The following is a 71,719-nucleotide window of genomic DNA, read 5'->3' on the forward strand; positions in this document are numbered from 1 at the left end:
TGTGTGTTAAGTAGAGTGCCCCGTGTGTTGCGTAGAACACCTAAAGGCATACAAAAGACTTCTCACAGATCCTGGTACCTGGTATGCATTCATGAAATGTTTTACATCATCAGCAAGCACTCATTATCACCTAGAACTCAATCCAGATCTCTCATGTGGGTAGCCGGTATCCAACTACTTTATCTGTTATTGCCACCTTCAGGAGTCTGTATTAGAAGGAAGCTGAAATCAGGTGTGAGGTCAGATATTGAACCCAGGCACTCCAATATAGAATGCAGACATTTTTTAAAAGATTATTTATTTGAGATGTAGAGTTACAGACAGAGAGAGGGGGAGACAGAGAGGAAGGTCTTCCATCTGATGGTTCACTCCCCAGATGACCACAACAGCCAGAGCTGGGCCATTTTGAAACCAGGAACCAGGAGCTTCTTCTGGGTCTCCCACACAGGTACAGGGGCCCAAGCACTTAGGCTATCTCCTACTGCTTTCCCAGGCCATAGCAGAGAGCTGGATCGGAAGAGGAGCAGCTGGGATATGAACCAGTGCCCATATGGGATGCTGGCACCACAGGCAGAAGCTTAGCCACTATGCCACATTGCTGTCCCCAGAGTGCAAGACATCTTAACCACTAGGCTAAATACCTACCTCTCTGTTTTTATTATCCAGAATTTTGTCTGCTATTAATATCTAACTTTAACATGATATATGTTAACACAATATCAAACATATAATATTAGCATGATCTGTTCTTTATTGGATTTACATATGTGTCTAAGAGCCAACATGAACTAGAAGTATACTAATATTTTCTCCTATTTCCTAAAGAATATTAAGAGGATTCCAAGCCAGATTCCACCACAGTACCTCAAAAACCTCACTCCTGTTTTCCCCAATCCCCTCTCTGCCTCAATGTCTCTGGAGTCTGTTCCCAACAACCCACTTTCTAAACTCTCTGCCATGGCTGGCCTGCTTGTTCTCCCTCCTCTCCCTTCCTCCCCAACCCCTGCCTCTTTTTAAACCTCTACATCCTGTCTCCTTCATAAGAGATGTGGAACAGGGCTGTTGGCCAGGAAGGAATTCTCCTTAGGCAGCAGCCTGGGAACTCCCCAGTAAATGCAATTAATACAAGTACTATCACTAAACACATGTTCACTGCCTGATTTAGGGCAGAGTGGAGGAAGATAACATTCTCTGGTGATCAGGGCAAGTGAAGAAGAAAGAAAGAAAGGAAATACCAGCAGGTTAATAAGCTTGTTCCTGAGAAACATCCAACATGACCGTGCCCTTGGGCCTGGGGTGGATGTTTTAGCTCAGTGTTACAAAAGGCTTTGGTAGGACCCTTGCACTTAGGATGGAAGGGGTTTTTGGGTGCTGGAACTGCAGATTGTAAAACCTGGAAATCTTTCTTGAGACTATGTTTTGTTTGGCTTCACAGGAAGATAAGCTAGTCTGTAGCAAGAGGTGAGCATGATGTGTGAAGCTGAGACAGTCAACAGGAAGTCTCCCGGGCATCCGAGCCCCTCCATCCTGGGATCTGCCTGCCCTTTCTTCCCACAATTTCCTCTTGGTTTAATCAGGTTTGAGCTGTACTTCTCTCCCTTGCAATACAAGGTCTAACCTACAACCCTGGATTGAGACAGGCCTTAAATAGGGGCAACAGCAAGAAGGCCTCAAAGACAGGCAGAGATGGGTAGCGCTGAAGAAGGGGACAAGAATGTAGCCTGAGGCAGGAACAGGCCTCACGCTTTCTTAAATGGGGGTGGCGGAAGCCCAAGCTTGTCTGCAGGCTTAACCCTGGCATCAGGAGTTGTGCATGCAGTGGGTGGGGCAGGCTTGGGGGCCAGTAAGAATTGGGGTATCCAGAGTCAGGGCTGAAGAACTGAGCCTCAGGCTGTCTCCTCCCCGACTTGAACCACTCCAGACTTGGCTCTAGTCTCTACAGCATCCTCTGTGTTCCCACCCTGCCTGCCTTGGCCAGGTCAGCCAGGGAAATTAGCTGCACCAAGCATTTCCTCTTGCCTGGTGCCTCTGCCTCTGCCTCAGGCCATTGCCAGAGCTCTTGGCCTCTCCTTCTCAAAACCTGACTCCGGTTTTTCTTCTGAGCTGTTGGTCATCAATGAGCATTCCCGAAAGGGAGGAAGGTGCTTGAATGGCAAGGGCCTCATTGAACATGGGTGGCCCCCAGAGCTCATCACCCCTTCACCGGGGGGACCTCCTGTGCGAACCTCCACTCCCGCCTCTACAGCCATGAGTGTCCTGTTTACACGTGTGCCTCAAGAGCTGTGTTTGGGAGCTCGTGATTAAAGCAGCTTCCATGTTGCTATTTTCAGTCCAGTCTGTGGCATGTTGTGCCCAATACCCATTCATTTCTATAGGTATCACTATTCCTTGTAAAGTTGCGACAGAGAGAAGATGCGTGTGACAGTCTAATGGTGTTTACGGATTCAGTCAAGCCACAGTGGGCCCGAGTCTACAACTGACATCACCAATCAGGAGTAATCAAAATAAAAAGCATGCTACCAGGTTATTTTTAGGCCTTATGGTTTAAAAAAGTAGGTTTTTTCAAATGTAAAGGAAACTTTTTTTTTTTAGAACAGTTTCAGGTTCACAACAAAATTAGGTTCACAGCAAAAGCAGAAAGTATGGAGATTTCAACATTCTCCCTTCCCACCCCACACACAGCCTCTCCCTTCATCAACACCCTTACCACATGCTACATCTCTTACCATCAAGAACCCTGCATTATCACCTCAACTCCACATCTTTCTTTGGCATTGTGTATCTGCTTAGCTTGGAGAAGTGTACAATGACATGGTGCCCCATTATAGGGTCCTACAGAATCATGTCACAGCCCCACAAATCCCCTGTGCTTGTTCATTCAGCTCTCTGTAGTCCCTTGCATCCTGTAGTTCCACCTTTTACAGAATGTCATGTTACAGTTGGTGGAATCATACAGGATGAAGCCATTTCAGACTGGCTTCCTTTGCTTAGTAATATGAATTGAAGGTTCCTCCATGCCTTTTCATGGCTTAATGCCTTATTTAAAAAGGATTATTTATTTATTTGAAAGTCAGAGTTACACAGAGAGATAAGGAGGCAAAGAGAAAGAGAGAGAAACAGAGACAGAGACAGAGAGCGAATCTTGCATCTGCCAGTTCACTCCCCAAATGGCTGCAAAGACCAAGGCTAGGGCAGGCCTAAGCCAGGAGCCTGGAGCTTCCTCTAGGTCTCCCATGTGGGTACAGTGCCCTAAGTACCTGGGCCATCCTCCATTGCTTTCCCAGGCCATTAACAGGGAGCTGGATTGCAAGTGGAGCAGCTGGGACTTGAACTGGCGCCCATAAGGGATGCCAGCACTGCAGCCGGCAACTTAACCCGCATTGCCACAGCACTGGCCCCATTGATACCTCATTTCCCTATAACATGAGCAGTAGTCCATTGTCTAGATATACCATGGTTTATTATCCATTCAGCTCCTGAAGGACATCTTGGCTGCTTTCAGGTTTTAGTAAATGTGAATAAAGCTGCTGTAAACATCCATCTTCAGGTTTTTGTGTCAACATAAGTTTTAGATCTTTGGGGTAAGTTCCGAGGAGTACAATTACTGCATCACATGGTGAGAGTAGGCTTAGTTGAGTAAGCAGCTTTAATAGGCATTATCTAGGGTAATCTTCGGTGTTCGTTACACTTTAGCATCTGGGACTGCAGGAGGTGCAGGCACTTGTGCAAGGTCCCCAGCCCGAGATGCAGATACGGATTGTAGGACCCCAAAAGCGGTGTCCTCTTGTGACGACCCCAGAAACACAGACTCCAGACCAGACGATGCAATAGAGCAGGAGGTAACTTTATTTCATTTGTACAAATGGGCCCCCTACTGCTGCAAGCAGCAAGCAAGTGAGAGGAGCCCCGAGCAGCTATCTCACACAGCTTTTAAAGGGCAAAACCACAAAATTAACATATTATAGGCTGGCGTAAGTTCATTGGATAATTTTCAGTAGCGGGCCTTGTATGGCAGTCTGAAGTGCTAATGTCGGTGGAAAAGTACTAGGTCAAAGGGATACATTAGGGGAGGGGGTTTCTAGGAGACAGGAGTAGGTTGCTATGTGCCTTGTAACTTTCTTAGTTAACCTTGAGCAAGCGTAGGGAAGGGGGCTTATCTACAAGGCAGGTGTTCTGCGTATCTCTGGTCAGTAGCTGACTGCTTTCTCTGTGAACCGGTTTACTCCCCATTTTCCAAGGCCGTCTCTGGAACAGTTTGTCTCAAGAGCCCCATTTTTTTTTTATGGTGGCTCTTGGCTCCTTTCAGGATGAGGAGAGCATCTGTCTCACCACTGTCCAGCTTCAGCCCCTGGCAGTTCTCGGCCCCTTGCCAGGCAGGTCTCAAGCTGTCTCCCTCTGCAGCACCCCAGTCTCAGGCTGGGGTTGGCAGTAATGACCAGAAGAGGTGTTGGGTGCACCCCCATTGCCCTCTCTGATTCAAGGATTTTGTTAATGAAGCAAGTTGTTTCTTCCTACCCATGGTGCCCTGCTTCTTCCCCCTCGCCCAGCGTCACATACTCCGCAGGCTGCATCGATCCATGGATGACTAGCTTGGGAAATCCGTGGCATTTGGGGAAGAAAGCTGAGTTGTAGGAAGAGAGCAAAGGGTTATGGCCATTTTGCATGTGATGGGTGATGGCAGTGGGGAAGTTTGAGCCTTATTTCTCCCTTGAAGGACAAGGACCTCACAACAATAGGCAATCAGTGGTCTTGTCGGTTGCTTCATCTTAAAAAACAAAACCAAAAAACCTTTCTTTCAGGCTCTGTGCTCCCAGCAATTATTTGTTTAAAATCATTTCTTCACGATTGCCTGTTTATTCTCCCCGAATGTAGCACTTCGTGTTTCCTGCACAGGATGTCCTCTCCGGGGGAGGAAGAGAAACGGTGCTAATAAGCACCATGCACATTTTGTTGTTCTCTTCAGAACCTGGGAATTTTCTTCTTGGGGCGAGAGATGGGCAGTTGCTAGTGGGGTGATTAGCATTGTCTTTCTGCAGTTTTGACTGCCATCAACTTACTTTTTTTTTGATGTTTCTAATTGTTTTTATTTTTATTTTTTTTTAACTTCTATTTAATGAATATAAATTTCCAAAGCACAGCTTATGGATTACAATGGCTTCCCCCCCCCATAACTTCCTTCCCACCTGCAACCCCCCCCTTTCCCGCTCTCTCTCCCGTTCCATTCACATCAAGATTCATTTTCAATTCTCTTTATATACAGAAGATCAGTTTAGCATATATTAAGTAAAGATTTCAACAGTTTGCACCCACATAGAAATACAAAGTGAAAAATACAGTTTGTGTACAAGTTATAGCATTAAATCACAATGTACAGCACATTAAGGACAGAGATCCTACATAAGGAGTAAGTGCACAGTGACTCCTGTTGTTGACTTTACAAATTGACACTCTTGTTTATGGCATCAGTAATCACCCTGGGCTCTTGTCATGAGTTGCCAAGGCTATGGAAGCCTTTTGAGTTCACCAACTCTGATCATATTTAGACAAGGTTGTAGTCAAAGTGGAAGTTCACTCCTCCCTTCAGAGAAAGGTACCTCCTTCTTTGAAGACCCGTTCTTTCCACTGGGATCTCACTCGCAGAGATCTTTCATTTAGGTTTTGTTTTTTTTTTTTTTTTTTTTTTTTTTTTTTTTTTTTTTTTTGCCAGAGTGTTTTGGCTTTCCATGCCTGAAATACTCTCATGGGCTTTTCAGCCCGATCTGCATGCCTTAAGGGCTGATTCTGAGGCCAGAGTGCTGTTTAAGACATCTGCCATTCTATGGGTCTGCTGTGTCTCGCTTCCCATGTTGGATCGTTCTCTCCCTTTTTTATTCTATCAGCTAGTATTTGCAGACACTAATCTTGTTTATGTGCTCTGTTTGGCTCTTAGTCCTATCATTATGATCAATTGTGAACAGAAATTGATCACTGGGACTAGTGAGATGACTGCCATCAACTTATGCAGCCTGAGCAGCTCTAGATAAACAGGAGGGAGGAGCTGCAGGAGGATGCAGTCACTCATTTCTTCGGCACAACTTGAATTCTTCCTGTTCTGTGCAGGAAGTAAACAGAAAAGAAGGCAACACAGTGGCTTTTAAATGTTACCTAAGGGCCTGGCACTGTGGCTTAGTGGGTTAAGCCTCTGCCTGCAGCACCAGCATCCCATATGGGTACCAGTTCAAGTCCCACCTACTCTACTTCCTAACCAGCTCCCTGCTTATGGCCTAGGAAAGCAGTAGTGCTTAGGCCTCTGCACCCATGTGGGAGACCTGGAAGAAATTCCTGGCTCCTGGCTTCGGATCAGCTCAGCTCCAGCTGTTGCGGCCATTTGGGGAGTGACCAGTGGATGGAAGATCTCTCTCTCTCTCCCTCCCTTCCTCCTCCCTCCCTCCTCTCTCCCTCCCTCCCTCTCAAATAAGTAAATCTTTTAAAAAATGTTACCTAAGCACCAACTTACTCCTACTCTGCTGGTACAGAAGAGCCCACCTCACCCCACCCCAGACCTTGTCCTATTCTATTTGGATATTCCTGAGTTGCATTTTTTTTCTTTTTCAACATAATATTTTATTTTTGATACAATTTATTTTAAATTTACATTATAATCAAAGGCTTAATGCTCCACAAAATAAAAATTCAACAGATAAAAAAGACCATAGTTCAGCAAGAATATAAGCAAGGTCTAAAACAAGAATCAAATGAAAAGTATTCTTTAAAATAAAGAGCTGGGATCGAGTGTTTGGCCTAGTGGTTAAGATGCCTATATTGGGTGCCTGAATTGGAGTCCAGGCTCTGGCTCCTGACTCTAGCTCCCTGTCGGTGAAGACCCTGGGAGACAGTAGTGAGGCTCTGATGATTGGGTTCCTGCCACTCACATGGATTGTTTGCTGGCTCCAGGATTTGGCCTGGACTCAGCCCCAGCCATTTTGAGTATTTCGGGAGTGAACCAGCAGTAAAAGATTCTCTCTCTCACTCTCCCCGTGTGTGTGTGTGTGTGTGTGTGCGCACATGTGCGCACGCCTCTCAAGAAAAAAAATTCTTGAAAGGAAGACATGCTGATGTGGGATAAGCAGGCAGCCAGTTTAGGATCACTGGGCTGGAAGTGACATGAAGAGAAGGAGGGAGCCTTGGCGGCAGGTGCTGGGGCCAGGAGCACATCAGGGATTGTGTGGCAGGGGCAAGAAGAGGCAGAGCTCGAAGAGCTGGAGCCGGATCCAGGCTGACGGTGGGCTTGGAGACACAGGGGGGTGGCTGGGGAGGGGCTCAGTGAGAACACCGTGGCTCACGAGCGTGAGCAGTTACTCCTGTGGCTGCCCAGAACCTGAGCAACAGTGGTGCTGCCATTGGCCAAGTGTTTTTGCAGGAGTTGCACAGAGGGATTTATCTACTGATTTATTTATTTGCTTTGCTTTAGTCTCTTCCCGCATTTAACAAGAACAATGCATTATATTCACAGGTGTCTGGAAAGGGGACTCACTGGACTGAGAATATGTGCCCTTTAACCCCAGCATGTTTGAGAATGTTCTTAAAACCTTTAAACACGTAAGTCACTCTGTAAGAGGGGCGTCGGGGTGATCATATTAACATATATCCATTTCCACAAAGACCTCTACACTCTTGTGTGCGTGAGGTGCACAGCTAGGTGTTGGAATAAGGTGTAAGGAGCATGGCAGGGATGAGAGAAGTCAAGACAGACGGCACCTGTGTGTGTGTTCCCAGTCCTTGAATGTCCCAGGACCAGCAAGGAGAGTGGCTGGGCTCAGGTGCCTGAGGAGGGACACGTGGACACCCCCAGCCCCACAGAAAGACCTGAGACCCTCATAATCGTGGTCTTCTGGAGGAAGGCACCGGGGAGCTGCAGTGGTGGATTCTCAGAGAGCCCACTCTCCTCTCCCCTCCCTTTGGTGGACTCTGGGTGTCACCTTTCTCCAGGAGCCTCCCTGGCTTCTGCCCCTCCCCCATGACTCTCCTCTGCCTGATCTGGGAGAGCTGGAGGGCCTGCAAACTGGAACAAGGTGCCCCCAGAAACTGGGGAGAGGGACGCCATGTCTCCAGGTGATCACATTTAAAAAAGATGGCCTCGGCGCTGTGGCATAGCGGGTAAAGCTGCTGCCTGTAGTACTGGCAACCCATATGGGCATCGGTTCAAGTTCTGGCTGCTCCACTTCTGATCCAGCTCTCTGTTGTGGCCTGGGATAGCAATTGAAGATGGTCCAAGTCCTTGGGCCCCTGCACCCCTATGGGAGACCTGGAGAAGTCTCCTGGCTCCTTGCTTTGGATTGGCATGGCTCTGGCCTTTGCGGCCAACTGGGGAGTGAACCAGTGGATGGAAGACCTGTCTCTCTCTCTCTCCGCCTCTCCTTCCCTCTCTGTGTAACTCTTTCAAGTAAATAAATAAATCTTAAAACACACACACACACACACACACACACACACACACAAACAGATTGCCTGAATGCCAAAGCCACATAGAGGTGGAGCCTGAATTCAAACCCAATCTCTCAGGTTGAGTTGGAACCTGGGGAGGAATCAAATGTTTTTCAAATTCCAGTTGGATTTGGAAATTGGTGCAGAAGGCTATGGGAAACCTGCAAAATAGTTCACTTGTCTAAAGAGGAGTTCGAGTTCAGCAAGGTTAATTCCTTCTCCTTGCCCTTTGCTGGCACCCAAGTTCAGCCTTCATCTCCTCCAGCGATGTGTTTTAGAATAAAAGGGCCAAATCAGATGATTGCCGATCATAAGCTTTGCACACACACGCCGTGATGATTTCGGTGTCCTCACGGCCTTTGCAGCGTGCGGGGAACAAGCTGAGTCCAGTTCCCCACTGTCAGCCTGCTCATCGCGGGCTGCTGTGCGGTGTGGGCTGCAGTGCGCATGCTCAGCGGCTGCTCACAGTGGCCGCCTACCTCCTCCCGTCGTCCGTCGTCCTTGCAAAGGATTCAGTGTGGGAGGAGGTTTCTTTGTTTTCTTTTCTCAAAAATGTGGTCCTGCATTTTGGGAATGGTACTTCTAGAGTATGTCTGATGTCTTTTACAAGTGTGTTTTCCAAAGAACATAAGATTTGCTAGATGGCATTTTGATACAGTACAGCATGGATTGTAAAATTTAAAAACTGTGGTCAATCCCGTCTCCAGGCTGACATTTCCATTCTCATTGACCTGATTAATTGGAGGCGTTGTCTGCAGATGTGTGTAAAAGACATTGCATCACAACTGGGATCCATCTAGGAGGGTCTCGTGTCCATGAAATACTGTGACTGGTTTGTTAATGATAGTTGCTATGAGGGATCTCTGCCCTGAGAGTCTCCAAGTGTCCATGCATGAATGGATGAAGAAAATGTGGTACAAATGCACAATGGAATATTATTCAGCCATGAAAATGGATGAAAATCTTGCCACTCGTGAAAACACGAATGAACCTAGCAGACATTATGTTAAGCCATGCACAGAAAGACAAATATCGCGTGGTCTCACTCACGTGGAATATTAAAAAATAAAATAAAAACTAACCTTACAGAATACACTGACTCAGAAACCAGTTTTATTGCTTTATTTTATGTCCTCCACTGCTATCCAACACCTGCATGGTTAGACCCTTCATCCCCAGTCTGGGACAAAAAGTCCAGTGAACCGCTGAGCTTTTCTGGTCATTTTGAGACATTAACAGGCTAATTCTGTCTATGATCATAACATCAGTCGCTGTCCCATTGAAATTCGCTTCCCTGTCCAAGGGCAGCTTACCTGGAGCTCAGAAACCTTCAGGGGAGGTGGGAAGCACCCTTGCTGCGTCACTGTTTCTGCACCAGCCTGCCCACCTCTCTTTTTCTTTTTCCTCTCCACTCATGCTGCTTCCAGGTTGGGACAAAAAGCAGGATGAGGAGGAGCAAAGGCTGGCTCTTCATCCTGTCACTCTGAGTGACGGGTCCGCCCTGCAGGCCCTTGTCATCTGAGGCCTTCCTACTCCAGTGTACCCCAGTGCGGAGGATTCTTCGGGGGGCAGGCCACTCATGGGCAAGTCCCTAAAGAATTGCACCATTGTCAAAACAAAACTGGTCAGGATAGTCATCAAAAATGAAAACTAAAAAAAAAAAAAAAAAAATAGAAGCCATTCTCCCCATGTCAGACTAGCAAATACTTCATTAAAGATTTTATTTTTTTATTTATTTGACAGGTAGAGTTATGACAGAGAGAGGGAGAGACAGAAAGGTCTTCCATTTGCTGGTTCACTCCCTAGATGGTCAAAACAGCCAGGGCTGAGCCAGGTGAAGCCAGGAGCTTCTCCCAGGTCTCCCCCACGTGGGTACAGGGGCCCAAGCACTTGGGCCATCTTCGGTTGCTTTCCCAGGCCATAGCAGAGGGCTGGATCGGAAGTGGAGCAGCCAAGACTCGAACCAGAGCCCATATGGGATACCGGCGCTGCAGGTGGAGGCTTAGCCTACTGTGACACAATGTCGACCCCAGCAAATATTTTAACCTGTGAAACCATTCAAGGTTGGTAAGGATGCAGGTACAGGTTTGTCCTCCCAGCAGGCATGTGAAATAAAACAGTGTATCTGGGAGGTTCTTTGAAATACACATCAGAGTGTTAAAATATGCACGCCAGGCAGCTGGAGAAAGCTTACATCTCTGGAAACCTTGAATTTCAACACAAGCCATGTAAGAGGTGTTCTGCAGAATGCAAGGGAAACAGTGCTGAGATGAGCCTCCAAGTCAAGGCCATCTAGCAAAAGGGCCAGCTGCATCCCATCAGAGGGCTGATGCCACCCAGAAACTTGAACCATGAAGAGTCCCTGTCTTCCCCCCGCATCTGCTGTTCTGAGGACTGGACTTCTTGGCACATTCTTTGCTATCACAGGTAAAAGTTCCACTCGTGCTCAAAAATGGCTTGAGTTGTATTTTTCCTTCAGAAATGTGTTCGTTTCATAATGAGAGAAAAAATGGTGGTGTTTGCTGTAATTTGACCCCCGCAAGTCATGAAGGAATTTGATCCCCAAAATTAAGTGTTAATGGTGGTAGGAGAGTGGAAATGAAATCCACTTATGGTGTTCAGCATGGATCTCCCATGATAGAATCCTGTGGCTTTATAAGCAGAGGGAGAGAGATGCATAGACAGACGCAGGTGCACACACATTGTGCTTATTGCTGTGTGGTGCCACTTAACTGTCTCAGGGCTCTACAACCAAGAAGGCCACCTCCCTCCCTCTGTCTCTGTCTCTGTCTCTCTCTGTCTCTCTATCCCTCTCTCCCTCTCTCCCTTTGCTCTGACTTTCAAATGAATAAATAAATCTTTTAAAAATGCAATTGTGACATAACGGGTAATCCCACCACCTGTGATGCCAGCATCCCATATGGGTGCCAGTTCAAGACCTGGCTGCTCTGTTTCCAATCCAGCTCCCTGCTAATGCACCTGGGAAAGCAGCAGAAGATGACCCAAGTCCTTGGGCCCCTGCACCCATGTAGGAAATCCAGAAGAAGCTCCTGGCTCCTGGCTTCAGCCTGGCCCAGCCCCGGCAGTTGCAGCCATTTGGGGAGTGAACCAGTAGATGTCACCCACATGGGAGAGCCAGATAGTGTCCCTGGCTCCTGCCTCCTGGCTTCAGCCCAGCCCGGTCCAGAATGTTGCAGGCATTTCTGGAGTGAGCCAATGGATAGAAGATCGATCTCTCTCTCTCTCTCTCTCTCTCTCTGACTCTCTCTCTGTCTCTGTCCGTCTGTCTGTCTCTCTCTCTCTTTGTCTTATTCTCTCTCTCTTCCTCCTTCTCCCTCTTCCTTTCTGCCTTTCAAATGAATAAATATTAACAATAAAGTTGCTCAATATCTTATGTCATTAGGGAATTGCATGCTAAAAAATCTGTGAGATGCTATAACACACCTGTTAGAGTAGCTAAAGTAATGAAGCATTGGTAATATCAAATTCTTTCTAAGATGGGGAACAGCAGGAGTTCCTGTTCATTGCTGGTGGGAATGGAAATTAGTACGGCCATTTTGGAAGACAGTATTGTGGTTTCTTACAAAGTCAAACATACTTTTATAGTCAGGTTCCTATTCATCCAAATGAATTGAAAACTTATGTCCACCCAAAAACCTGCACAAAGATCTTTACAGCAGCTTTCTTCATCAGAATTCCAAAACTTGGAAGCAACCATGATGTCATTCAGGAGATAAATTAGCCAGCTTTTCATGACTACCACTACAATAACTGACAGGAGCTACTTATCAAAGAAGGTTTATTGTGGCTCATGGTTTTGGAGACTCACAGTCCAAGATCAAGTGACCCCATTAGTCTGGTGTCTGATGAGGACAGTGGCTGGTGGAATTCAAGGAAGGGGAGGGTCTCGTGGTGAGCCAGGAAGCAGAGGGAAGGGTCGTGCTCATCCTGTGTCTGTGGTCTCTCCTTATAAGGCCGCCATGATTCATCATGGACTTCCTCCCTAACAACCCAACCCAATCTTTCCAAGGCCCTACCTTCAGATACTTTCCTCAGATTAAGTTCCATCCTTAATCCATTACCGTAGATTGGGGATCAAGTCTCCAACATGTGGGCCTTTGGAAACACCCAAACCATAATAAGAATGGAATAGATAAATAAACTGTGAGACATCCAGATTGTAGGATATTACTCAGCACTACAAGTGAATAGCTATTCAAGTCATGGAAAGATAGGGAGGAGCAGTTACTGAATGCTATTAAGTGAAGGAAGCAAATCTGAAGAAGCCACATACTTCATGTTTTGAACTGTAACATTCTGGAAAGGGAAAAACTATATAGACAGTTAAAAAAATTAATGGTTGTCAAGGTTAGAGAAGCGGAGATGGAGGAATGAATAGGAGCAGCATAGGGGGGTTTAGGGCAGTGAAATCATTCTGATCATTCTGTATGATACTATTTTGGTGCATACATGTTACTATACATCTGTCTAAACCTATAGAATGTATAACATGAAGACTGAACTCCAATGTATGTTATGGACCTTAATTAATGTGATAATAGTAGATATCTGGTAAATGTCATAATTTATATAAATATATTATAAATATAAAAATAATTTATCACATTAATGCAAGACACTAATAACATGGGAAATTATGGAGAAGGGTATATGAGAACTCTATGTTCTACTCAGTTTTTCTGTAAACTCAAACTGGTCTAAAAAATGGTCAATTTTTTTAAAAAAAGGAATTAGTGGTTTCACTGAGTTAGTGATTCAAAATAGTAGATCCAGGATTTTGACATGGTCTTAGATAGCTATAATCTGTGGGGCACTCTATCTTCCACTAAGATCCTTAACTCATAGGACTGCATGTGTTTGTTTGTTTGTTTTTAAATATTTATTATTTATTTGAAAAGCAGAGTTACAGAGAGGCAGAGAGAGACAAAGAGAGGTTTTCCATCTGCTTGTTCACTCCCCAAACGGCCACAACAGCCAGGGCTGGGCCATCAAAGTCAGAGCCAGTAGCTTCATCCGAGTCTCCCACGTAGACACAGGGACCCAAGCATTTGGGTCATCTCCGATGCTTTCCCAGGCACATTAGCAGGGAGCTGGGTCAGCCGTGGAGCAGCTGAGACTCAAACTGGCATCCATATGGGATGCTGGCGCTGCAGGTGGCAGTTTAACCTGCTGTGCCACAGCACCGGCCCCAACTGCATGTGTTAATTCTGTTGTGAACGTGTCCATGCATGGTTAACTAGAAAATTTTCAAGACCAGCTGCATAAACAGTTTTATGAATGCTGGGTCTCCACTGTCCCCAGTGGGCCTAGGGGTTGTCTTTAGGGCACTGGTGGGGTACCCTTGGCGGGCACTTCTCACCATCTCTCTCTTCGCCTTGCACAGTCCACTCACCCTCTCAAGCCTGGTGTTGGCTTCTTTGATTTGTCCTGAAAACTCCACATCTTTGAGCTTCCTCTGGTTTCATGTGTGAGAGAAAAAGTAGTACAATGGTGCTTAGTTCCTATAAAAACACTATGCTCCTGCCCCAAGAGTGCATTGATGCTGGATGGAGAGGCTGTAATTGTGCATGTCTTGGCAACAGGAAGCCTGGGAGAGTACTCAAGCCAAGGGCAATCAGAACTCAGAGTGAGCATTTGTGTTAATGGTTTCACAAGAAGCTGTGAGGCTGCACCTTGGAGGAGGGTTGGAGAGAGATGTGCAGTACAGTCTGTGCAGACGCATCAGTCTTGCCCTTCCAACCCAGGCACAGGCTGCATCCCGGGCATCTGATATGGCCAGATCTGCCTGACAGCCAAGTCCCACAGAGTCCTTACTGTGAGAGCAGACAGTGGGGAGTGGGGACAGGACAATGGAGTGGGAAAACCGGCTTGCCTAAGAGATCAGCACAGGTCAAAGGGAGCCATGTGTTGACCAGAAAGACAATGGGAGAAAGATCCCAAAAGCATTTCAGTGGTCCTCCCGGTTTCCCTCCCCTCACAAGGCTAGGAGCCTAGGAGGAAGAATTGTTCTGTGAAAACCCAGGGCACTTTCAGCAAGTGTGCTCAAAACTGCCTTGGGATTTGTTTCCCTGGGCAAAGCACTTGGGGGCTGCAGCCCTGGCTCAAGTGGAACCAGATGCAGCCTGTGCTGGTGGCAGACCTAGGCATGATCCATAGCAGGCTGGTTTTGAAAGTGTGCAGAATGCAAGCATTTATGGGGTCATAACTTCCACTGAGATTTCAAAGGAAGCCTGGGAGGGCAGGCAGAGTTCCACCCTAAGGTTCTAGCCCCTGTGTGGACACTCAGGTGCGGTGATGGGTAGTGAAGCCATCCGAGAAAAGCCAATGTGGATATCTCAGAAGGGTACAATGGTCGGTATCTGCCTGGCAAAGCCCAGGACAGCAGCCTGCAGCCTCTGAGAGCAGTGTGGGAACAAAGAGGCCGACAGAGCCACAAAAGCATGGAGTCTCCACCTGGATGTCAAAGGATGTCAGACAACTTGGGAGTAGAGACCTGGCAAAGGATCCAGGCCCCTGCAGAGAGCCCCCACGAAGCCAATGCCTTGTGCAGTGCAGACATCAAACTCCAACCTGTGAGAGCCAAAGCCTGGGCTGTGAGTAGCAAAGCTGGAGGCGCAGGGCTGCCCAGTGGGGAACCCCCACCCCAGTGTGTCCAAGATGTTGGAAATGGGCTTTAGGAACAAGCCCCACTGGGTTTCAGTCTTGCTTTGGTCTGGTGAATCCTTTTTATTTCCCTCTCTCCCCCTTCTGGAATGGAAATCTATACCCTGTACCTACCTGGTCAGTCTTGGAAATATGTAACTTGGGACTCACAACTGGAGTTTTGCAGACTCACAACTGGAGTTTGCCTTGAGTCTCAGCTGAGATTTTGACTTTGGACTTTTGAATTAACATTGAACTGAAATAAGACTTTGAAACTATTGGGGCTGGAATGATTGTAGGTTACATGTGAGGTCAGTTGAGGCAGATGCTATGGTTTGAGCAGGCTTTGGCTCCCAAACTCATGCAAAGCCATGAGTTGAGAGTAGACATTTAATCCAGTTATAGTGTTTAGGAAGTAGGCCTGGTGGGGAAATACCCTAGGAAGGCATTCTCATGATAGGCTTGGTTATAAAAGCCTGAGTTGGGCTCAGGTGTTCTCTCCCTGCCTCCTGACGTACCCTGTGATTCTTCCTCCATACACATTTCACCATTGCCATTCTCTGGCCTCACCCAACAGCCAAGCCAATGCTGAATCTTGAGCTGTGAACCTCCAAAACTGTGAGCTGAAATAAGCCTCTATGCTTCACAAGTAGCTTGTCTTAGGTTTTTTGTTGCAGTGACAAAAAAAGTTGCCTAATACATAAAACAATGTACATGACGCAAATATGAGCTGTTCTATGGTATTTTTCTGGAATAACAAGAAGAACAAAGATCTGTACATACTCAGGACAGAATTACTATTTTTGGAAATATTTTCCACATGCAGCTAGTTGAATCCCAAACACAGAACCTGTACATGCAGAAGACCCGCAGTATGCATCTAGCTTCTCAGAGATCCATGTTGAGTTAGTGAGAGCTGAGCCTCAGCAGCCAACCACTCAACGATCTAAGTCAGAAAAGCTTGGAACATTTGAGTGAGTTTGCAGTCAGAAAAGTGAATCCCTTTTATTAGGAATGTTCTTTATAGAAAGTAATTTTTAAACTGTAAGCATTTTATTGGAATGTCCCAGGAAGGGAGATCCCAGAGATAAGTCTCCTCACAAATGGACATCATTCATACAACGTGCATTACTTGCAATGGGATGTGCAAATGCTATTAGGGTTCTCTTCAGCTAACATCTCTAAGGTCTTGTTAGTTTATTTTAGTGAATGGAATAAATAGTGTAATAGAGTCACTTATCACCTCTGCTCCTCAGCCTGCATTTTCATCTAAGGTGTTAAACCCCTAACTATGGAATTCTCTAGAGTTTTCTGAGACTTACACAGTTGGAGAAAAATATTTCACAGTGGACATTAATGGAGATCACCGAGGAACAAGCCCAGTCAGAGCTGCGGAACTCAAGGGCATCTTCTCAGGGAAGTATTTTCCAGCCATGCCTGCAGAGGTGAGATGACACTAGTCTGCTGCCTAAGGAGACACCTGGGCCCTTCCCACACCTGGGTCCTTCGTGTGGTCTCCACTGGCCACCATGTCCTGTCCAGTACCTCCCGGTGAAGACAGTGTAGTTTGCGTGTCAGAATGGCAGAAATAATGTCTTCAAAGTGCCCATGCCTGCTCTCTCATCTGAACCTCACAAAAGCCCTGTGGGATAAATGCCAAGAGCATGCTTGATAACCAAGGAAACTGAGCCTGAAGAAGCTGGATGACCTGCTTAAAGTAGTGAATAATTTCAATTATTTTGAAAAGATTTATTTATTTATTTGAAAGTCAGAGATAGAGAGAGAGGTCCTCTATTCATTGGTTCACTCCTCAGATGGCCAAAATGGCCTGTGCTGGGCCAGGCTGAGATGAGGAGCCAGGAGCTTCATCCAGGTCTCTCTTGGGTGCAGGGGCCCACGCACTTGGGCCATCTTCTGCTGCTCTTCTCAGGCCATTAGCAGGGAGCTGGATTGGAAGTGGAACCGGCAGGACACGAACCAGCACCCACATGGGATGCTGGTGTTGCAGGTGGTGACTTCACCCACTCTGCCACACCACTGGCCCCAAAATAGTAAATAATAAAGCCAGAATTTTCCCCCAGGTTGTCTACTGCTCAAACCTGTACACCATCACCACTGGTTTTCATTACCTATGTAACATGTGTCAGAAGGAACATACCGCATCAGCAGGGATGTGCTCTGTGCGACCGACAGCAGACTGGACAACAAGGGGGTGTTTGCGACTATTTTAGAATGGAAAAATCCATATTTTGAAATCCTAAAAAAAATGTTGACGTAGCTGACTCTACTAAATGATGGCAAACAGGGCCAATGGAGAAAGAGGATGAATCCCAGCGTCACGTATTTAAAGTGATATTAGTTGAAGTCAACTTTTACAAACCAACAAGGAAAAAGTAAGAGAGCATCAGAAATCGATAGCACAATTTTAGTGTTAGCTGCATTTAAGTCACAGAGCTCTGACTCATTCAACATGTGATGTCAGGCCAGGCAGGTTACAAGGGGGCAAACACGTATTTTGGGGAAAAGTTGGAAAATGAATGATGAATTTCAATATGCCACATCTTGGTAACTCATCCCTGTGGACAGAGATGAAAGAACTCAGAAGGGGGCCAGCGTTGTAGCACAGTCAGTGAAGCCGCCGCCTGTGGTGATGCCAGCATCCCATACAGGCGCTGGTTCCAATCCCGGCTGCTCCATTTCCAATCCAGCTCCCTGCTAATGGCTTGACAAAGCAGCGGAGGATGGCCCACGTGCCTGGCCCCTGAACCCACGTGGAAGACCTGGAAGATGTTCCTGGCTCCTGGCTGCCATCTGCCCAGCAGACAGAAGACCTCCGCCGCCTCTTCTTCTCTCTCTGTAACTCTGACTTTCAAATAAATAAATAAATCTTACAAACAAAAAGAACTCATCAGAGACCTTCCTGGAGCCCTGAAGAATCTGTCTGTGTTCTGAAGTCTTAAGAGCTGGCTAGAAGCTGAGGCAGTGTGCAAATCACTGACAACAAGCGGCAAATGAGGATTGGGAAATCAAGAAAGGAAGAAAGTCTGAGTCTTTAGAATCTCTGTGCCTGCGATTCCCACAGAGCAAGGAGTGAGTGATCTACACCAACACAGGGAAAGAAGGAAGTGTCTAACTGCCAGACATGAGAGTCTCTGATGGTTCTCAGTGGTCCAGTCCAACCCACTCCCTTGATACATACAATGAAAGCACCTGCCCATCCTTGGATTTCCTGTGTCTTCTTTGTTCACCCTTCATCCTTTTGATCTAACAGCTATGACAATGTCCTTTGGTGCTGCTGTTGGGAGACTGCCTGTTAAATCATGTAACTGATGTTGAGAGGCGTCATTTGATCAAGCACTCTTGGGAGCCATGCCACAAAACAGCAGGGTTGATTTTGCTTCATTCTGCTTGCATTTGTTGTCATTTTTTGCTGGGAAGGGTGCGTGTACAACAATGTACACAAGCTCCTTCCCTGAACTATGAAAATGTTCTGTTGTTTTCTCCCTGCAGAATTGCAAGAAGCTCATAAAAGAGGAGAGATCATAAGTTGGGTTGTGAGGTTCCAGCAGGCCAGGGAAGATGAACAGTGAGGCAAAGCTGCTGGATTTGTAGCTAAATTTATGGCAAGTTCTGGGCTGCATCTTGCAGGCACGGGAGCTATGGGCAGGAGGAACTCCAGAGTGTGCTCTTTGCCTCTTCACAGTGAACCCAGCCTTTTTTTTTTTTTTTTTTTTTTTTTTTTTTTTGACAGGCGGAGTGGACAGTGAGAGAGACAGAAAGGTCTTCCTTTGCTGTTGGTTCACCCTCCAATGGCTGCCGTGGCCAGCGTGCTGCGGCCGGCGCATCGTGCTGATCCGAAGCCAGGAGCCAGGTGCTTCTCCTGGTTTCCCATGCGGGTGCAGGGCCCAAGGACTTGGGCCAACCTCCACTGCACTCCCGGCCCTAGCAGAGAGCTGGCCTGGAAAAGGGGCAACCGGGATAGAATCCGGTGCCCCAACTGGGACTAGAATCCGGTGTGCCGGCGCCGCAAGGCGGAGGATTAGCCTAGTGAGCCACGGCGCCGGCGTGAACCCAGCTTAAGCCGTTATGGGTCCCTGCGCACTTCCTGGCCAGAGTGACTCCACTGCACTGATAACTGCCTGGGTTATTGCACCCATGGGCCGGGGTCCCTGTGCTGATGGGCCAGACGGCGGGGGTTGTAACCATCGGCCACACGACTCCACTTTCTGTTCAGGCTTCCAATCTCCAACACTCTCTTCCTAGATAACTGGGGCCTTGGGGTGTCATGGGATAGCCAATTTTCTTTTTGAAATTCACTCTTTACTTTTACCGGAAAGGTAAAAACCACTTGTGTGGATTGAGGGTGATTCATCTCCACTGTAAAGATGAAGTGTCTTATAGGATACAAAATACTTTTATTCAACAATAATAAAAAAAACTTAGTTTATTTTTATTGACTTCTTAAATACAAAGTTATCCATGCTTGTTATGATCCATTGGAGGGGGGAGTTGACATTTGAAAGTTTGTTCCCATCTACCATCTCACCCCATTTCTCTGCAGCAAGAGAGTCACAGCCTGATGCACACCCTTCCATCTCTCTCTCTCTCTCACTCTCTCCCTCTCTAAGATTTATGTATCTATTTGAAAGTCAGAGTTACACACAGAGAGAAGGAGAGACAGAGAGAGAAAGAGGTCTTCCATCTGCTGGTTCACTCCCCAATTGGCTGCAACTGCCGGAGCTGCACCGATCCGAAGCCAGGAGCCAGGAGCCAGGAGCTTTTTCCGGATCTCCCACGTAGGTGCAGAGGCCCACCTTGGGCCATCTTCTACTGCTTTCCCAGGCCATAGCAGAGAGCTGGATCAGAAGCAGAGCAGCCAGGACTGGAACCGGTGCCCATATGGGATGCTGGCACTACAGGTGACAGCTTTACCCACTATGCCACGGCACTGGTCCCCCATACCTTTCTCAAACTGCATTCACACACGTTCCAATATACATACCCAGGCCCAGAGAGGCTTAAGTTTTGGTCTCTCCTGGAATCCTCTTCCACCTTCCCAGTTTGAAATAGGGTTTTTACCACTTCGTCCACCCTGTGCTTGTCCCTGCCTTCAGGGTTTCTGCAGTAGCCATTACGTAATCTGGGGAAGAGAATGAAGCAGGGTGGAGGAGCGACCCAGCCCAGGTGGTTGTTGGGCTTCCTGGTGGAGCTGCTCTCTGTGTCCTCTGTGGCCACTGCTCAAATAAATCCGAGTCACGGTATCTCTGTCTGATATGAGCCTGCTCAAGCTATGAGGATTGACAGCTGGGATACCTGTGTAGACTCTGGTACAAAAAACAGATTCCAGAGACTTGTGACCAAGCAGGAGAAGCTGGAGAATGACTGTTGCAGTGTGTTAGCTGGTTCTGGAATATTCAGCGGCAGTGAGTGGATAGTCAGCACTCTTACTTCTCCCCGGCCTCCCGCTGAGGCTGGTGTCAGGGCTCATTAGCACCTCCGCTGGCTGCTGCGGGCCCTTGTTGGGAAGAAGAGGTGAGAGCAGTCGATTCTGCCACTCATTAGCAAGTCTGCACGGCCAGTGGTGGGAAGATTGAATCTATTGGCAAAATGAGGCTTGATTCTCCGGCGGCACAGCTAACCCTTCTAGTGCTTTCTCCAACAGCCTGTGTGCTGGGTGTGCTGGCCTCATGGAGCAATGAGAGAGACGGGACATAATGTAGAAAGGCTACTTACTCCATGCTGAGCCCTTACTTCTCTGTTGGTCCTTGAGAGGTGCAGACTGAGGGGAAACGAGTCTCCCAAAGTGGAGACGGCATCAAGCCAGTGGTCAAGGACTAACTCCTTTTTTTATTTTTTATTTTTTATTTTATTTTTTGACAGGCAGAGTTAGACAGTGAAGAGAGAGAGACAGAGAGAAAGGTCTTCCTTTTTCCATTGGTTCACCCAAGTGGCCACTACAGCTAGCGCGTTGTACTGATCCGATGGCAGGAGCCAGGTGCTTCTCCTGGTCTCCCATGGTGTACAGGGCCCAAGCACTTGGGCCATCCTCCACTGCACTCCCGGGCCACAGCAGAGAGCTGGACTGGAAGAGGGGCAACTGGGACTAGAACCCAGGGTGCCAGCGCCGCAGGCGGAGGATTAGCCTAGTGAGCCGCAGTGCCGGTAAGGACTAACTCTTAAAATTAAAAAAAAAAAAAAAGCAACGTTTTCAATAATTAATTGAATTACAAAACCAAACTTTCAACCCAGTCTTCTCAACTTGGCAGTCTATCTGTGATAAATGTCAGATAAAAACTTACATCTTAACCATCTGATGATCCCATGTTTAAAAAATTAGACTAACCATCTCACAAATATATGGAGGAAAGAGGAACAGTCGTGTTGACCTAACTAATGAAGCTAAGAGAAGAGTGGACGCTGGAGGAGAATTGGCACCTTGCCAAGCCAGGTGAGCAGCTCCTAGAGTAGGAACCTGTAGGACTTGAACCTCCCATTTCCTGGATAAAAATGATACCTTGCTAGGGGTACCTGTCACGGCTCACACACCTACCTCATTCGCTCTTCCTTGCTCACTGCAGCCTTTACTTAAGTGAATCTGAAAAACATGGCATGTATACAGCATTAAAAAAAATCTCACATAATAATTCCCTTTTAAAAAAAGTTTTATTTATTTACTTGAGAGGTACAGACAAACAGACACACAGAGCTCTCATAGGCGGATTCATTTCCTAAATGCCTGTAACAGCCAGGGCTGGGTCAGGCTGCAACCAACATCTGGGCACTTCGTACATGTCTCCCACATGGATGGCAGGGACCCAACCCCTGAAGCCATCATCTGTTGCCTCCCCAGTCAGAGGCAGGAGGGGGGACAGTAGCAGGAAGCCGGAATCAGGAGCAGATCTGGGGCTGAAATCCAGCCACTTCGATATGACATGCAGGCATCAAAAATGGGGTTTAGAACTGTCAGGTCGAATGCAAATGTCACTCCATATTCTACTTTCTAGATGCAGGTTTGTTATTAGAAAATTATTGAAGAAAGTTGAAATGTATGCTGTTACTTTGGTGAATCACATCTTCCAGTTAATACTTAGAAAATAACCACTGTTTGAGCTACTAGCATTGTGTTGGTGGTACCTATCACACAAGGGGTTGCCCTGTCTCAGAGTGCTAAATCAATCTCAGGGTTAGGGGAAGCGGGGTGGGGGGGAGGCTAAAACAACAGGAAGAGCGGACAACCTGGGATCCTCGTCCTCCCATCTGTGCTGCCTTCACTTGCCCCGTGTGCCTGGCACTGGGTCCTGACACACAGCGCATCACCAGGGCTCACCGGGACTCCAGGGGGAGTCAGGTGTTGCGGCAGTGTGACCACCACAAAGAAACAGCTCTGCTGACCCATCTTCTGCACATTCTGGGATCATGCCTCTCCAATTTTTACTTCAATCCAGACTCGCAGTCAGTAATCAGTGCCACTAGAAGCCAAAATATTCTTGTGAGGACATGGCTGCACCTGGACTATTTCACCCTTAGGCGACTCAAAAGCATGCAGTTCCACCAGGCAAGACCATTGCAATGATGCGATGGTTCTGAGCATATAACAAGCCCTGTTTACTTCTCCTTCATGGTTGATCTTGATTTCTATTTCAATTTTTCCACTAACCGAGCCCAAACCTTCCAGCTCCCATTTCTTGGCAGTAGTGTGACACATTCGACTGCGCAGTACCCTGGCTCTCCCCAGGTGCTTGTCTTCATTGCCCTGTGTGTCCCCAGGACAGGGCGATGCCGCTGCAGTCTTTCCCTGCTGGTCTGGTTGCACCTGGAAGCTACTGTGCAGTTAGGCGGGGCCGCTGCATGGCATGGTTCAGCAGCAAATCAATGACAAAACAGGGTTCTTCTCATCTTGTGTATGCCTCGTTGATCACATATTCTTCCGTAGAGTGTCAACAGCTTTTTGTGTATCAGCTATGATGGGCAGGTGAGCCGGGGGGCTCAGATCCTGGGATCAAGTGTTTTTTTTTTTTTGTTTTTGCCTTTTTTTTTTTTTTTTTTTTTTTACAGGCAGAGTGGACAGTGAGAGAGAGAGACAGAGAGAAAGGTCTTCCTTTTGCTGTTTGTTCACCCTCCAATGGCCGCCGCGGCCAGCGCACCGCGCTGATCTGAAGGCAGGAGCCAGGTGCTTCTCCTGGTCTCCCATGGGGTGCAGGGCCCAAGGACTTGGGCCATCCTCCACTGCACTCCCAGGCCACAGCAGAGAGCTGGCCTGGAAGAGGGGCAACCGGGACAGAATCCGGTGCCCCGACCGGGACTAGAACCCCGTGTGCCGGCACCGCTAGGTGGAGGATTAACCTAGTGAGCCATGGCGCCAGCCCCTGAGATCAAGTTTTTTAAAGTATTAGAGACAGGGCTGAGCATTTGGCATAGTGGTTAAGATCCCCACATCCTGGATCAGAGTGCCTGGGTTCAAGTCCTGGCTCTGCTCGTGTTCCATCTCCCTGCCAGCGTGCACCCTGGGAGGCAGCACGTGATGGTTCAATGGTTGGGTCCCTGCCTCCCATGTGGGAGACCTGAATCCCTGGCTTCTGGCTTCCGCCTGGCCCACTCCTGGCTGTTGCAGGCACGTAGGCAATGAACTCCAGAATTGGATGCAGGTGTCCCAAGTGGTGGCTTATACACTCACTGTTCCCCACGGCAGCTCCTGCTTTTGTTTTCAAGCTCAGAACGAAAAGCTCTTTCAAGTTCAAAGACTTGCAGACAGGTCCTCTCAAGGTAGTAGTTTGTTCTTTGTTAAGTGATCATTTTTGGTATTAAAAAAAAAAAGTTGCTGTTAGAAAATTCATTGAAATTTCCACAAAAGCAAGTGTCTAATTAAGATCTTGCCAAGTTCAGAGACACATTAATAAATGCCTGAAGCAGCTGGGGGCACTACGACTTTTGTTTTTGAAATTAAATCTGCCTCTTACATTATTAAAGTCCCCATCTTTGCTCATTTACAAACCTGGTATCTCAAACCAGAATACACGACGTCTCATTAGAGTTCATTCTCTTCGGCAGGACTTTGGGAGTGAAGTATTAGGAAAGATTGTCAGGAAATATTGTCAAAGATTGGTCAATGGGCACAAAAGATCACCGAAGCCTCTGTGTGATGTGCTGGGCGCTGCTCAGTGGATCCTTTCCTTCTCAGGAATGGGCAGGCTCAAGCAGAAGGAAGCCGTGCGTAACAGAAACGAGGCTTAACCACGGCAATGCAAGCAATCGTTGTCCAACAGAGACATAATGTAAAAATTTTGAACTAGTAGGAAACTACCATCATGTATTGTCTTACAGGATATTAACCAGCTTTGAATCCTTGGGCATTTGTGATTACACTCACACATACCCCTCCCCGCCCCCAACATGTTTTATTCTTTAAATTTTCCTTTGATTCACTTTCAACATCTTACTGATCTCCTAATTAATCAACAGAATAAAATAAAACACTTGACCTGTTGACCATGTATTTCTATGAGACTGTGACTTTATCTTCTTGGATATTATACCTTAGAAAGACTCACCTACAAGTACAGTGATTTCTTCTTTCTCTGAGAAGATCTGGTAACAGCCTACATCCCTCAGCTGAACTCGAGTAAGGTTGCTAGAAATAGCAAAAGACAAGACAGGACACCAGGTTACATTAGAGTTTCAGAGAGGGAAACAAACATATTTTTAGTATGTCTCGCACAATAAACTAAAGTTTTGTATGTACTTATAATTTTAAAAACTATATTGTTCATCAGAAATTAAAAGGTAACTAGATGCCTACATTTTATTTTTTAATATTTATTTATTGATTTACATTTGAGAGGCAGAGCTAGACAGACAGAGATCTTCCATGCACTGTGTTCACTCTCCAAATGTCCCCAGCATCTGAAGCCTGGAGTCAGGAATGAATCCGGGACTCTCGCATATGTGGCAGGGACCCAAGGCACTATAACCCCCTATCACTACCTGCTACCTTGAAGCTGGAGTCAGAAGCAAAGCCAGTACTCCAGCCCCAAGCACTCCAATATGAGATGCGGGCATCCCAAGTGGCGCTTTTTAAACACTGAACCAAATGTCCATCCCCAGGGGTCATGCATTTTACTTGGCAACCTTACACTCAAGTCAATCAGTGTTCCTGAAGTGACATTACTTATAATGAAAGTAAAAACAAACAAAAAACCCCAATATATAAAGTACAGGTGGACTCAAAAGTTCCTGGAAAGAATGGAATTAAAAAGCAAGTTTATTTTGGTGGAAAAAATAATTGAAATCCCTGCATGGTGGGGTCTTCAGAAAGTTCATGGAAAATGTATATTATGAAAAAGCTAGGCGTGGGTTTCAAATTCTTTTCTGCACCAAAATAAAGTTACCTTTCAATTTCAGCTTTCCACAAACATTGGGAGGTGCCCTGGTACACCGGGTGCTTTCCCAAGCACTTTTGTCCACTTGCCATCCTATAGGATGGGCACCATGGCAGGAATTCCTAGTGAGGAAACTAGGAGTCTTCGACGGTGAGTGGTGTGCCCAACAGCCCACGGTTGGGGACGTGCCTCGTGTGTGCTCTGCACCGAATCACAGTGCCTGCTGCCATCTGTGAGGCTCTCGAGCAGTGGGGGAATGGCTGTCCACCCGGGGTGAGTGGGGACAGACAGAAGGCGGTCCTCAGTTCTCATTCGATCCAACTCTGAGTCGTGAAGCCTTGCCTTCCATCTTTCCTCTGTGTGTAATTGGCCTTGTGGTTGAGAATCACAACTGTCTTCAAACTGCTGTGTCCATAGACACCTCCCAGGGATTATTCCATATTTTTGTGGAACAGAAATACTTTGAGTCCTAAGGAAAACATGGACCTGTGTGTATTTGGCAATAAAGAGACACAGGAAGGAGAATTGTGGATTAGGGAAATTGGTTACCTACGGATGAGGGAGGGGTGGGAAGGGGTGAGAGGGATGTAGGAGAAAAGGACTTTTTGTGCTGTTTTATGTGGTTGTATTTTTTTAAATGCGCTGATGTTTTATCATTTTTAACTATAATTAAACCCACATGGATGAAAGCTGAGGCAAGTTGAATTCCAACAGAAACAAACGAGTAAGAATCACACTGAGGAAAATGTAAATAATGAATTCAACCAACTTTTGAATGCAGTACTTTTTCATTCTCAGTCTAAAGACAAAAAATATCTACAAACAGACCTTGAACCCTGACCTGGCACATTTGCTATTGGTGGAGGTACGCATGTATCAATTCTGGAATTACTTTGTGCGTTGTTGCTCCATTACTGAGCAAAAAGCCACTATTTTTGATTTGGAGGGAGGATCCAGAATTCTCACTCTGACAGACAGAGGATACAAATACGAAGTAGGGAAAAGCAAAGGCCCATGGTGTACGATTGGGATTAGTGGTCACACTGGGCTCTGTCCATTAAAATGCAATGAGACTCCTGTTCACAACGCACACATCTTGGGTTCTAAATAGCATTCCCTGACAAGGACTTCTTGCAAATATTGCTGACTCCAGGGCTAGGCCGGGAAAGAACAGAGACATTTTATTGCTCTTAAAAGTAAGAAAATGCGGCCAGTGCTGTGGCTCAATAGGCTAATCCTCCACCTAGCAGCGCTGGCACACCGGGTTCTAGTCCCAGTCGGGGCACCGGATTCTTTCCCGGTTGCCCCTCTTCCAGGCCAGCTCTCTGCTGTGGCCCAGGAAGGCAGTGGAGTATGGCCCAAGTGCTTGGGCCCTGCACCCCATGGGAGACCAGGAGAAGCACCTGGCTCCTGGCTTCGGATCAGCGTGGTGCGCAGGCCACAGCGTGCCAGCCGTGGCGGCCATTGGAGGGTGAACCAACGGCAAAAGGAAGACCTTTCTCTCTGTCTCTCTCTCTCACTGTCCACTCTGCCTGTCAAAAAAAAAAAAAAAAAAAAAAAAAAGGTAAGAAAATGCTCATAAAATGATGGGAGCATGTTGCAAGAGTGTAGAAACATCTTGAAAGGGGTCCCACTGGTCAAATCTGCGATAATTTGAACCTCGAAATAATTAAGATAATGATGGATTATAGCCAGTGAAAACCTCATTAATTCATATTTTTTCCAGAGTCACAGTTCCAGAATTTTTATATTTGACAAATGTGAAGGAGGGTGTGTGTGTGTGTGTGTGGGGGGGTGTCTCTCTGTTTCCCAGCTCTTTGGAAAAGCCTAGGACCAAGGAGTCCAAAATCAGTGATAGGATTTCCTCAGCTGAACTCAGGACAGAGGATAAGAGGCTGAGCGTGGTAAGGAAAACCCTCCAGCGGCCCCAGGGGCGGTGGGTAAGAGCTCGGGGGTGCCCTGGGAGCAGCGCTGAACTCACTCAGGGTGCCGGGGTGCCGGGGGAGCCGGTTAGGTGTTAATGGACATCTCTCCCTGTCTCTGCTCTCAGACGCGGAGCTGAGGATGCTTTTGCGATCCTGGATGAATCCCACCCGGATCTCTTCAGGGTCCTCACCATTCCAGTGCACCAGCAGCTTCAGCTGGCTCCAGGGCGGCGCCAGAGCCAGCCTTCCCATCCCCACTGCAGAGCCTGGCTTGTGACGTGCGGTCAGCAGGCACTGCGTGTCCTGTAGGAGCTGCTGCTGCACCAAGCAGGAACAGCACACGTTGGTTCCCTTCAGTTGGCTCGGAATGTGGGCACTGAAGACCATCACCGCTCCCTGGGCGTCCTTCATCAGGGCTGGCCAGCGGGTCTCAAACTTTGTATCCCCGCGGCAGTCCCATAGCCTGGATTCGCAGCCCCTTCCTTTGCTGTTGCTGTGAGCTCTGGGTTCTCAAACTCCCCGATCCTCACCGCCTGGGTTGGATTATACTTGGTGATGTCAGAAGACTCGGTCAGGACATTGGCCAAAACAGTTTCCCACCTTCGCAGGGCCCCACGAAGAAGATCTTGGCCATCAGCATCCCCGCCAGCCACCCCGGAGCCCACCAGAGCATTTATTCATATTTATACTAAAGCAGTTAACTAGAAAAGCAACATTGGGGCCGGCACTGTGGTGTAGCGAGTAAAGTCACTGCTTGCAGTGCCAGCATCCCATATGGGCCCCGGTTTGAGTCCTGGCTGCTCCACTTCCAATCCAGCTCTCTATTATGGCCTGGGAAAGCAGTAGAAGATGGCCCAAGTCCTTGGGCCCCTGCACCCGTGTGGGAGACCTGGAAGAAGCTCCTGGCTCCTGGCTTCAAATTGGCGCAGCTCCAGCCATTGCAGCCAATTGGGGAGTGAACCAGCGGATGGAAGACCTCTCTCTCTCTCTCTCTGCCTCTCCTTCTCTTTCTGTGTAACTCTGACTTTCAAGTAAATAAATAAATCTTTTTTCAAAGCAACATTTTGCAACCTCAAAGTACTAATAGATTGAGGAAGGAATCATCAATGGGCACTCAGACTCTTAGGAGAAAGTCTGGAAGTGAGGTGTCTCCTCACAGATGACTTATTAATTGAAAGGGAAAAACAGTCCAGCTCCATAACCAACTGATCAACATCCGCATTGCCTGGGGCCAGCCCTGTGGCACAGCAGGCTAAGCTTCAGCCCAGGATGCCGACATCCCATAGGCATCCCATATCAGAATGCAGGTTTGAGTCCCAGCTGCTCTGCTTCTGATCCAGCTCCTTGCTCATGCGCCTGGAAAGGCAGTGCAAGATGGCCCAAGCACTTGGGCCTCTGCCACCCTAGACACCTGGATGGAGCTCCAGGCTCCTGGCCTTGGCCTGGCCCAGCTCCTGCTGTTGTGGCCAGTTGGGGAGTGAACCAGCCGATGGAAGATCTCTCCCTCTCTCTCTCTCTCTGCCTCTCAAATAAATACATAAATCTTAAAAACTTAACATTGCTAATACTGGAAGACACTGGCATCGGTGTGGTTTCTGGTGGGATGTGCCTAGGATACAACCCAGACGACTGGATGGAACTGAATGTCCATAGTGGGGGACATGCACTGGAAATCTGGAGGAGAAAGTCAATGGCTGCACCAGGCCGCATCCGTTCTCCAGCTCTCTCCTGAAAGTGATCCCACGACCGGAATTTTTACAAGACTGAAGCAGAACTAACAAAGTTCTGCTGGGCAGTGCCTTGTGTACAGTACGTGCTGCTTTCTCAGGCTGTTTCAGAGAAGGGCTCATTTTACTAAGAAGTCATTGCCTTTGGAAGGCTGGCAATTCTCATTAGTAACCAGGTGAGTGAGTCTAATAAGCGACGTCTCCTGACCTCGCTAGGGAGGCCATGGAACAGCATGTATGGTGGATGTTTCCCTACCTTGAAAACCAAATAGGACCAGCATGCACATAATTGAAAGATAATTGACGCGTATTTTCCAAGATGCATTTTTTTTCTCCCGTGCACACAAAAGAGACCGGGGATTCAGGGACGAAGTCCTTGAGGCCCAGGAGACAGCTGTGCTGAGGGGCGCCTTTCCCTCTCCTGGAGACACAAAGTGAGCACCAAGCGATGCAATGCCCCGGGGGAGTGCCCTAGCACTGCTGGCATGAATGACCACAGCTGGCTGCCTTCAAACAGCTACCTTGATGTCTCACAGTCCAGGAAGCCAGAAGTGCAAGGCCAGTGTCGGCAGGATTGGTCTTCCCAGAGGCTGTGTGGGGGGAATCCCTCCCACACCTTTGTTCCGGACCCTGGGCACGGCCGGCAATGCTCAGCACTCCTCGGCCTATTGCGGACCCCTTCTGATTTCTTTTCCTTTTTTTTTTTTAAGATTCATTTCATTTATTTGAAAGAGTTACAGAGTGAGAGGGAGACCCCCAGAGACAGGTCTTCCATCTGCTGGTTCACTCCCCAGATAGCCACAACAAGTGAGGCTGGGCCAGGCCAGAGCCAGGAATCAGGAACTCCATCCGTGTCTCCCACATGGGACCTGGGGTACGAGTTACTTGGGCCATCTTCCACCACTTTCCCAGGCACATTAGCAGAGAGCTGGATCAGAAGTGGAGTGACCTGGACTTGAACCCATGCCCATGTGGGATGCTGGCTTCACAGGCGGTGGCTTTATCCGATATGCCACAACACCGACTCCATCCCTCTGACTTCTGCCTCCGTCTGTCTCCTGCTGTGGCAGACTATGGGTCTCCAACTCATTATAAGGACACCAGTCCTTGGCTTTGGGGCCTACCCTGATCCAGCGTGACTACATCTTAGCTTGATGACAGGTGCAAACACCTTATTTCCAACAAACATCACACTCTAAAGCTCTGGGAAAGACAATTTAATCCAATGCATTACCTAAAATCCACGTCTTCCTGCCCTTTACTTCCAGTTAGAATTTCCGAAGCTACATTTATAGTGAGACACTATCAAGAAATTAACATTGAACTTACAGTCAGACACTATCAGGAAATTAACACGGAACGCAGGAAACGCCTGGAGGCAGCACCTGGCAGATGCAGAAGACCCGCTTGCAGGCAGAGGTTCTTAACCTTGGCCTGTGCTGGGACCCCTCCAGTTTTGTAAAATCTGGATGAGCAGGCATTGGTGGTTTTTAAAGCATGCCAGATGGTTCCAAGGAGCAACCAAGGATGCAGGCTCCCAGGAACTCCGGGGACTCTTCCAGGCTGAGCAGAGCAGGGGGCCTCGCCAGCTCCTGGCTGCAGACCTGCAGGTGAGCGCTCCCGCTGACTACAGAGAATTTGCACTGGCGCATGCGCATGCGCATTTGATTTCCACTTTTTCATTTTGTTTGAAGGAAGGCAAACTCCAAAGTTAATAAGGAAAAAGAACATGAGTAGGGGAGTGTGTGTGAATAGGTTTAACATTTCATGCTGGATCTCAGAAACAATTTTTGTATGTATCTGTGCTCATCATAGAAATTTGAGAATTCGGGGTAGACGCTGTGGCTCATCGGGTTGAAGCCCTGGCCTGGAGCGCCAGCATCCCATATGGGCGCTGGTTCTGGTCCCGGCTGCTCCTCTTCGGATGCAGCTTTCTGCTGTGGCCTGAGAGGGCAGTGGAGGATGGCCCAGGTCCTTGGGTCCCTGCACCCGCATGGGAGGCCTGGAGGAGGCTCCTGGCTCCTGGCTTTGGACCGGCGCAGTTCCGGCCGTTGTGACCGATTGGGGAGTGAACCATCGGATGGAAGACCTCTCTCTCTCTGTGTCTCCTGTCTCTGTGTAACTCTGACTTTCAAATAAATAAATAAATAAATCTTAAAAAAAAAAAAAGAAATTTGAGAATCCCAGAAAGCACAGGAAAGAAATGAAATCAAGTACACTTCTATCTCATATCAAGTATACTTCTATCCCAATAATGATTTGGTAAACGTTCTTCTGATTTTTTTTTCTGTGCACCTATACGTACAAAATATGTAGCTTACAAATGTGGAATTATGTGATTTGGGCACAGATTTCTTGGTTTAGCAATGTAATGGTTTGGACATTAGTTTGGGCTCTCCCAATAGCTCCCCAGGGCTGTACTATTTGGAGGTGGTGGGGTCTGGTGGGAGGTCCGTAGGTCATGAGGAGCATGCCCACGAAAGACGCTTCCCACTGGAGGGTCGTGATGGAAGCCTGAGTTTGGGCCCCATTTCTCTGCCTCCCGGCCCCCCATGCAGCCCTTGCTCCACACGCTTTCTGCCATCCACCACGGGGCCTCCACCAGAGACTACACCGTGCTGTTAGGGCTTTGAGACTCCTCCGGAACTGAGCTAAATTAACCTCTCCTTCCTTTGTCATAGCACATCTCGGGCATTTTGTTGTAATACAACGGTGGCTAATCCAAGCAATATCTCATTAAATCTCTCTCAACGAATGCCCATCAATAAATGCTTCCCATTAAGTAGTCCTTGGGTTTTGAATGGCTACACTTTATTCCTTTGTGAAGACTAGTCTGTAATTTTTTAAAAGATTTTTATTTATTTATTTGAAAGTCAGAGTTACACAGAGAGCGAAGGAGAGGCAGAGAGAAAGGTCTTCCATCCATTGGTTCACTCCCTAAATAGCTGCAACGGCCGGAGCTGTGCCAATCCGAAGCCAGGAGCCAGGAGCAGCAGAGTGAGGGCAGGAGGAAGCACATACCCCTCATCCCAGCACAGGTCCCCACGCCTGGGAGAGAGGACGGGCACGCAGTTGGAGGTGAGATATCGCCACTGGGGCAGGGGAATCAGAGGCCTTTAATACATGCATGCCCCTCCCCTTTTGTCACCAAATAAGTTTACCAAGGAAAAAGAAACAAAGATCCCAGTTTGGTGGGATATAGACAAGGGCTGTAAGCGATAACTGAATTGAAAGATGAGCGTTTCACTCATATACAATACATTTTAAAGTAATCGCAGATCATTAAGACTATAGTAGTGTAACATTCTTAACTGTTGCTTTGACAAAGATATGAAACAAAGTTTTTTTTTCTTTTTTCTTTCTTTCTTTTTTTTTTTTTTTTTGACAGGCAGAGTGGACAGTGAGAGAGACAGAGAGAAAGGTCTTCCTTTGCCGTTGGTTCACCCTCCAATAGCTGCCGCGCAGCCGGCGCATCGCGCTGATCCGATGGCAGGAGCCAGGTACTTCTCCTGGTCTCCCATGGGGTGCAGGGCCCAAGCACCTGGGCCATCCTCCACTGCACTCTCTGGCCACAGCAGAGAGCTGGCCTGGAAGAGGGGCAACCGGGACAGAATCCGGCGCCCCGACCGGGACTAGAACCCGGTGTGCTGGCGCCGCAGGCAGAGAATTAGCCTAGTGAGCCGCGGTGCTGGCCCTGAAACAAAGTTTTATAAAACTATATTTGCAGCAGCACTGATACACACAGGCATTTCTTTCTTTTTCCTTTTTAAATTTTTCCTTTCTTAATTTTCTGTCCCACATAGAAGGGAGGGCATGCGATATATGCCTCTGTGTCCAGCTTATTTCATTCATCATTCTGTCCTCCCGTTGCATCCATTTGGATGCAAATGGTAGAATTTCGTTCTTCTTTGTAGCTGAATAATATTCTATTTTACACATGTGCCACATTTTCTTTACTCATCTGATGATGGACACGTTGGTTGATTCTAAATGCTGGCTGTTGTAGACAGTGCTGCTATGAACGTGGTGGTGCAGGTGTCTCTCTGACCCAGCGTGTTCATGTCTTTGGGGTATATACCCAGTAGTGGGATTGCTGCACCATATGGCAAGTCTCCTTCTAGGATTTCAAGGACTCGCCATACTGTTTTCCAGAGTGGCTGCACTGATTTGCATTCCCACCAACAGTGTATCAGAGTTCCCCTTTCTCCACTTCCTCACCCACATTTGTTAGGCTCTGTGTTTTGGATTTCAGCCATCCTGACGGGGTGAGGTAAGGTCTCATTGTGGTTTTGATTTGCATTTCCTTAATGGCTAGTGATGCTGAGCATTTTTTTCACATATTTATTGACCATTTGTATTTCTTCTTCTTTTTTATAAAGATTTATTTTATTTACTTGAAAGAGTTACAGAGAAATCTTCCATCCACTGGTTCACTCTCCCAAATGAATGCAGTGGCCAGAGCTGAGCTGATCCGAAGCCAGGAGCCAGGAGTTCCTTTGGGGTCTCCCACATGGGTGCAAGGGCCCAAGGACTTGGGCCATCTTCTGCTTTTCCAGGCCAGAGAGCTGGTTTGGAAGTGAAGCAGCCAGGACTTGAACCAGCACCCATATGGGATACCGGTGCTGCAAGCCAGGGCTTTAACCCACTGTGCCATAGCGCAGGCCCCATGTATTTCTTCTTTTGAGAACTCTTTATTGAGGTCCTTTGCCCATTTCTCAGTTGGCTAAATGCACATGGATTAATTTCTGGGCTCTCTGTTCTGTTTGATTGATCTACTAGCAGTTTTTATGCCAGTACCATGCTGTTCTATTTACTATAGCTTTGTAGTATGCTTTGAAGTCAGGTATTGTGATGCCTAGGCTTGATTTTTCTTGCCCAGGATCTTCTTGGCTATTCTGGGTCTTTTTTGATTCTATGTGAAATATAGGATGTTTTTCCTAATTCTGTAAAGAATGTCATTGGGATTTTGATAGGGATTACATTGAATTTGTAGATTACTTAGAGTAGTATAGGCATTTTAAGATTTTGATTCTTCCAATCCATGAGCAAAGAATATCTTTGAATTTTTTGTGTCCTTGATGATTTCTTTCACCAATATTTGATAATTCTCATTGTAGAGATCTTTCATTTCTTTGGTTAAATTTATTCCTAAATATTTGGGGTGTGTGTGTGTGTAGTTATTGTGAATGGGATTTTTTTCTTGATTTTTCAGTGATTTCATCATTAGCATATAAAAGAGCTACTGTTTTTTGTATGTTTACTTTGTAACCTGCAGCTTAACTAAATTGGTTTATCAATTCTAACAGCGGTGTGGTGGGGTGTCTAGGTTTTTCCATGTACAACATCCTGTCATCTGCAGACATGGATACGTTGACTTCCTCTTTCCCAGTTTTGATGCCTTTTGTTTCTTTCTCCTCCCTAACTGCCCTTGCTAAAACGCCCAGTACTGTATTCAGTAAGAGAGGTGAAAGTGGCCATCCTTGTCTTGCTCCAGATCTGAGGGGAAGTGCTTTCAGCTTCTCCCCACTCAGTATGATACTGGCTGTTGATTTGTCATATGTAATCTTTATAATGTTGAGGAATATTCCTTCTAGACCTAATTTGTGAAGTGTTTTTATCATGAAGGGGTGTTGAACCTTATCAGATGCTTTCTCTGCATCTGTTGAGATGGCCATATGGTTTTTGTTCTTTAGTTCTATTGATGTGATTTATGACATTTATTGATTGGTGAATGTTGAACCACTTTTGCATTTCTGAGATAAATCCCACTTGATTGTGATGTATAATTTTTTTTTTATTTTTTTGACAGGCAGAGTGGACAGTGAGAGAGAGAGACAGAGAGAAAGGTCTTCCTTTGCCATTGGTTCACCCTCCAATGGCCGGCGCCCTGGTCGGGGTGCCGGATTCTGTCCTGGTTGCCCCTCTTCCAGTCTAGCTCTCTGCTGTGGCCAGGGAGTGCAGTGGAGGATGGCCCAAGTACTTGGGCCCTGCACCTGCATGGGAGACCAGGAAAAACACCTGGCTCCTGCCTTCGGATCAGCACGGTGCACCGGCCTCTCTCTGTCTCTCTCTCTCACTGTCCAAACTGCCTGTCAAAAAAAAAAAAAAAAAAGGATATAGGTCTGTAGTTTTCATGGCATGTCTTTGATTTTGGTATCAAAGTGATACTAGCCTCATAAAAAGAGTTTGGCAGAGTTCCATCCTGTTTCATATTTTAGAATAGTTTGAAAAATATTGGAGTTAGTTCCTCTTTGAATGTTTTGTGGAATTCAGTAGTAAAGCCATCAGGACTTAGACTTTTCCTGGATGGAAGACTTTTGATTACTGCTTCAATTTCATTGCTTGTTATGGGTCTATATAGATTGTCTATATCTGCTTGACTTAATCCTTGCAGGTTATATGTATCCAGGATTTTATCCATTTTTTTCAAGGTGCTTCAGTTTATTAGCATATAGTATAAGGTAGTTTCTTATGATCTGCTGTATTACAGTGGTGTAAGTTGTAATATCTCCTTTTTCATCTCTACTTTTATTTGAGTTTTTTCTGTTTTTCTTTGTTAGTCTGGCTAGAGCTTTATCTGTTTTATCTTTTAAAAAACCCAACTTTTGTTTTGTTGATCTTTTGTACTTTTTTTTAGTTTCAATTTCATTTATTGCTGCTCTACATGTATGCCCTTGAACCAGCAGACACATGTCCAGGAATTTATCTAAGGAAATAATCAGACATATGGAAAGATTTATATAGTAAGATAATTGCCATATATGAAATACATTTTCTGCATCCTAAAAGCCATAATATTTTTTAAATCACCTGTTTTAATTTGAATTTCCCTGATGGCTAGTGATCCTGAACATTTTTTCATGTGTCTGTTGGCCTTTTGGGTTTCCTCTTTTGAAAAATGTCTATTTAGGTCCTTGGCCCATCTCTTAAGTGGGTTGTTTTGTTGTTGTAGATTTTCTTGATCTCTTTGTAGATTCTGGTCATTAATCCTTTATCAGTTGTATAATTTGCAAATATTTTCTCCCATTCTGTCGGTTACCTCTTCACTTTCCTGACTGTTTCTTTTGCAGTACAGAAACTTCTCAATTTGATGCAATCCCAATTGTTAATTCTGGCTTTGACTGCCTGTGCTTCCAGGGTCTTTTCCAATAAGTCTTTGCCTGTGCCTATATCCTGCAGGGTTTCTCCAGTGTTCTCTAATAATTTGATGGTGTCAGGTTGTAGATTTAGATCTTTAATCCATGCTGAGTAGATTTTTATGTAAAGTGTGAGATAGTGGTCTTGCTTCATAGTTCTGCATGTGGAAATCCAGTTTTCCCAGTACAATTTGTTGAATAGACTGTCCTTGCTCCTGGAATTGGTTTTAGCTCCTTGATCAAATGTAAGTTGATTGTAGATGTTTGGATTGATTTCTGGTATTTCTATTCTGTTCCATTGGTCTATCCATCTGCTTTTTTACCAGTACCATGCTGTTTTGATTATAACTGCGCTGTAGTATGTCTTGAAATCTGGTATTGTGATGCTTCCAGCTCTGTTTTTGTTACCCAAGAGTACTTTAGCTATTCGAGGTCTCCTGTGCCTCCATGTGAATTTGATTGGTATCACTAATCCACTGTTGATGGGAATGTAAACTGGTAAAGCCACTATGGAAGAGAGTTTGGAGATTCCTTAGAAACCTGAATATAGCCCTACCACATGACCCAGCCATCCCACTCTTTGGAATTTACCCAAGGGAAATTAAATTGGCAAATAAAAGAGCTATCTGCACCTCAATGTTTATTGCAGCTCAATTCACAATAGCTAAGACCTGGAATCAACCCAAATGCCCATCAACAGTAGACTGGATAAAGAAATTATGGGATATGTGCTCTATAGAATACTACACAGTGGTTAAAAAAATGAAATCTGGTCATTTGCAACAAAATGGAGGAATCTAGAAAACATCATGCTGAGTGAAATAAGCCAGTCCCAAAGGGACAGATATCATATGTTCTCCTTGATCTGTGACAACTAAGTGAGCACCTAAAAGGAAACCTGTAGAAGTGAAATGGACACTATGAAAAACAATGACTTGATCAGCCCTTGTCCTGACTGTCAAGGAACAGCTTACTATTGTATTCTTTTTAATATTTTATTTGTCTACTTAATATCATTGGTTGAACTCTTTAATTAACACACAATTATTCTTAGGAGTTTAAATCCAATGGAAAATTGATCCCTGTTAAAAATAAGAGGGGGAGCAGCACAATTCACAATAGCTAAGACCTGGAACCAACCTAAATGCCCATCAACAGTAGACTGGATAAAGAAATTATGGGATATGTACTCTTTAGAATACTATACCGCAGTAAGAAACAATGAAATCCAGTCATTTGCAACAAAATGGAGGAATCTGGAACACATCATGCTGAGTGAAATAAGCCAGTCCCAAAGGGACAAATACCATATGTTCTCCCTGATCGGTGACAACTGACTGAACACCAAAAAGGAAACCTGTTGAAGTGAAATGGACACTATGAGAAACGGTGACTTGATCAGCATAGCCCTGACTGTTAATGGACAACTTAATTCATTATCCCTCTTAGTAGTTTTTTTTTGTCTGTTCTACTTAATATGACTGGTTTAATTCTGTAATTAATACACAGTTATTCTTAAGTGTTGAAATTTAACTGAAATGTGATCCCTGTTAAACATAAGAGTGGGAATAAGAGAGGGAAGAGATGTACAATTTGGGACATGCTCAAGCTGACTTGCCCCAAATGGTAGAGTTAGAAACATATCAGGGGACTCCAATTCAATCCCATCAAGGTGGCATGTGCCAATGCCATCTCACTAGTCCAAGTGATCAATTTCAGTTCACAGTTGATCATAATGAAAGGACTAAGAGTCAAAGGGAGCACATAAACAAGTCTAGTACCTGCTAATACTAACCGATAGAATAAATAAAGGGGAGAGTGATCCAACATGGGAAGTGAGATACTCAGCAGACTCATAGAATGGCGGATGTCCTAAACAGCACTCTGGCCTCAGAATCAGCCCTAAAGGCATTCCAATCTGGCTGAAAAGCCCATGAGACTATTTCAGGCATGGAAAGTCAAGACACTCTGGCAAAAAAACAAACAAACAAACAAACAAACAAACCACCAAACCTAAATGAAAGATCTCTGTGAGTGAGATCCCAGTGGAAAGAACAGGTCTTCAAAGAAGGAGGTACCTTTCTCTGAAGGGAGGAGAGAACCTCCACTTTGACTATGACCTTGTCTAAACAAGATAAGAGTCGGAGAACTCAAAAGGCTTCCATAGCCTTGGAAACTCATGACTGGAGCATAAGGAGATTACTGATGCCATAGACAGGAGTGTCAATTTGTAAAGTCAACAACAGGAGTCACTGTGCACTTACTCCTCATGTAGGATCTCTGCCCTTAATGTGCTGTACATTGAGACTTAATGCTATAACGAGTACTCAAACAGTATATTTCACTTTGTGTTTCCATGTGGGTGCAAATTGTTGAAATCTTTACTTAATGTACACTAAACTGATCTTCTGTAAAAAAAAAAAAAAAAAGAAGGCCGGCGCCGCGGCTCAATAGGCTAATCCTCCACCTTGCGGCGCCGGCACACCGGGTTCTAGTCCCGGTTGGGGCGCCGGATTCTGTCCCGGTTGCCCCTCTTCCAGGCCAGCTCTCTGCTATGGCCAGGGAGTGCAGTGGAGGATGGCCCAGGTGCTTGGGCCCTGCACCCCCATGGGAGACCAGGAAAAGCACCTGGATCCTGGCTCCTGCCATCGGATCAGCACGGTGCGCCGGCTGCAGCGGCGGCCATTGGAGGGTGAACCAACGGCAAAAGGAAGACCTTTCTCTCTCTGTCTCTCTCTCTCACTGTCCACTCTGCCTGTCAAAAAAATAAATAAATAAAATAAAATAAAATAAAATAAAAAGAAGAAGAAGAAATTATCAATTCCCAACTTGACTCTCACTGGGATTAAACATGACAATAGGTCTGATCTGATTTCATCATCATTTAAAAAATCATCTATTATTTTTCACTTTATGTTTCTGTGTGGGAGCAAACTGTTGAAATCTTTACTTAATGTATGCTAAACTGATCTTCTGTATATAAAGAGAATCGAAAATAAATCTTGATGTGATTGGAAGGGGAGAGGGAGTGGGAAATGGGAGAGTTGCGGGTGGGAGGCACGTTATGGGGGGGAAGCCATTGTAATCCATAGAGCCGTACTTTGGAAATTTATATTCATTAAATAAAAGTTAAAAAAAAATAAGAGGGGGAATAAGAGAGGGAGGAGATGTACAGTTTGGCACACACTCACTCGGCCTTACCCATAAGGGTAAAGCTAGAAACGTGCCATGGGACTCCAAATCCCATTAAGTTGGCAGGTACCAATGCCATCTTACTAGTCAAAGTGATCAGTTTAAGTTCATAATTGATCATAAATATAGGATTAAGTGTCAAAGGGATCACATAAATAAGACCACTGTCTGCTAATAACAACTGATAGAATTAAAAAGGAGAGAACGACCCAACATGGGAAGCTGGATACATAGCAGACTCATAGAATGGCAAATGTCCTAAACAGCACTCTGGCCTCAGAATCAGTCCTTAAGGCATTTAGATCTGGCTAAAAAGCTAATGAGAGTTTCTCAGGCATGGAAAGCCAAGACATTGTGGCAAAAATGACCTAAATGAAAGACCTCTGTGAGTGAGATCCCAGTGGAAAGAACAGGCCATCAAAGAAGGAGGTACCTTTCTCTGAAGGGAGGAGAGAACTTCTACTTTGATTATGGTCTTGTCTAAACAAGGTCAGAGTTTGTGGACTCAAGAGACTTCCATAGCCTTGGCAGCTCATGACAAGAGCCTCGGGTGATTACTGACATGATAAATAAGTGTCAACTGTTAAATCAACAATAGAAGTCACTGTGCATTTACTCCCCATGTGGGATCTCTGTCCTTAATGTGTTGTACTATGAGAATTACTGTTAAAGTAAAAATAGTCTTCAAATAGTACTTCTACTTTGTGTGTCTGTGTGGGTGCAAACTGTTGAAATCTTTACTTAGTATATACTAAGTTGATCTTCTGTATATAAAGATAATTAAAAATGAATCTTAATGAAGAACGGGATGGTCCGGCGCCGCGGCTCACTAGGCTAATCCTCCGCCTAGCGGCGCCGGCACACCGGGTTCTAGTCCCGGTCGGGGCGCCGGATTCTGTCCCGGTTGCCCCTCTTCCAGGCCAGCTCTCTGCTGTGGCCAGGGAGTGCAGTGGAGGATGGCCCAGGTGCTTGGGCCCTGCACCCCATGGGAGACCAGGAAAAGCACCTGGATCCTGGCTCCTGCCATCGGATCAGCGCGGTGCGCCGGCCGCAGCGCGCCGGCCGTGGCGGCCATTGGAGGGTGAACCAATGGCAAAGGAAGACCTTTCTCTCTGTCTCTCTCTCTCACTGTCCACTCTGCCTGTCAAAAATAAAAAATAAATAAATAAATAAATAAAATAAAATAAATGAAGAACGGGATGGGAGAGGGAGTGAGAGATGGGATGGTTTATGGGTGGGAGGGTGGTTATGGGTGGAAAGCCTCTATAATCCAAAAGTTGTACTTTAGAAATTTATATTTATTTATTTATTTATTTAAGATTTATTTATTTATTTGAAAGTCAGCATTACACAGAGAGAGAAGAGGCATTGGTTTTCCATCCAATGGTTCACTCCCCAATTGGCTGCAACAGCTGGATCTGCACCAATGAAAAGCCAGGAGCTTCTTCCGGGTCTCCCATGTGGGTGAGGACTTGGGCCATTTTCTACTGCTTTCCCAGGCCATAGCAGAGAGCTGGACTGGAAGAGGAGCAGCCGGGACTCGAACCAGCACCTATATGGGATGCCAGAGCTTCAGGCCAGGGTGTTAACCCACTGCGCCACAGTGCCATCTCCAAAATTTATATTTATTAAATAAAAGTTTTCTTAAAAAATCACCTGTTGTTTAAATAACTGTTAACAGAATTCTGACAGTCTATTTTATATAAAATTGAAATACAAGGGGCCGGCCTCCTGACTCACTTGGTTAATCCTCTGCCTGCAGTACGGGCATCCCATATGGGTGCCAGTTCTAGTCCCGGCTGCTCCTCTTCCAGTCCAGCTCTCTGCTGTGGCCCAGGAGGGCAGTGGAGGATGGCCCAAGTGCTTGGGCTCCTGCACCCACATGGCAAACCAGGAAGAAGCTCCTGCCTCCTGGCTTCGAATTGGTGCAGTTCCGGCCATGGCAGCCATTTGTGGGGTAAACCAACGGAAGGAAGACCTTTCTCTCTGTCTCGGTCTCTCTCTCTGTCGATAACTCTACTTGTCAAATAATAAAAAATATAAGAAAAAAAGAAAGAATACATTAGGTTTTATAATAAATAGAATCACTGAAAATAAAGAAAAGGAATTTTAAACAGCTGGTCATTATACATTGTTGAGGATACCATATTCCATATTACATTACTATGAAAAACTACCCTCTCACTCTGAAATACACTGCAAACAACAGCCCTGAGGTTATGCGTGCAGGCTTTGTGGGTTGGGAGTTCGATAAGGTGCAGCAGGAATGGCTTGTCGCGTGGTTGGGATATCTACAGCATCTAGGACTGGAAACATCTGGAAGCATCTTCACTCCCACAGCTGGCAGCTGGCTGTGTTGACCTAATGGCGAGGCTCAGCTGGAGCAGAGGTAGAGCACCTGCCTGGTGGCTGGGGTAGCTCACAGTAGGGCAGCTGGGTAGCAGAAGTGGTCCCAGAGTAAGAATTCCAAGACAAAACCGGAAGGAGGTTGCGTGACCTTTTATAATCTTGGAAGGAAATGGTGTCACTTCTGCCATACTCTGTTGGTTAAAGCAGTTACAAACCTGCTTGTATTCAAGGTGGTGGACACTGGAGCTGGCACAGTGGCACAGTGAGCAGTCCCTGCCTACAACACTGGCATCCCATATCAGAGAGCCAGAGTCCCAGCTGCCCTGCTTCTGATCCAGCTCCCTGCTAATGCACCTGGGAAAGATGGCTCAAATACTTGGGCCCCTGCTACCCTCATGGGAGACCAAATGGCTCTCCAAGCTTCTGGCTTCAGCCTGGCCCAACCCTGGCCATTTTGGCCATTTGGAAGTGAACCAGCAGATGGAAAATCTCTCTCTCTCTCTCTCTCTCAGCTCTCTTGCTCCCTCCCTTTCAAATACATAAATAAACCCTTTTCAAAAAAGGAAGGAGACAAGGACCCCATCTTTGACTAGAAGAGAACTAAACTATCATAGACAGCATTCATAATATTTAACAAATTTGTGGTAAAGTCTGCAGTAAAAGCCAGTTCATGCTCTACTTGTTTTCTCTGCTATTACCATGACACTCATGGCGGCATCTTTCTAACAATACAGTGTTCCGACACCTACCAGTCCTGACACCAACTGGGTGTCCCAGTGATCCAACGCAATCCGGACACTGCCTGCGCAGAATTCAGACATAACTTCCATAAGTTAAGGGCTCTGTCCATCCCTGCCTCAGACCCTGTTCACAAGTGCCAGAGCCCCGGGTTGCCTGCTCTTCTGTCGGATGTGGCTACAAATGTGGGGGTTCCTGTGACCCCACCCCCTCAGGTTTGCTGATTTGCTGGAATGACTCAGAGAACTCAAGAAAGCACTCCATGTACAAGTACCATGTGTCATCTAGGATACAAGCAGAAAAGCCAGATGGCAGAGCTGCCAGGGGCAAGGCCGGGGGAGTGACAGGGCCGCCCGTCCTCCCAGCTCTCTGCCTTCACCAACCCGGAAGCCCCCTCCGCCTCGAGTTTTAATCAAACCCTTATTATCTAGACACGACTGATTCAATCATCAGGCACCCTAGTAAAGGCACAGCTTGTTAAGCCACCACCTATGTCACCGGCATCCCATATGAGCACAGGTTCAAGGTCCGGCTGCTCCATTTCTGACCCAGCTCCCTGCTCATGCTCCTGGGAAAGCAGCAGAGGGTGGCCCAAGTGCTTGGACCCCTGCACCCATGTGGGAGACCCAAATGGAGTTCCAGGTTCCTGGCTTTAGTCTGGCCCAGGCCTGGTCATTGCAATAAACTAAGGAATGAACCAGTGGATGGAAGATCCTTCTGTCTGTCTTTCTCTGTAACTCTGTCTTTCAAATAAGTAAATAAATCTTTAAAAAAAAATTTACGCACTAAAAAGTACTTCTTCAAGAACATCTTTCTGGAAACTGTTGAACTTCAGACTAACCTCACCCTGCTTATTAATCACTGTGACTGAAGGTTATTGTTTCACAATATCTGATGCAGGGGCCGGCGCTGTGGCGTATTGGGTAAAGCTGCCACCTGCAGCACCGGTATCCCATATGGGCGCTGGTTCGAGTCCTGGCTGCTCCACTTCCAATCTAGCTCCCTACTGATGCACCTGGGAAAGCAGCAAAGAATGGTGCAAGTGCTTGGGCCCCTGCAGCCATTTAGGGAGTGAACCAGTGGATGGCAGATTGTGTGTGTGTGTGTGTGTGTGTGTGTAACTGTCTCTTTCAAATAAATAAATAAATCTTTAAAGCAATGATGCAATCCTCTTCTCTTCTGCCTTGAAGAAGTTCCCCTTGCCTCAGCCTCTCTGGATCCATGGCTTTTCATGGCACACACATTCCCATGGCAATGCTGTGATATTCCTGAATAACAGCACTATTCCTAGGAGAGTCTCTCTGTTTTTCTATTTGGGTGGGCATCCTCTTATCATATGATGGGTTTTGCCGGTGACCAGCCACCACCTTGAAGCTGAGAAACACCCCTTCCAGTGAGTCCATTAGCAGATAGCGGACGTTCCCATCACTCAGGAAATTCTAAGGTTTCAGGGGCTCTGTATGGGAACCAGTGGCAGAGTCGAAGCACACCGTGTATTTACTACGCGGCAGCATAACACCCATTGTAAGCATGCAGAGCCCTGGGCCGGGTGCTGGAAATCTGCAGAGGAAGAAGGTGCAGAGGCTGCTTTTGAGGCACTCAGAACTTGGTGGGGGAGTCGGGAATGTGACCGGGTTTCTGCGGAGACGTGAAATAAGCACCTGCAGGGGCTCCGAGGAAGAGTGACTCACTGCAGGTGCGTTTAGAGTTCCCTCCTACTGGAGAAGAAATTATTTACTTACTCATCTCCCCCGACTGCTGAGAGGACTGTGCTGGGGTTCATCCCCCGTGCACGTCAAACAGAGTGACAGCACACCGAGGGGGCCGCGTGACCAGCCGTACACGTGCATTTCCAAGTCAAGCAGCGGAACACCTGATGGGAAGACTGGGAACGTGGGGCAAATAGAAACGATCGCCACAGACACGCTCTCTGGAAGGTGGGCTGATCCTGCTGCAAGCCTCTGGGTGCAGGAGTGCAGGCGAGGCTCTGTACTGGACACTTGCTGCACCACGTGGACCTAAGCACAGCACCCTGGCGTTTGCAGGCAGGGCTATGATTACCAAGGGAGGCCACACACCTGAGGTTTTATGCCTACCTCTCTAGAAGTCACAAGTCAAGGGGCTGGCATTGTGGTTCAGCAAGTTAAGCTACCACCTGTGACCCCGGCAGCCCATGTCAGAGTTCTGGTTTGAGTCCCAGCTGCTCCACTTCTGATCCAGCTTCCTGCTAATGCACTTGGGAAAACACTGGAAGATGGTCCAAGTGCTTGGGCCCCTGCACCCACATGGGAGGCCCAGGTGGATTTCCAGGCTCCTGGCTTTGGCCTGGACAAGCTCAAGTCATGGCAGGCTTTTGGGGAGTGAATCAGAGGATGGACGACGCCTCTCTCTCTCTCTCTCTCTCTCTCTTTTTCTCTTTCCCCCTTCTCCCTCTTTCTGTCACTCTGCCTTTCAAATAAATAAAATAAATCTTAAACAAAAAAAAATCAAGCAGTAAATTGCTAACTAAAGGATTTCTCTCTCCCTCTTTTGACGGTTATATCTTATGATGGAAGGGCCAGGTTCAAATGTAGGATCTCAGTGCTATGCCTGAATGTGGGGGCCAGCAAAGGCTTGTTGGTGACCCCCCCACCAACCCTCATCATACCATCCGTGGCGCCATCTCCCACACAGGCAGACCCCCAGCCTATATGTCCACATGCCTGCAAGTGGTCATCGTCTGCCACCCCTTGGGCTCAGGGCCAGGATAGGGGTCAATGTGAGAGGATGGCTCAGGGAAGAGGCCCCCTCAGGGTCAAGAAGTGGGCTCAGGGCCACTGCGGTAGGGAATACTGGATCCCAGACACCTGGTGCCCGAGGGGACAGGCCATGGGCCCCAAAGGGGTACATCCTCTTCACCCTGCAGACTCGTGGTGGGAGGGGGGCCAGAGCTGGGTCCTTATAGGCTCAGAGCCCGGATTTGACCCCTCTTGTCCTGCCCGAAGGTGCTCACAGAACCCATCACCCAAGGCTGATCTCAGAGCAAACCCAGAGGCCGAATGTGAGGTGGCTGATAGAGACAGGGAAGTAGTTTCCCGGAAAAATCACACTGCAGGGTCATTCCCCCAAATGCCCTCAATGATGAGGGTGGGGCCAGGCTGAAGCCAGGAACCTGGAGCTCCATCTGGGAAACCCAAGGGCAGGGCCCCTCCCGGCTTTGCTTCTCTTTGTGGTTAAGTATCACTTAGAACCGCTCATGTCCAAAAGCAAGAACGGTTTTCCTTTTTGTATTTACTCTCTTAGAAACACAAAGTCACTTCTCTCAAAGCAATGGCTTAAAACTCCTGGAGTCTAGCTTTTTGCTTCAAAGCAGCTGAGAGTCCATTGGTGATTGTATGGTTTAAGCCTTTTTCTGCCACTGATTTTCCTGGGCTCAAACCAGCATCATGCACTAAGCAGTGAGTTGGGAGGCCCCATACCCTGTCTTGCTAGCAGTTTGGATGCTGCAAGCAACAGGGGAAAAAATGCCTTGCTTAGCTCTCCCTCTAACCCAGGTCCCTGCTTCTCACCTCAGGCTGCCATGGAGGATGCCCTAGGGAACTCTGGGAAGTGCCAGGTGCAGCCCCTGACCAAGTGAATCAGAATCCTGAGGCTGGGGCCTGGGCACTGTGGTGTATCAGAGCTCCCAGGTGGTCTTTTTTTGTTATTTATTTATTTGAAGGGCAGAGTTACAGAGGGAGAGGGAGAGAGAGGGAGAGGGAGGAGAGGGAGAGGGAGAGGAAGAGGGAGAGGGAGAGGGAGAGGGAGAGGGAGAGAGAGGGAGAGGGAGGGAGGAGAGGGAGAGGGAGAGGGAGAGGGAGAGGGAGGAGAGGGAGAGGGAGAGGGAGGAGAGGGGGAGGAGAGGGAGAGGGAGAGGGAGAGGGAGAGGGAGAGGGAGAGGGAGAGGGAGAGGGAGAGGGAGAGGGAGAGGGAGAGGGAGAGAATCTTCCATCTGCTGGTTCACTCCCTAAGATGGCTGCAGTGGCCAGGGCTGGCCCAGGCTGAAGCCAGGAGCCAGGAAGTTTATCTGAGTCTCCCACAAAAGTACAGGGGCCCAAACACTTGGGCCATCTTTCACTCTTTTTCCCAGACACATTTGCAGGGAGCTGGATTGGAAGTGGAGCAGCCAGGACAGGAACTGGTGCCCATATGGGATGGCAGCCTCACAGGCAGTAGTGTCACCTGCTAAGTCAGAGCGCCGGTCCCCTGGGGTAGGCTTCACGTGAGTACCCTGCTGCCAGGGCCAGGAAAGCAGTTCTTCACTCACTTTGCCAAGGAGGGCCGTGGCCTGGCAGGAGGAGCAGCCCCACTGGGACCAGCGTAGGTGCTCTCTGCTCCTGCCGAGGAAACTGCACCAAGCTGACCTTCCTAAACACCTCCTCCTCTTCAGCACTGATTGTTACCGGATAAAGAAACAAAAGTTAAAGACCCAGACCACAACACTGTCTTTCATGGCAGCAGACAAACCTCCAAACGGAGAGGGAAGGGACACCATATATATAACCGGCTCCCACAGACAGAGCACAGTTGCCAGCCGCAGTTAAGATGGGGTTTTTAAGGTCACAGAGACACATAGCACAACAACAGAACAGAAGAGGGAGTCGAACGATTCAGTTTCAGAAAGCGAAAGGATTCTCAGAGAGTGCTGAAACTGAATAAACTCCAAGCCACGAATGAGTAGCAAATGCTGCCAGGCTCAGGGACCGAAGCCGCTTTCTCTTAGGGAACATTGCCCCGGATGTGCAGGGTGAGTGGCTGAGCGAGAACTTTGGAGCTGGTGAGAGCTTTCCAGGGACTGGGAGGCAGGCCAGGGACAGCCCCGGGGACCTGTTCCAGGCCTGCCTGCTGCCCACCCATGCTGGGAACAGCCGGCGGCCACAGCAGCAGAGCCAGCAGGGCACCTCCTCCAGAACAGCCTCTCAGGGACCAAGCAGGCACCGGGCGAGATTCCTACGGAGAAAGGTCAAGGCAGACTCCGCCCCTCACGGGGGCTGCAGTGAGCCACATCGAATGCAGACGGAGGAACACACACGAGTGAGCAGGGTCCCAGCTGTGTTCTCAGCCCTCTCAACCACCTGAGCTGGGAGTCAGGCAGCCACTCCTCGGTCTCGGTTTCCCCATTTGTACGTTGCAGCCTTAGGCCTGGGAGAGAAGCAAGACCGCTCCCACTCTGCTCGTGTACACGCAGGTTAAACTCGTCTGGTCGCTGTGGATGACACTTAGCAAGTGCACCTGCGCCAGGTCACCCAAGAAACCAGACGATCCCACGGGGCAGAACCTGAACTTCTAGACACACAATCTGCTTCCTAAGTTCTCCCAAGCCCTGGGCAAGCGAGCAATCACAGCGGGGGTGGGGGGTGCTGGCTCTTTTCCTCCTTGCCCCTCCTGGCTCCCCTCAGAAGACTCTCAGGCTTAGAGTCCCCTGGCGGGTCTCACACATGCTCACGGTCCCCTGGGTGCTCGCCCAGCCGCAGGGAGCACCACAGCCTTCCCTTGGTCCCCGGGATGTCACTGCCTCTTCTGCTGTAGTGCAGTTGCTGCTGCTCCCTGGAGATGTCTCAGGACCCTCATAACTTTCAACCAGGTTGGGGGGGCGGGGAGGCTGCTGGGGCCACCGCAGCCACCCCAGGCGTGGAGCTGCCTCCTCTTGTTGACCCATTAGATTTTTATTGTTTTAAAGATTTTATTTATTTGAGAGGCACAGTTGCAGAGAGAGAGAGAGAGAGACGGAGAGAAAGGTCTTCCATCTGCTGGTTCACTCCCCAAATGGCCGCAATGGCTGGAGCTGGGCTGATCCAAAGCCAGGAGCCAGGAGCTTCTTCTGGGTCTCCCATGTGGCCTGCGGGGGCCCAAGGACTTGGACCATATTCTACTGCTTTCTCAGGCCATAGCGGAGAGCCAGATTGGAAGAGGAGCAGCCAGGACTTGAACCGGCGTCCATATGGGATACAGGCGCCACAGGTGGAGGCTTAGCCCACTACGCCACAGTGCCAGCCCTGACCCATTGGATTCTTGTGTGTCCACATTCTCTGTGCTGTTTCAGAGGACTCTGGGAGGGGGAGCTTCAGCGGGGAGCCCTTTACCACCTTTTTGCCGCGTTCTGTTACACATATCACAAAGGCAGCTTGGATTTGGTAAGACACTCCCTTGTGTGGGCGTAGTACCTGTGAGCGCAGAGTCCAGGGCCAAAATGCTGGGTTTGTGTGCTGGTTGCAGGTCACTCCTCTCTGGGCTGTCCTTCCTCTTGCATCAAGGGAAGATGACAATGTTATTTATTTTAAGGGACTCTTGTGACAACCGAGTTACTACTTACCAACCGTCTGGAGCAGCATTTGCTGCAGAGTAAATGCTCAACATATATTCGTATTTGCACACTGGAGATGGTTGATTCTCAAAGAGCTAGGAGGAGTCGGAGTTGGTGTGTGTGCATCTCTCGCTCCTAGCACCTGCCTGGCACAGCTAGGGGCTGGTTTGGTGGACGAGTGAGTTCCTGAATGCTTGAGTAAAACAAACATAAGGCCAGAAGGCTGCAGGGAGCAAGGCGGCTAACCGTAAACACAAGCACAGCGCCACCCCCAGGGAGGGGCCAGGGCCTCAGTGGGCTCTGGGGGAGCAAAGGAGAGGGCAGCAGGGGAGGAGAGCCCACCAGTCCATCCCCACACAGACAGCAAGCTCCCCCAGGCACACACCCAGCAGTCCAGGCAACCGGGATCAGACATGCACTTGGCTGTAGTATGAATGCTCCATCCTCCTTGCAGCTCCGTGTTCAAGGGTACAATCAACTTCTCTTCATGGAGGAGGGTGAAGGTTAGGAAGGGCTTGGGGTAGACAAGGAGGCCGTAGCCTGGGGCCGGCGCTGTGGCATGGCGGGTAGAGCCACTGTCTGCAGTGCTGGCATCCCATGTGGGCACCAGTTTGAGTCCCGGCTGCTCTACTCCAGATCCAGCTCTCTGCTGTGGCCTGGGAAAGCAGTAGAAGATGGCTCAAGTCCTTGGGTTCCTGCACCCATGTGGGAGACCTGGAAGAAGCTCCTGGCTCCTGGCTTCGGATCAGCATATCTCCAGCCATTGCGGCCATCTGGAGAATAAACAAGCAGATGGAAAACCTCTCTCTCTCTCTCTCTCTCTCTCTCTGCCTCTGCTTCTCTTTAAGTCTGCCTTTCAAATAAATGAATATTTAAAAAAAAAAGACATACCTTCAGTCACTTGGAACTTCTAGTTTCTTCTGTATTCAGTGTGTATGTTATGAGATTCAGTCTCTTGGAGTCAGTATTGTGGCACAGTGGGTTAAGGCATGGCTTATGGTGCCAGCATCCTGTATTGGAATATTGGTTCGAATCCTGCCTACTCTGCTTCTGATGCAGCTTCCTGCTGATGTGCCTGAGAAGGCAGCAGAAATGGCCCAAGCACTTGGATTCCTGCCACCCCTGGAGGAGACTCGGAGGGAGTTCCTGGGCTCCTGGCTTTCGTCTAGTCCAGATGTGGGCTGTTGTATCCATTTGGGGAGTAAACCAGTGGATAGAAGCTCTCTGCCAGTCTCTCCTTCTCTCTCTGTTGCTCTGTCTTGCAAATAAATGAGTCTTTTTAAGAAGGATTCCCTCTCTTTATTTCTGTGTTCTGTGGAACAATCCAGGCTGAAAAGTTTCTTGTTGAGCCAGCATTGGGACAAGTGAGGTCTGCAGACTCCGCCTGCCTGGATGGTAGCGTCTCACCTTGTTCCTGAGCCCCCTACCAGGCAAGCCAGGCTGAGGCTAAGTCCCTGGATCTGGGTGGCAGCCCCTGGTGTCAGTCCTCTGCCCGCAAGACCCTTGTCCCTTTTTCTTTTCTCTCTCCCCCTTGCTTTTCTCTCCCACCACACCTGCCGGCCATCATTTCAGACTTTATTTCCCTGCTTCCCCCTGCTGGGTGGTCAGGGGCCCAGTACCCGGCCTGGCAATGCTGACCCACACCTGTGCTGTCTGAGGAGCAGCAGCTGGAGGCTCGGGCCCTTGGGAGAGCAGGCGGCAGCGGTCCAGGGTTTACGTCATCGCCCTCCACGTTCGTACGTTCACACACTGCATCATTCATCGAAGAAATTAAAACTCATCATCTTCTCCCAGAATGAGGCTGACAGACTTTAATTACAAGAATCAGGAAAAGCAGTGACATTTTAATTATAATAGTTTTTCCCAAAAGAGTATTACCTCATTTGCTCTGTTAAAGAAAAAAATGATTCATGAGACCTGCCTAAGAAGAGAAGGCAGAATTTTATGCCAGGGCTGGCTGGGGGCGGGGCGATAAGCAGAGATTGGACACAACCTGGACTCCCACAAGGGTGAGTGGGGGTGAAGAAGTCCACTCTGCTCTAACCCACGCAAAGAAAGCAAGCTGAAGTAGCCGGGCGTTAAGCAATCCACCGCTTGCCCTGTGCCGATTCCTGCTCCTGCCCCGGCTACCTTACACAATCCCACTGCTCCAGCTCACCCCACAGAGCTCCCGTCTGTCTCATAGCCTGGATGCTGCCTGCTGGGTTCTTGCCCCCACGTCACCAAGTGCTGGGGAAATCCCAGGTGGTTCTCCCTGTCAGGGCCACGCTTAGAGTCCAGTTAAGGGGACTGAGTGCCCTGGGCCCATCTGTGCAGCTGTAAGAAAATAGCGCAGACTGGGTAACTTACAAAGCATAGTCACTTATTTCTCAGCATTCTGGAGGCTGGATGTCCAAGGTCAAGGCCCCAGCAGACACAGCCCTGGTGAGGTAGCTTTCTGCTCCAAGAGGGGGGCCTTGTTGCAGTCTTCACCTGGTAAAAGGCAGAAGGGCAAAAGAGCATGGCTCGCTCCCTCCAGCCCTTTTACAAGGTCACTGACCCCGTCCATGAGGGCTCCCCTCTCGGGGCTGAATGACCTTCTGCAGGTCCCACTCATCAATACCATCACGTTGACGATTAAGCCCCAACAGACGATTTTGGAGGGAGCTCGTGCAGACCACATGCCTTCATGCAACCATCTTATTTTGGTCGCAGACTCCATGGGCCAGGGATTTGCAAGGAGCACATCTGGCTTTTCTTGGCTCCGATGTCTGGGGCCTCTGATGGGCCGGATGAGGGGGAGCAATGGCAGCTGGCAGCAGGGACCTCAGCTGGGGCTGTTGCCCAGAACACCTCCACCAGGCCCCTCCACGTGGCTTGGGCTTTCTTGTGGCATGGCTATCATGGCTCACAGACAAGCATCTTAGCTCACAAAACAGAGCCATGTGGTTTTTCCTCTGTTTTCATTTGAAAGGTAAAGAGAGAGGTCTTCCATATGCTGGTTTACTACCCAAGAGCTCACAATAACTAGGGCTGGACTAGACAGAAGCCAGAAGCCCAGAACCCCATCTGGGTCTCGCACACAGGTGCCAGACCCAAGTATCAGAGCCATCACTGGCTGCCTCCAAGGATGCACGGTAGCAGGAAGCTGAATCAGAAGCCCAGGAGCTGGGACTCCACCCAGGCGCTCTCATATGGGATGCAGGTGTCCCAAACGACAACCGAACGGGTGCACCAAACACCACCCCACACAGCCATTTTAGAGCTACTGCCTCCAGGGCCTCTCCAGTTCCAAGGACGCACGCTCATGGTGTAAGCGCATGTGAGATGGGGGTCGCTGTTGGGGACATCTTTAGAACTTGTGGCCTGCAACAGCCCCTCTCCCAGACCCCTCCAAAGGCTGATCTTGTTTCCTCATCCTTTTCCTAGATATATGGGTGAGAAGGGTGTGCAGAAGAAATTTTTTTATATTTATTCATTCGTTTATTTGTTTATTTGAAAGGCAGAATGACAGGGAGAAAGGGAGACAGAGAAAGACAAAAAAAAAAGACTTTCATTTGTTAATTTTCTCCCCAAATATCCACAGGTAGCTGGGCTGGGCCAGAGCCGGGAACCATGGACTCCATCCGGGTCTCCCACATCAGTGTCAAGGACCCAAGTTCTTGGGCTGTCTTTTGTTGCCACCCAGGCACATTTAGCAGGAAGCTGGTTTGGGGGTGGGGGCAGGACTCCATCCCAGGCACCTGGATAGGGATGTGGGCATCTGAATGCCTGCCACAAATGTCTGCCCCAAGAATTCTTTTATAAAAGTCCTCATTTCGGAAATATGAGCCAATGGCCCTCTCTTTTCTCCCATGTCAATGGCTCATGGAAACCAGCATAGAAACACTTTCTTTGGAGGTGGGTATTGTGATGCAACAGGTTAAGGTGCTATTTAGGTAGCCTGCGTCCCATATCTGAGTGCTAGTTTGAGTCCTGGCTACTCTGCTTCTGATGTAGGTTCCTGCTAATGCACCCGAAAAGCAGCAGATGGCCGGCCAAGTACTCGGGTTCCTGCCACCCACATGGGAGACCCAGTTGGAATTCCAGACTCTGGCTTCAACTTGGCCCAGTCCTGGCTGTTGTGGGCATTTGGGGAGTGAACCAACAGATGGAAGCTCTCTCTCTTCTCTGTCTCTCCTTCTATATCTGTCACCACTCTTTTAAATCAACAAAGAAGAAGAAGAAGAAGAAGAAGAAGAAGAAGAAGAAGAAGAAGAAGAAGAAGAAGAAGAAGAAGAAGAAGAAGAAGGAAAGAAAGAAAGAAAGAAAGAAAGAAAGAAAGAAAGAAAGAAAGAAAGAAAGAAAGAAAGAAAGAAGGAAAGAAATGCTTCCTTTCCCATGGCTGTGGTCCCTAAATTGTCTGTTGAGACAGGGAGAATAAAAAAAGTGAATTCTTAGGGGGCAAAGGTTGGTGTTGCATCACAAGGAGAAGAATAAGTGTCTCATAGCTCCAACGTGAGAGCTAACGTGTGAAAGTGTGCAAAGTACGGGCGACCCAGCGAGGATTTGTCTGCCCTTTCTCTCTGTGGGGATGGCACAGTGCCGGCACAGGCCCGGCCGCGGAGGACCTGGTGCTGAGCAGGGTTGACTTGAGGAGAGTGAATCAGTATGAACTTGGACTTGATGGTGGAGATGACTTAAGTAACTCCTTTAAAAGCATCTGGAGAGGAAAATGCCATCTGTTCTGGCCCTTTATGGCCCTAAATGGCCTCTCTGGTTCTCAGAGAGCCCATTCCACTCACTAGCTTCCCTGGTCCCAGAGAGTCCTTCTAGCTGCTCCTCATTACAGACCAGACAGCCTGCGTGAGCTGGTGGGGAGCCCACTGTGGGCCACAGGGCCGGGGCAGTGCCAAGTGCTGCTCCATCAAATTCAGCATCTGGGTCCCCCGTGGGTGGAATCTTCAAAGCACTGCAAGCCTGCGAGATGATGCTAAATCCCACACCTGAGGATCATAAGTGGAGGGACACAAGCACCTCTGGTCAGCAAGAAATCACCTTCCTGCTCCGCAGGTGGACCAACCTGCACCCAGGTTGAAGCCATTCATTGTGTTGGCACAGGGCTCCCGCCTCCAAAGCATTTGTGGATGATTTGCAGCCTGCAGTGCCACAGAAATGTGTTAATAGCTTCTTTGCCCTTCTTTGAGGAAGCAGAAGTAAAGACAAACTCTCATCATAAAAACAATTTTTCAAAAAAAAATGGGCAGAGAAATTGCTTTGTCGTTTATAGCAAAAGCAAAGTTTGCCCACATTCTTTCATTGGGGGAGCGATTACTCCCTCCACGAAAGGGAGCTGCCTGTCATGGATTCGGACTGGACCATTTGCTGTCACTGATGGCAGGAGCAGAAAATGACACTTTTGCTTCTTTGTCACTTAGACTATAATGCGGCAATTCTCAACTTGGCGGCGTTCGTGGTATTCTTTCTAATACCAAAATGTCTGGTGCTGTAGGGGAAGGTATTGGAAGGTGAAAACAAGGCAAACTCAGCCACCAAGCTTGCAACACACACCTTAGCACAATACAGCACAGCACCTCCCACACCTACGCCTGCTTTGTTTGAAAAGAAATGGCTGCTGCCTGGCTACCGCTCGTGTACTCTGGGGCTGCGTTCTACGGTGTAGGATGCAGAATCTTCTCTTCGCAAGGGATGTGACCATGCTCCACGTCTCCCCTCTTACCTGCAGCTATGGTGCCTGCTCCATAGCTGCTGTCTGATGGCACAACCCCGCTGTAGGAGCACTCACTGGTCTTAAATGAGTTCTATGCCCCAATGAAGAATTGACAGCCCACGTGTCGAGGAATTGCTGCCCACCATTGAGAACCTCTGAACAATGCAGCCACACAACACCTTGTTTAAGCATTGTTTCTTCCTAATTGGCAAAGTCCTGTGTATCCAGGTGCCCTGATGCCTTGCACTTAGCGCACATTGTGACTGTGACTTGTCAACCTGACCGAGCCACGGGGTGCCCAGATGGTTTGTCAAACGTTATTCTGGAGGTGTCTGCCAGCATGTTGCTGGATGAGATTGAGAATGGATCGGTGGACTGAGTGAAGCGGGGTCCCGCCCATCTGAGCAGCGGGAGGCCTGAAGGCGGTAAACGCTGACTCTGTTGTAAGCATGGACTCTTCCCACCTGACAACTTTCGAACTGTTATCAGCGTTTTCTTATTTTTGGGCTTGAACTGAAACTCTTCCTGGGTCTAGAGTCCACTGGCCTTTGGACAGGAACTCCAGTTTGGAACCTCAGCCTGGGACTTGCCCACCTTCACATTAGCCTGAACCAAGTCCTTGTAGCAAATCTCTTCATAAACTTATTTCCTTATATAACACACAAATGTGCATCTACGAGGGAACTTCACAAAGTTCATGGAGGAGGTGAAGTCGCCACTTGCGATGGCCACACTGTATCTTCGAGGGCCTGCTTGGAGTCCTGCCTTCCTCTTTAGTGTTGGCCTTACAATCCAGCCTTCTGCTAATGTGCACCCTGGGAGGCAGAAGATAACGGCTCAAATACTTCAGTGCTGGACACCCATGTGGGAGACCCAGATGGAACTCAGGGCTCCTGGGTTTGGCCTGCCCAGTCCTGGCTATTTCAAGCATTTGGGGAGTGAACTAGTAGATGGAAGAGCTTTGTTTCTCTGCCTTTCAAATAAAATGAAAATAAATAAATATTTTTTAAAAGTGCATGGAAAATGGAATTAAAAGATGTTTATTTTGATGCAACAATTTTTGAAAATCTATGCATAGTTTTTCTTTTTTTCTTTTTTTAAGATTTATTTATTTATTTGAAAGATAGAGTTAGAAGGAGACAGAGAGAGTGAGATCTTTTATCTGCTGGTTTACTCCTCAAATGGTGGCAACAGCCAGGCTGAAGCCAGAAGCCGGGAGCTTCTTCCAGGTCTCCCATGTGGGTGCAGGAACCCAAGTAATTGGACCATCTTCTGTTGCTTTCCCAGACACATTAGCAGGGAGCTGGAAGTGAAGTGCAGCAGCCAGGACTCAAACTGGTGCCCACGTGGGATGCAGGCATTGCAGACTGTAGCTTAAACCACTGCACTAGAGCGCCGGCCCCCCTATGTTTTCTTTCTTTCTTTTCTTTTTTTTTTTTTTTAAGATTTTACTTATGTATTTATTTGAGAGGTAGAGTTACAGACAATGAGAGGGAGCAACAGAAAGGTCTTCCATCTGCTGGTTCACTCTCCAAATGGCCACAATGGCTGGAGCTGAGCCTATCCGAAGCCAGGAACCAGGAGTTCCTCCAGGTCTCCCACACGGGTGCAGGGGCCCAAGCACTTGGGCCATCTTCCACTGCTTTCCCAAACCACAGTAGAGAGCTGGATCAGAAGAGGAGCAGTTGGGACTAGAACCGGTACCCATATGGGATGCTGGAGCTGCAGGCAGAGGATTAAACTACTGCACCATAGCGCCAGCTCCCCTATATGTTTTCTTTTCCTTTTCTTTTTTTTAAAGATCATTTATTTTACTTGAAAGTCAGAGTTACACACAGAGAGAAGGAGAGGTAGAGAGAGAGAGAGAAAGACAGAAAGAGAGAGAGAGAGGTCTTCCATCCACTGGTTCACTCCCCAATTGACCACAACGGCCAGAGCTGCGCCGATTCAAAGCCAGGAGCCAGGAGCTTCTTCCTGGTCTCCCATGTGGGTGCAGGGGCCCAAGCACTTGGGCCATCTTCTACTGCTTTCCCAGGCCATAGTTGAGAGTTGGATCGGAAGTGGAGCAACCAGGTCTTGAACCAGCACCCATATGGGATGCCAGCACTGCAAGCAGCAGCTTTACCTGCTAGGCTAGTGCCAACACTTTCCCCATATGTTTTCATAACATACCTTTTTATGAACTTTTTGAGGAACCCTCATGTCTGCAGGAGATGTCTCTGGCATTGTTTCTGCTTCTTGGAGAGCCCTGACGGATAGGATGATGCTCACCAGAAGGCTTCTCGAGACCCTTTTCTGGCTTGTCTTCCACACTAGACCATGAACTTCTTGTGAGAAAGACCCACGTGTGGCTTGCAGGTGTGTTCTCTGTCCCTAGTAAAGAGTGCAGCAGGCGGTAGGTGTTCAGGTCTGATTCTCTAGTGGTCCCATCGTGTCATGTACGGGGGCCTGCCTTTCCCTTCTGGGAGCTGGCAGATGCGGTCCTTGTCCGACTGCAGCTTCTGAATGCTTATACCAAGCCTAGTGCCAGAAGAAAAGGAGAGAGAGAGACAGAGACAGAGACAGAGAGGGAAAGAATAGAGAGAGGAGGAGGGAGGATGGGAGGGAGGAGGAAGAAAGGAAAGCATGTTTGTTGAATGAATCAGCTGGGGTTGTACTTCAGCCAAAGCCTAAGTGGAGGTATTCATACGACCCTTGCCGCCATCGTCCCTTCATCTTCCCTGCCACAGCTGGGGAGGGTAGGGGCCTCCTAAGACAGGGGGAGTGACAGAGGAGCTGGTGCTTGTATGGTGGGGGATGGGAAGAGTCAAAGCCCAGAATGCTTTGTAGGAGCAAGAAGCAAAGCACTATGAGGAGAGAGGATTTGGACTGAGAGTTTGGACTCAAAGAGTCCCGCCAAGTGCGCATTTCGGGAAGGGTGGAGGAGCGGCTCACTTCCGGGGTCCATGGCCTCATACAGGAAGGGGGTCCCACTATGTTTTCCTCTGCAGGAAACACTTGCTTGTTACCGGCCTCTGCACCGTGTCATGCATATCTTTGTGAACTAAAGAGACAGCTAACACTGTCAGCCCCAGGGGTCCAGTCAGAAACACTTTTCATACCTGGGAATGCATACCTATTTTTTCCAAAATAAAAGATCTTCAAAAAGTTCATGTGAGATGTGTATTATGAAAAGAACTATACATGCATTTCTAAACCATTGCACCAAAATAAACTTCTTTTGCAGCTCCATTTTCCACGAAGTTTTTGAAGTACCAGCATACGCAGGTACTATTTACTTCAAAAGCGACATCTGTGCATTAACATATACAGATGAGCTGCCTTCTCGTTACACTTCCCTAAGAGCTTTGGAGCTGATCCGTACTGAATGGGGCAGCCACAAAACCATGGCAAGCAAAAGCCCGGATCCTGCTCTCTTTAAGGGGACCTGAGGGATCCCAGGGTACTTCCAAAAGTTCATGGGAAAACGGAATCCCAAGATAAGTTTATTTGGGTGCAAAAATTTCTGTGACATTGCTTTTTCATAATGCATGGTTCACGAACCTTTCTGAAGCCTCCTTGTCTCGTGGGCAGCTGGAGCTGCCCCAGGCCCTCTCGAGCCATCCGCCCTCTGTTTCCCCCACGGCTGCCAGTACACAGCCTGGCTGGACATTTGCAGCCCAGCACCCCTGGGTCCCAGTAAGGTTGAGCAGGAGGTAGACCCTCCAATTCAATTGGATTCTGGTAACTTTTTTTTTAAAGATTTATTTTATTTGAAAGGCAGAGTGACAGAGAGAGAGGAAGAGACAGAGCAAGGTCTTCCATCTGCTGATTCACTCCCCAAATGGCTGCAACAGCTGGAATTGGGCTAATCCAAAGCCAGAAGCCAGGAGCTTCTTCCTGATCTCCAACATGGGTGCAGCGGCCCAAACACTGTACAATCTTTCACTGCTTTCCCAGGCCATAGCAGAGGGCTGGATTGGAAGTAGAGCAGCCAGGATTCAAACCAGCGCCCAGATGGGATACTGGTGCTGCAGGCAGAGGCTTAACTTACTACACTCAGTGCCAGCAGAGATTCTGATAACTTTTAAGAGAGCTTAAAATGCATCATTTAAAAATGACCTAAAGATTTGAAGCCATGTTTTTTCTGGGCCCTGGATTAGCTTAGCAGCAACCTTACTGAAAAGAAAATTTTAAAAAGATTTATTTATTTGAAAGGCAGTTACAGAGAGGGGGGAGATAGAGAGTGAGAGACAGAGCACTATCTCCCACCTGCTGGTTCACTCCCCAAAAGGCCTCAACAGAGGAGTCTGGGTCAGGTTGAAGCCAGGAGCCTGGAACCCCATCCAGGTCTGCCACGTGGGTGTCGGGGACTTGGGCCATCTTCTGCTGCTTTCCTGGATGCATTAGCAGGGAGCGCCATGGGAAGCAGAGCAGCCCCGACACAAACCAGCGCTCATATACGATGCTGGAGTTGCAGGCAGTGGCTTAACCCTCGGCGCCACAACGCCAGCCCCACCAAAAGGAATTTGTAAAATAAGAACGAAATTCTGCAGTGTTAGGTGAAGCACACCTTGGTGTGGGCCGCCTGCTCTCCTCACTGGGGTGTGCGACTCTGTGCTCCGTGACCTATGGAAAGGGTCATCGCTGGTCCCGCTGGCTTCCTCTAGTTACTCAGTCACGGCCTTGCCCTGCCCTGCCCCCAACAAAGAGGAGTCCCTCTTACTCCTGCGAACCCAGCACCCCAGGAATTGGAATCCTGGCGTGTTTGTCAGGGTCAGCTGTGGGTGCAGAGGGTGCCAAGGGTGGGCTCCCCCTGGGGACTCCTGCATTCCTGTCTACTTGCTTTCAGCTTTGGGCTCCCGTATCTAGCCACCAGGGGCACTGTGTCCTGGGGCTCTCAGAGCTGCTGTGGGAGACACAGGCTGCAGTCTGTGAGGAGAGGCAGGCCTGGGGCTGCCCCACGGAGGCTGGCAGACAGCAACTCCACCTGGCTTCCAGGCTCAGCACTCACGTGCCCAGCGTTCGGGGAACTCCCTACACCTTGGCTCCACTGGCACAGTCAGCCCCTGTCACTGTCCCAGCCTTTGGAGACCGGGCTGTGTTGCCCAAGTACAACAGGGCCACCTCTGTGCCCAACCTCCGTATGGTGTCATTAGAAACCCCATCAGGGGGCCGGTGCTGTGGCACAGCAGGTAAAGCTACCACCTATGACATCAATAACCCATATGGGTTCTGGCTGGAGTCCCAGCTACTCCACTTTTGATCCAGCTCCTTACTAATGGCCTGGGAAGGCAGCGGAGGATGGCCCAAGTCCTTGGGCCCTGGCCACCCATGTGGGAGACCCTGATGACGCTCCAGCTTTGACATTCCCAGCTTTGAGCTGGCCCAGTGCTGGCCATTGAGGCCATTGGGGAATGAGCCAGTGGATAGAAGATCTCTCTCTCTCTCTCTCTCTCTTTCAAAATGAATAAACAAATCTTTAAAAAAAAAAAAAAAGAACAAACTCTATTAGTCCAGACCCCTGCCTCCAAATACATACAGACATCTATAAATACATTTATGTAGAAAAAAGCCAGAATGCACACTTCAAAGCCAGTGAAATCTCACTTTAGACTCAATTCTTGCCAATTATTTTATTTTTTAAAACTGTCTCTGTTCTTTTTTTTTTTTAGATTGTATTTACTTTATTCGAGATATAGAGTTACAGACAGAGCGAGAGACAGAGAGAAAGGTCTTCCATCTGCTGGTTCACTCCCCAAATGGCCGCATCAGCTGGAGCTGAGCCAATCCAAAACAGGAGCCAGGAGCTTCCTCCAGGTCTCCCCCGCAGGTGCAGGGGCCCAAGCATCTGGGCCATTTTCAACTGCTTTCCCAGGCAACAGCAGAGAGCTGGACCGGAAGAGGAGCAGCAGAGACTAGAATGGGTGCCCATATGGGATGCCGGCCGCACAGGCGGAGGGTTAACCTACTGAGCCACAGTGCTGGCCCCGCCAATTCCTTTCGGACCTCCCTTGCTCGCAGGATGACACCTCTCTCCTGCGTCCCCCAGCAGAGCTGTCTCTCACCGTGATGCCTTCCCTGGCTTCTTCCCCACCGGGTCTCATCGCCCATCTAGTCCATGCGCCCACCACGTGGTCTTCTCCACCATGGGGAAGTGAGAATTTGCCACCCTGGAACCGTGGTGAATAAAATTTTTGCTCTTCACTATATGCAGATGGGTAAGGCCTCCTGATCATGTCTCCCCACACAGTCAGGGTGCCCTCCCCTCAGAGATAAATACAAATAAACTGTTTTTACAAATCACACCAGTGCGCTTAAGCCACCACGTGGGGTGCCAGCATCCCATATCAGAGTGCTGGTTCCAGCCCAGGTGCCCCGCTTCCAATCCAGCTCCCTGCTAATACTCTGGAGAAGGCAACAGAGGGTGGCCCAAGTACTGTGTCCCTGCCACCCGCATGGAGACCTAGATGGAGTTCCTGACTCCTGGCTTCAGCCTGGTCCAGACCTGACTGTTGCAGCCATTTGGGGAAGTGAACCAGCAGATGGAAGACTTCGCTCTCTGTCTCTCTCTCCATCACTCTGCCGTTTAGAGAAATGAAATAAATTTTTTAAGGATTTTATTTATTTATTTGAAAGGTAGAGTTACAGGGAAGCAGAGGCAAAGAAAGAGGAAGAGAGAGAGAGGGGGAGAGAGAGAGGGAGAGAGAGTCTTGAATCCACTGGTTCACTCCCAAATGGCTACAATGGCCAGAGCTGGGCCAATCCAAAGCCGGAAACCAGGAGCTTCTTTCAGGTCTCCCGTGTGGGTGCAAGTGTCCTAGCACTTGGGCCAGCTTCCACTGCTTTCCATGGGTGCATCAGCAGGGAGCTGATCAGAAGTGGAACATCCAGGACTCGAACCAGCGCTCATATAGGATGCCAGCACTGCAGGCAACGTCTTTACCTACTACACCACAGCACCAGACCCGAAATAAAATAAATTTTAAAGAAACAAGTCATAACCCAAGGCATAAGAAGATTAGTGCTACTATTAGGGAAAACAAATTGTTTTCACATAGATCTGGATTCGCTGTACCCTCCAGGGGTACATTAAGTCTCTCATGTTAGTGCATGCATAGTGTATTTCCACGTGAGGCAGGTGCTGACCCAAGAAGAAACCCAGAGGAAGCCCCTCCCCATGGCTGCCAACCCCAAGGAAACACATTTTTTTTTTTTTTGACAGGCAGAGTGGACAGTGAGAGAGAGAGACAGAGAGAAAGGTCTTCCTTTGCCGTTGGTTCACCCTCCAATGGCCGCCGCGGCTGGCGCACCGCGCTGATCCGATGGCAGGAGCCAGGAGCCAGGTGCTTTTCCTGGTCTCCCATGGGGTGCAGGGCCCAAGCACCTGGGCCATCCTCCACTGCACTCCCGGGCCACAGCAGAGAGCTGGCCTGGAAGAGGGGCAACCGGGACAGAATCCGGCGCCCCGACCAGGACTAGAACCCGGTGTGCCGGCGCCGCTAGGCGGAGGATTAGCCTAGTGAGCCGCGGCGCTGGCCCACATTTTGTTAAAATAAACAAATACATTCTCCCTGGTAAGTACGTACAAGAGAAGTCCTTGATACAGATAATAATCTGACTTTCCTGAATAGACGGCCATATTTTTTTATGCAGAAGACTCTCAGAAGGCTTGTAGAGCAGCTGTTTAATCCACTCCCCAAAGAGTTCCTGAGGGAAAGATGAAATAGATTTTTTTACACAAGCTTAATTGACCTGAAGCTGTGATTGGAAAGGTCAGATACTTTCATTTACTCAATGTTTTCTGTGAACAAGATGACCTGTGAATTTCTTTCTCTGAAGATACAGACAAAATTAAATGTTTTATTGAACTGAATTAAATATGACTTCATAATCAGGGAAGAGAGATGCATAAAGGGTTTTTAATCACACGTGGTTTGCCAGTGTGTGGTATATTTTCTCAAATTTATTTCTCAGAGGTATTAGAGTTTATGGAAGCAGAGCCCAACTTAACAAAATTGTTTCCTGTGGATCTTGGAAAGAAAACAAACCTTTATAGCTGATGTGTCAGAAGCAATTTATACCATTCCCCACAGTTAAGCATCTAGTGGGGAAAAAGACACATTAATAAATAGTGTAGGGGCTGGTGCTGTGGCATAGCAGTTAAAGCTTGCCAGTTCAAGTCCCGGCTGCTCCACTTCCAATCCAAATCTCAGCTATGGCCTGGGAAAGCAGTAGAAGATGGCCCAGGTGCTTGGACCCTGCACCCACGTGGGAGACCTGGAAGAAGCTCCTGGCTCCTGGCTTCAGATCAGCCTGGCTGGCTGTTGCGGCTGTTTAGGGAGTGAACCAGCAGAAGGAAGACCTCTCTCTCTCTGCCCTGCCTCTCTATAACCCTGTCTTTCAAATAAGTAAATAAATCTTTAAATACACACACACACACACACACACACACAGAGTGTAGTTTCTCCTGCTTAAAAAAGCCCTCAGAATTAAATAAGAATGAGAAAGTGAAGTAGACAGGCATACAGGTTAAAACTGATTAGGTTTGTGAGCTAGAAGACCACGCCTTCGGCCGGCGCCGCGGCTCACTAGGCTAATCCTCCGCCTAGCGGCCCCGGCACACCAGGTGCTAGTCCCGGTCGGGGCGCCGGATTCTGTCCCGGTTGCCCCTCTTCCAGGCCAGCTCTCTGCTGTGGCCAGGGAGTGCAGTGGAGGATGGCCCAGATGCTTGGGCCCTGCACCCCATGGGAGACCAGGAGAAGCACCTGGCTCCTGCCTTTGGATCAGCGCAGCACGCCAGCCGCGGCGGCCATTGGAGGGTGAACCATCGGCAAAGGAAGACCTTTCTCTCTGTCTCTCTCTCTCACTGTCCACTCTGCCTGTCGAAAAAAAAAAAAAAAAAAAAAAAAAAGAAGACCACGCCTTCACCATGCCCCTGTGTGACCTCATGCCCCTACCTGGCCACACCTTAGTGCCCACCAGCCAATCAGATTAAGTAACCACTCCCCTTTGAAAGTGGATTAAAAGCCTGGAACAGGGTGTGTCCGCCCTTTTGCTCTTTTTCCTCGAGCTGGCCTCTCGCCTGTAGGGGGCTGGCTATAGCCCTGCACCTCCAGGGCGTTTGGCCTTCAGGCCAACCCACCCTATGCTTCCTGGCCTAGATGCTCTTCCACGTGGCTGGTTCCTGGTACTCGGTATGAACCCAGATTTACCTCTCTCTTAGATAAAACTCTCTTCTATGCATCTTTTGCACTAAATAAAAGCTTAAAATGTACCATGCTGCCTCATTTATTTATGCCGGTATTCAGAATTCTCTGAATATTAGGCAAGAACCCACATGGGCTTATTAATATTGGGAACCTATTAATAAGCATATGGTGATGTTGTATGGCACCCTAAATTCTGATAACATATGTGGCACCCCAGATGGGACTTTTGGGGAACTTTAAGGGGCCACATTTTTGTATATATTTTAGGGAGTCAAATTCCGATATCAAAAGTACATTATTAAGAATTTTTAACATTGTCAACACAGTTTTATTATGTTTCAGTGACCAAATCCAATAAAATTAAAGTTCTGTACTAGCTGATAAATTCTTATAAAAACAAATTCTAAATCCACATTACTTTCTTTTTCAAAAAAGACAAGAGAGGGCTGGTGTCAGCACAATGGGTTAAGCCACTGCCTGAAGTGCCAGCATCCCATATAAGCACCGATTGGAGTCCCAGCTGCTCCATTTCTGATCCAGCTCCCTGCTAACGCACCTGGGGAAGCTGCAGACAATGGTGCAAATACTTGGACCCCTGCCACCCACATGGGAGACTTAGAAGAAGTTTTGGGCTCCTGCCTGCAGCCTGGCTCAGCTGCTAAAATTGTGCTCAGAGCATTCCTTCCACAACATTAATTGCGTGCCAGTGAGGTGGGCTCTGGACCTGGAGGAGAACCAGAGTGCGAATTGGTTTCTGCTCTCAAGATGTTCATTTTCTTGGGAGACACACATAAGCACATTGCTACACAACACTGTGATAAGTGCTGTAAGAATCCAAGGTGCTGGGAGCACCCAGAGACAGTGCCTTGGCATTCATTCAAGACATGCAATGGGTCCCAACCACCACAGGTTAACACCTAAGCCCACAATGCCTTAGCCCAGTGGTCCTCAGAATGCAACCCTCAGACCCATGAGAGTTCTGAGACCTGCTACCCACCTTTTTCACCGTGTTGACATTGGCATTGATGGTGCAAAAGCAATGATGATGAAACTGCACAAATCAAGGCAAGGACACCAAATTACATTCACGGTTAGTGTGCTTCACCCCACACTCTCAGTACATAACCAGTTTCACTTAATGATGTCCTTGATAAAGCACTGAAAGTTAGTTCTCTTACCTCTCTACTTCTGTGTGCATGTAATGGTTTGGATAAAAGTCTGGGTGTGGCCCAAAGGCCCAAGAACTGGGGGCTTGATCCTCAAAGTCTTGTGGTAATGGATGAATGGTAATGGTTAATTGATTAAGAATGGAGACTGGATCTAATTAGGGCATCAGGGCCCTGGGAGGCCTTTGGGTAATCGGGCATGTTCCAGGAAGGACGCTCTCTTGAAAGGTTGGTTAGAAAAGCTGAGTTGGTCCTAGCTGTTGGCTCATACTCTCGTGCACTCTCATGCACTCTCTTTCTCTCCCTCTCCCTCTCTCCCCCTCTCTGCTTTCTGGCTCACCATGTGATCCTCCCTCCACACATGTTGCACCACCTTCATCAGATGCCACACCCGTGGGGCCCCCTGAACTTGGACTATGAACCTCCAAATCTGTGAGTAAAAAGTAAACCTTCTCCTTTGGGAGTTAGTTCTTCTCAGGTGTTTTGGTTGTAGTGATGAACAGCTGGCTAATATAGCCCAGGCTTCTAAAATATTCTATGTGGTGATACCTAAAGCTTTTCAGCTGCATACCATGGTTAATAGTTGCCTTAAGGAATATCACAAGTAGTTGGGTGGTGAGGGAACCAGCCACATTTTTATGCAAGACTATTTTTACTTGAAAGAACAATTTTCAAGCAAGCTATAGTTATTCAGGCTTGAGTATTTGACAGATTTTTTTTGAAATGAAAGAAAACTGGCAATATTTATTAATAAAATTTGAGCTTTCAAGCAAGCATTAGAATTTTGGAAAGCTTGTATTTGCCACCATGAGCTTGGCAATTTTTCAATGCTTAAAAGCTTTTATAGAAGATTGGTTGGCTGTAAACAAATGTGTCACCATTTGGGAAAATCTGCCTGACTCAGTGAACCAATATTTTCCAAATTATCAATGTGTGATGTTACAAAATCCTTTGTGGGTAATAGATCCAGTCTAAGCTCACAAGAGAGTAATGGATTTTAGTGTCACAGACTGAAAAGCTCATTGATACAGTTTCAGATTCCACAATATAATTGACCTTCAAGAATCTATCATTTGTGGAGTTTTGGTAAGATGGAGTGTCCACAATTCCCTAAGAAGACTACTGAAATATTCCTTCCTCCTTTTTCTAGTTTTATAGCTGCATAAAGAGAGATTTTCTTCAGTGCTTATCAAAGTGGACTGAATGCAGAAGAAAAATATCAGAATCCAGCTGTTCTGTTAAGCCCAATGTTCAGAAGATTTGAAAAAGTAAAGCAATGCCAGTCTTCATTAAGTTGTTTTGTTTTATAGGAGAAAAAGGTACTTTCCATAAAAAATACTACTTTTGCCAACATGGTAGATTTATTATCATCTTGGTAGTTTCCGTTTCTAAATGTAGCAAATATTGGTAGGTAGAACCAATGTAAACAAAAGGTCTTTGGACATGTTCACTTATTTGTAGGATTGCCGTGGGGTTCTGAGAGCCCTATTTGAGAACCATTGTATTAATGTATCAGGCTCTTCACAATCTTTCCTGATTTGGCTTTCCAACATTATTTTCTAACATTTGCCTTCCCATCACTTCTTTCTGGAAAGACCCAGTATAGAAGAACCATCTAGTAAGGCAGCAGAAGCCAAGAAACCGAAGAAAGAAGCAGACAAATCCAGGACTACAGAGTGGGGTGAATTAGGGACTGATGGACAGAAGTGTGTCTTGGGCAGCTGAAAGACAAGGATCCCCATGTCTTGAGTCAGGAGAACAGGGCTTCATAGACAATGGTGAGCCATGGTCAACCAGAATGTGCCTATGTGGACTTTCTCAAGAAATACTAACATTTGTAAAAGATGTCAGATTAGAGTGGCAGATTGTCTTAATAACTGTTTATCCTCCTAGGATTTGGTATGACTGTCAGGGTCATCTAGAGGGCAAGATGGTAGATACCGCAAGATGGTTACAGTCATGTCAAAGTAGGTTCCTACAAACTCTCACTGCTACGCCCCCCCCCCCCCCCCCCGTCCACAATCACCTGATGACTTTCAAGCCTCCGAGTGGGCCGCACTCCTCATTTGCATGATTTGTGAAGACCCTCTCTGTTTCAAGTTTCTAATCATGCTCTAACAACCAAGTTCAGTAAAAATGTCCCTCTTTACCGGAGAATGCACAGAACCGCTCCTTGGGTCTGAGGGACTTTGTGCAGGTCTGGTGATCTTGAGAGATAGTCTGATGCCAGACTGTTCCCACTTCTGACTCTCCCTCCACACTGCAGGCTCCTCAGGGTGAGAAAGGGTCTCCCTCACTCTTTCTGCAGCCAGCGCAGCTCTGTCACATTGCTGACACTCAACGAGTTCAAAAAACGGAATGGGAAGAGGAAAAGGAATTTCATTCCATTCTCCTGCCCTGAACTCATAGCTCTGGGATGGAGAGGCAACATGGTGGATAGTGTGGAGTGAAGGGATACACTAGACAAATCAGCAGGCATAACCTTGAACCCTTAGCTGTGCAGCACACACACCCTCCTTCCTTCCCCCATGCGCTTCCAGAAGTGTCTTCGTTCAACACAAGCCAAAGATACCTACAGACAAATTTAATTATGCACTACTCACCCATCCCCTCACCACCTCAAGGAAATCACCCAGAGACCTAGCCAGCTATTGTAATCACAGAGCACGGGCTCTCAGGGCTGCAGCTGTCCTAGGAATCTGCCACCCTAGGAGCCAAGCGGTGAATGTACATCACCAACCCAATCATCTCTAAGGCATAATGACTGGGGCTTGAGGAGCAGCGCAAGGAAAGAGGAAACAGCTTTGCTTTCAAGTCATTATTCCTATTTTAAAAGGAAAATTGATGGGGCCGATGCCGTGGCTCACTTGCTTAATCCTCCGCTTGTGGTGCCGACATCCCTTATGGGTGCTGGTTTCTAGTCCCTGTTGCTCCTCTTCCAGTCCAGCTCTCTGCTGTGGCCAGGGAGGGCAGTGGAGGATGGCCCAGGTGCTTGGGCCTCTGCACTCGTGTGGGAAACCAGGAGGAAGCACCCGGCTCCTGGCTTTGGATCAGCGCAGTGCCAGCCATGGTGGCCATTTGGGGAATGAACCAATGGAAGGAGGACCTTCTCTCTGTCTCCCTCTCCCTCACTGTCTGAAACTCTGTAAAATTAATAAAAAAAAAAAAAAAGAAAGAAAGAAAATTGATGGAGTTAGGGGAGTTCTGGGATTAGTTGCTGCCTAGAAGTCCAGGCCATGCAGATGGAGACATTCTCCTTGTGTCTGCTGCTAACCTCAAGGCAAGTCTGATTTTCTCCTGCATCATACACACCATGTTCCTTTTGCTTTTGACCAGCATCTTTGTTGATGCCTTGCTTAGCAAACCCTATTTTCCAGCCCTACTCCTTCCGTATGGACTAACGCAAGTGACTTCATGTTGTGATTTTCTTTGTGCAAAAAGTTTCCAATCACTGAAGCTCAATTCAGATTGCAATTTTTATTTACCAGGTGGGTGACAATTGCATTGGAGTCCACTCAAACGAATGTACTGAAGAAATGAACCCACAAAAATCCCTCGTGGGTGGGTCTCGAGAGCTGAAGGACAGCTTAATGCTCTCTGTTAGTAAATGGCCCTCCAGCTTCTGAAATGGAAGAGGAGGCTCAAGAGTCCATTGAAGGAGGCTGCGCACGTGTGGATGCAGCCACCTGACCTGTGACAGGGGCACAGCAGAACACGTGCAGCTTCCAAAATAACCCATCACCTCTCCCAACGGGAAGGCAGTAAGTCTCACCAAGCAGGTAGAACAGATCCTGCCTCCTTCAACAAAGGATTCATTTAACCGGAGTTAGTTCTGTTGTTTGCCAGGCCATAGGGATTCTAGGAAGCTGTCTTTATCTCAACAGAACAAACAATGATGGGAGGAAGGCAAACCAGAAACAGACAATGCCTCTTTAAGCAGATGTTGAGAGCAAACCGTGGTTTCAAGGAAGAGAATGCTTGGGACATTAGAACCTCTCCACCTCTCTGACCACTCTGAGCCATTGCTCTGGACAGCCAGCCCCAAAGACACACATGAGGACAATTGTGGGGCATGTTAGTTTTCCAGAAAGAAAAAAAAAAAAAAAACAACTTCTGACTCATCAGCTGGCAAATTCTAGGAAAGAGAAAGCTCACCAAGGTGGGGAAAAGAAATCTTTACTGTGAAACATATAATAAGACCCAGGATAATTGTTCCACTAAACTAGAGTTGGAATCTCATTTTCAAGTGGCAACTAATTTATTCAATGTAAGTGAAGAACAGAGTATTTGAATTCTGAGAGGAGTCATTTTTTTCTATGGAGAAATGGACTTCATATAACTTCAGTTTGGATGCACAAAATCAAAGATTAAACTCTTCTGAGGACAGAGCATCACCACATGTATTTTCCCTCATAACAAAAAATAATTTTTTAAAAGGATTTATTTATTTGAAAGTCAAAGTTACATAGAGGGAGAGGCAGAGGTTGTATAAAACAGGATTATAATTTCACTTGATAAGATTTGATTTTGTTTTGTCTGGTGATATCATCTTTGCCTATAGTTTTCTTTATAGATTTTTTAAAAATAACATTTTAAAATTATTTAATGTAGTTCATTTGTTAGTATTGATTTTTTCAGTGGAGACTATGCAGTAATGTTTCCTTTTTAACTTTTGAGATTGGTAATTCATGTCATTTATGTGTTCAATAATTCCTTCTGGGGTTTATGAACTTGCTTTATTTTCATTTATTACAAATTTGTTTTCTATTTCATTTAAAAAAGAAAAAAAAACAGAGAAAGAGAGAGAGGGGAGGGCGGTTGCCAGAGCGAGTCTCGTGGGTTCTTTTCCACAGGTTAGTATAGAAATAAAAAGCCGGGAAACAATTTGCAAAGAGACAGAAACCTTTATTAGTCAGAAAAGAAACTTTTATTTGGTTGGCAATTGACAGAGAAAGCATTTGGTCCGAGAGGAGAGCAGGCCAAGTGCCTGAGCGGGACACTGGCTTTGAGGAAGTGTCCTGGGTTTTTAAGGCATTACTGATTTTTCCATTGGGTCATTCTGAGGGGGTGTCCATTGGATGGGGGTTTCACATACTGTATTTTGATTGGCCTGGGGCTCATGGAAATGGGGGGTCTCCTGGAGTCTGTCTCCTCAGGAGCTCAGCACCCCGCCCCCCAACCTCTGTTAGCTCTAGGTGAAAGATTGCAACCGCCCTGGAGGTGTGATTTAAAGCTATAAGGTCACACATGCAACACAAGAAGCTATTGGAGGCAGCGCCGCGGCTCACTAGGCTAATCCTCCACCTTGCGGCCCCGGCACACCAGGTTCTAGTCCCGGTCGGGGCGCCGGATTCCGTCCCGGTTGCTCCCCTTCCAGTCCAGCTCTCTGCTGTGGCCCGGGAGTGCAGTGGAGGATGGCCCAAGTCTTTGGGCCCTGCACCCCATGGGAGACCAGGGGAAGCACCTGGCTCCTGGCTTCAGATCAGCCCCACTGGGTGGCCTCAAGAGAGGTCTTCCATCCGCTGGTTCACTCCCCATTAGCTGCAACAGCCAGGGCTGGGCCAGACCAAAGCCAGGAGCCAGGAGCCAGGAGCCTCTTCCGGGTCTCCCCCATGGGTGCAGGGGCCCAACACTTGGCCCATCTTCCGCTGCTTTCCCAGGTGCATTAGCAGAGAGCTGGATCAGAAGTGGAGCAGCCAGGACTCGAAATGGAGCTCATATCGAATGCTGGCAGCAGCTCAACTTGCTATGCCACGGTGCTGGCCTCTAAAGAATGATTATCTCTCTCTCTTTCTCTCTTTCTCATAAATATATAAATAGATATTTTTAAAAGATGTTTATTTTGGTGCAAAACAACTGAAATCCACACAAAATTTTTTTCATAATATGCCTTTTCCACGAATTTTTAGAAGACTCCTTGTGTGAATAGATTTCAAAATTTCTGCACCAAAGTAAAGTTATGTTTTAGTTGCACTTTTCCACGATCTTTTTGAAATGATCTCATATAATCTACTGTATTTCAGGGTTAGATCATCTGAGTTGAAGAATTAACCTCGCTAATGCCAAGATGAACCAGGACGCCTTCCCCTTTGCTAGTGACTGGGGATGTTGCGCATGAATGTACAACCTTGTTCTGGGATGATGCTCAGGGTCAAGTTGCAAGGGAATTACACTTCATCAATGGCCTTGTGAGCCAACGTGTACGCGCTGTTTACTGGGTGATGCACACCATGCCTGGTGCTTACCTTCTTTCTTTCTCTCAACAACTCTCTATACTAGGTGAGAAAATGCAGGCTCCGTGTCACATAGCTATCAGTGAGTGATGGGGGGGGGCAAAGTTCACCTCTCTTTTAAAAAACTTTTTATTTATTTATTTTCATCTTAATTAGAGAGGCAGAGAGAGAAAGAGACCTTCCATCTGCTAGCTCACCCCACAAATGCCTGTAACATCCAGGGCTGGGCCAGGTTAAAGCCAGGAGCCTGGGACACCATCTGGATGCACATCAGCAGGAAGCTGGACCAAAGCAGAGGAGCCTGGACTTGAACTAAGGTCCTCAGATATGAGATGCAGTTGTCCCAAACAGGGACTGGACAAACGCCCATACCCTAAAGCCCAACTCTTAGCCGTGACATTTTTCTTCCCTTTGGGTCTCCAGATGACAGCATCCTCTGTATTCTTCATGGCATAATCTTTTCTTTTTCCACGTAGTCACACATTCACTCCATTCACATGCTCCTTGAGGTCTCTAGATGTGAAGTGTTGTGTTAAATGTTGTGTCTGC

General features: G+C 47.6%; 1 long non-coding RNA gene and 1 pseudogene across 1 annotated transcript; both read right to left on the reverse strand.

Annotated features, from left to right (window-relative positions):
- Positions 1-19,088: 19,088 nt before the first annotated feature.
- Positions 19,089-25,308, reverse strand: LOC127492994 (uncharacterized). The gene is made up of 3 exons (XR_007922870.2): positions 24,675-25,308; positions 21,677-23,902; positions 19,089-20,266 (listed from the first exon to the last, which is right to left on the reverse strand). It is a non-coding gene; the product is annotated as an uncharacterized lncRNA (long non-coding RNA).
- Positions 25,309-27,095: 1,787 nt separating this feature from the next.
- LOC100347909 (intraflagellar transport protein 22 homolog pseudogene) lies at positions 27,096-28,067 on the reverse strand (annotated as a pseudogene).
- Positions 28,068-71,719: the final 43,652 nt, after the last annotated feature.

This window comes from Oryctolagus cuniculus, chromosome 5 (genome assembly GCF_964237555.1).
Source record: "Oryctolagus cuniculus chromosome 5, mOryCun1.1, whole genome shotgun sequence".
In the NCBI taxonomy this organism is placed as follows: domain Eukaryota; kingdom Metazoa; phylum Chordata; class Mammalia; order Lagomorpha; family Leporidae; genus Oryctolagus; species Oryctolagus cuniculus.